The 52,613-nt window shown below is 43.7% G+C and overlaps 2 protein-coding genes across 2 annotated transcripts; both read right to left on the bottom strand.

Annotated features, from left to right (window-relative positions):
• Positions 1-3,461: 3,461 nt before the first annotated feature.
• On the bottom strand, positions 3,462-34,777 carry myh14 (myosin, heavy chain 14, non-muscle). The gene is made up of 44 exons (XM_071546102.1): positions 34,654-34,777; positions 31,317-31,500; positions 29,587-29,793; positions 28,683-28,839; positions 27,302-27,329; positions 26,551-26,665; positions 24,323-24,337; positions 24,191-24,283; positions 23,989-24,052; positions 23,458-23,556; positions 23,168-23,311; positions 22,784-22,998; positions 22,021-22,173; positions 21,314-21,487; positions 20,911-21,084; positions 20,664-20,778; positions 19,078-19,283; positions 18,756-18,877; positions 18,400-18,469; positions 18,136-18,296; positions 16,671-16,779; positions 16,126-16,257; positions 15,718-15,924; positions 15,330-15,467; positions 15,089-15,212; positions 14,670-14,841; positions 14,362-14,574; positions 13,870-14,014; positions 13,457-13,663; positions 13,178-13,282; positions 12,122-12,274; positions 11,614-11,862; positions 11,265-11,378; positions 10,924-11,022; positions 10,604-10,816; positions 10,343-10,504; positions 10,125-10,253; positions 9,921-10,009; positions 9,711-9,834; positions 9,332-9,540; positions 8,894-9,002; positions 8,153-8,325; positions 7,898-7,921; positions 3,462-7,492 (listed from the first exon to the last, which is right to left on the bottom strand). The coding sequence occupies exons 2-44, from the start codon at positions 31,485-31,487 to the stop codon at positions 7,303-7,305; spliced, it is 6,072 nt and encodes a 2,023-aa protein (XP_071402203.1). The 5' UTR covers positions 31,488-31,500; positions 34,654-34,777; the 3' UTR covers positions 3,462-7,302.
• A 4,468-nt stretch (positions 34,778-39,245) lies between these two features.
• Positions 39,246-42,327, bottom strand: kcnj14 (potassium inwardly rectifying channel subfamily J member 14). The gene is made up of 3 exons (XM_071546103.1): positions 41,272-42,327; positions 39,681-39,998; positions 39,246-39,476 (listed from the first exon to the last, which is right to left on the bottom strand). The coding sequence occupies exons 1-3, from the start codon at positions 42,325-42,327 to the stop codon at positions 39,246-39,248; spliced, it is 1,605 nt and encodes a 534-aa protein (XP_071402204.1).
• Positions 42,328-52,613: the final 10,286 nt, after the last annotated feature.

Raw genomic sequence — 52,613 nt, 5'->3', positions numbered from 1 at the left:
CCACAGGCGGTTGACTTCTCAGATAATTGCCTCTTTCTTTTCAGTGTCTCTCATCTTCTCTCACTTCCTCTCCCACTATCAATTTGTCAAGTTGGATTCCATTCATACTATTGGAAAAAGAGAATTTGTGGATTTGCATTGAGCACTTGTGTCACTTGACTTAATTTGCGCACACAGACCCACAAGACACACACACACGCACACACACACACACACACACACACACACACACACACACACACACACACACACACAGACACACATACACATACATACAATGACAATTAAAACACCACACCTCTTCCTGAACTAGTCCACCCACCTCAAGCTGAATCCTCAGTTCAGGTTGTAGAAAGATAGGAAGACACACAGCAGCCTGAGCAGTGTAAAGGTAAGCATGCTTTTCTGATTTTTCTTCTCTGTAGAGCCGAACAAAGTAGAACTACAATTGACCAGAGCTAACAGATTGCAGTTAGGCTTCCAATTTATTAATTCTCTACTATAACAGTGATTATAGTGATTGAATTATACTGCTAATCTGAAGTATCATAGGTATATTGGCACCCTTTACAGTTCTGAATGGTGTTGCTAATGCTTGTATGTTCCATAGCAAATAGTTTTTAATTGCTGCTTAATTGCTTGTTTCAATTTTTAAGTGAGCTCCTTTGTACTGATCTTCCTTTGCTTTAATTACCTGGGTTAGGCTACTCTCATCTGATTCAAATGCATGGATTATGGCATCCAGGTCAATGTTTTTATAATTCCTTAACATTTTGATTATGTGTTATACAGCTCAAAATGGAGTGAATTTGATCTAATTTACTGTAAACAGAGTATCACTCAGAGCAATGGCAGATACTGTCTACCTCAGATTCTTCACTGCCTCTCTGTGTCTAACGTTTTTCTTTACCCTTCACTCAAAAATAAAAATACCACCAGTCATCCTGTCATACCTTCTTTATTTCCCCCCTCTTTTACCTCCCATCCTCTCTCAGCTCATCCTGTTCTCATCTCCCTCCCTCTCTCTCCCCAGCCATGCGACCATCCATCTCTGTGACCCTTGAACCCGGGTTGGAGCGAGGCGTCCCCTGGGGTCGTGACCTCTACACCTTCGTGACATCAGCGGCGGGTCACATGATGAGGACCCTCCAGAAGCCCCGCAAAAACCGTCCATCCAAACGGCAGGTCAACCACCGACGCTTCCTGCACAACATGATCCAGAGGTGAGTCGCTGAAAGGCAACTACTAGTAAACTGGCAACTAGTAAACTACAATGCCAACAGTTTGTCCTTTTCAGAGCCTTAAGACATTTCAGAAAATACTGTAGTTCCAACATTTCATCTTCATATTTCATCTGTCTCTCTTAACAGAAAGTTTGCGGACATAGAAGCAGCAAACCACCACCTAGCATCTGTTCTTTTTTCTACGGAAGAGGAGAATAAAATCACCTCTTTACCATCACAGAAGCCTGTGACGCCTGACCAGTCAGGTAGCCCCTCCCAAGATGTTTTTCTACACAATCCAGATGAAGGCAAAGCTCAGACAGACATAGATGGCATCTCAAAGTCTGGATCTGACCCCTCTCTTGGCTCGCATGAGACGCATGAGGTCAGTAACAAGAAGCAGCCAGACTCGGGAGATCTTTGGAACCTCCGCCCCAAATCACAGTCCAAAACCTGCACCGCTGGAAAGAACAACCAGGGCAAAGGAACACACAGACAGACACACAAAAAAGGGAGTGGAAATCACAAACTGGTTGAATTCATATCTCTGAGCTCACCAAAACAAACAGACTGTTATCATGAGAAGGAGCTCTTTCATACAGAGAACTATGGTGATGAAAACCCACTAAAGGCAACCGGCAGCCTATCAGAAGACACGCATTGCAGTTGGGCTGCAAAAGTCAAAGAAACATACGATGCACAATTCAAACATGACTCAAACTCTAATATCCTTCAAAGTCTGGACTGCTCCGTCCCTCCCTCCTTCTCCCCAGAGCTTTCTCCGCTGTCTCTCGACTCTTGCGACTTCTCCATCCAAATGGTCGCAGGCATCTCCACCGGCACACAGGCTGAGAAGAACATAGCTGACATTGTGGACAGTCAGTGGACAGACATGATGGATCTCTTCAACGCCGATGATGAGGACTTAGGAGGATGCATGGAGGTGGAGGCCTACTTCGAAAGTATCTGTGCGTGCCAAGGTGATGGTGCTGAGGGGACAGGAGGGGGGGAGGTGTGTGCTGATGATGTCACATTTATGGACCAGTCAGAAAGTTTCATGGACAAGATGATAATCCGCAGCGATGGAGATTTTAGATCTGAGATGGAACATCCGCACAATGAGAGTGGTGAGTACAGATATGAACATGGATACAGTTGTCATGGAGATCAGGGATTGACCCTGTCCCACTCCCTGTGTGATCAGAGGAGCTCACAGGCGCTCATCCCAAACCAACTGTCCACCTCGACGAGTTACCATTACGGCGTCTCACACCTCAACACATACCAGTGTCCCCAGCAAGAGAGTCCCTCCATGCTGGTAAACTGTGAGAATAATCAAAATGGCAGACTGTTCGAAGGTGTAGCTCAGTCCTTCTGTGCCCCGACTCAGATCCCTCAACACCATCCTGTACCAACCCTGCCCCACGAGGAAGACTGGCTGTTCACTGACATCCTCCAGGACAGGACAGGGAGTCACCTGGGTGCTAGTTAGGGAGGCCAGTTTGTTACTTATTGAACCGATGTGAAGAGCTCTGTGAGCCATGTTTCAGACTCTTCAGCGATGGCTTTGGCACTATGGCTGTTCTCCTAGTGTGCATGTCGAGGGTTTAGAGCGAAAGGGGCGTACAGTGAAGTGACCTTTTCCTTAGTTTATAGCAGAGCAAACTACTTTAAATGATTGCATCTTGTTTATTCAAAACATATCACAGGAATTTCATACTCATTACTATTACAGAGATTAAGATTCAGAAAATGGATATTCTATAGAAAGCAATTAGGTGCAGTTAAGCCCTTTTGTGCCAAATTTAATCTAGGGTTTTCACCTGAGTCTTTTGGATTTTCCAATTTATTGTAAGATATTGCATGTGGTTACAAATGTGTTTGACCATTAAGAAGAGCTTTCCAGTGATATATAATACTCATTTTCAGCCAAAATGTCATTTACACCCCTTTTGTACCAAACCCTCTGTGTACGTTTGTTAAACTGTCAATTCTGTGAATTTAGTGTGTGTGTGAATCTCAGTCTGTGTGAAGTAATGATAAAGTGATCTTATTGACCGAAGTGTGTATTATCAATGTTGGAAGTGCTGTCAAATATGCATAATATAAATAAACAATGATGAATACTGTGTAATAATACTAATAACTCCTGTAAGGTGAGTGTGTACATGCGTATGAGTGTGTATGTGTGTGTGTCCAGCCTGTACCCTCAAATAAACAAACACAGCCACACAGAGATCAAAACCAACGACATATATTAAAGTTAACCCCGGTCAGATGTTTTATAATTACAGCATCATAAACAAAAAAAAAGGCTAAACAATAAAACACATTTCCAAAATGTTTCAAGTTCCACAGTAGCCATAAACAAACACAGAGAAAAAAAATAATAACACCTTTAAGAAGCACCGGCCTTGTCTCTTGCTACAGGTGAACAGACACTTGAACTGATCTGTCCTCGTTCCAGCAGTTCAACCCATTTGCCTTGGGATTTTGATCTATCAAGGCGTCTACACCACATTTAGACACTGATATGACATTTTGAGATTATAACATTTAAGTGAACAAACAGTTAAAGTGACAGATTGTATCCTGATAACACGTTAATACCAGCTCAGTTGACATAATGCCATGTCGGCCTCTTTGAGATCTGTGACCTGACAAGTGGACGCAATCTACTGATGATGTCCGGCTGTGTTTATCCCCATTAGTTGTGTGTAAAGTGCAGCATTTACACAGTATCTTACAAAACACCCCATCAAACAGAATCCTTTGCATATTGACAAAATAAAAGAATCATACATACAGAAAAAAGAACAAAAAAAACAAAAAAACCTCACAGGGTATTAAATATATGTCGTTGCTCAGTAGTCAAAGACAAACTCATTCTTCACCCAGTTATCCCTCAGTTTGATCTTTTTTCATAATCACCCGTCACTAAACTTGAGTCACGGTGAACCTGGCTTGGCAAAAAACATACATGTCTAAAAAATATAAAAGGATACACATGGGACGTTAAGCCTGGGAACTATTGTACATAGATACAGGTTCACCGTTTTTGTTTTGTCAGCGCAGATGTTACCTTTGCAATGCTGCCTCATTAGAGTAAAATCTACTCCACCTACTTGGTATTTTTCATCCCATATGCATTAGAATAAAACTAAGAGGGAGCAGTAATGATGAACCAGTTTTCAGAAAGCAACAGTAGACAACCCTGATTACCGAACACTACTGGTCCTGTGTGTAATCAATGGTAAACGCCAACAGCATCATTAATTCTTTGCCATATAGTATATATTTCCACAATGGGAAAAAAACAAAAAAAACCCCATTATGAACAATTCTAGAAACACCATTTGTGATCTCAACTACACAATCTTTATCTGCTTTATTTCCCATTGAAAATTAAAGCACAAATTACACCGTTTCTATTAGGTTGAGTAGCTGAAGCAGCATGTCCTGGTTAATTAAGACATCGCTCTGTGTGTCTTTGTCTAAAAACTAGACATCACATTATCTTCCTGTACAGACTTACAGCTGTGTCAGGCATACAGGTGCGAGGGGGAGTCAGAAACAAAATAAAAAAAAGACCTTTATCTGTCAAAAGATAAATAAAACATGAGTGAAACATGCTAGGGAAATGGAGATGTTTCACCAAAGGGAAAAAAATCTTCAAAGCCAGGTTTTAAAACACAGTGTCTTTTCCAGAAGGGTAAACTGATCAGTGTATAAGGGCAGCACTGAATCACAGACACCACACACGTTTATCTAATTTTGTGTTTCGCTTGAGTTTAAAAAAAAAATCTACTTCTTGTTCTACTTGCCATTCATTTCATAAAAGTGTTTTTGACGATTAATTCTTTACTGCCTCCATTGTCACATTAATCCACTATCTGAAAGCACTGCAAGTCTCGCTGTTCTACAATCTTCTACACAGGAATCGTGAGCAGAGACTGAATTTTCTCTACTAAGGGAATCATCCAGGTAAGTCACCGGACGTTTGGTGGAAAATCTAACCAGCCTCTACTCCTGTCTTCTACTCTATTCTACGCTACTCTACGTTTACTACAAATTTAAGTCCCTTTTCTCATCCATACGCCCACCATTTGGTTAAACACAAAAGCTTTGTTTGATTAATAATTTACACAGTTAATCAGTAAAAATCAATATTACAATGTACAAGATGCTTGTTCAAAATAAAATATGATGCATTTGTTAAAAATGAGTATGTCAGTCTAAAACAATAAAAAAAAAAGATCCATTGTCACAATTTTTTCTGCTTTGAGTAAAAAGATAAATTGGTACAGTTCTCCACAGCTTATTTCTAGACTTAAAGTTGTTTTGCTGCGGTACACATCCCATACATTTCTATTTCTTTTCTGTGAAGAAACCAAGATGACAAAATGATACAGCAAACTAAAAGTGACCTAAACGAGACAAATACAGTAATCCACCAGCAATTCAGACCAGGTCTTCCATGGATGTTCGCCTCTGACATCTGAAGGCTAAAGCTGACTGAAAAAAGGACTGTGCTGACCGTAACTACGCTGAGCTTCATGACTGTGAGAATGTAATAAAGTTCAGGCTGAGAAGAGCCTGACATCAGTGCCAGCAATACCAGAAGTAATCATAATAACATGCTTGCCCACAAGACAGAATCATACAGAAAACAACCAGCAATCAATAACTTAGGATCATATTTAGATTGATATAAATTATACAAATTCAAATACCTGTAGTCAATAAGAAGCAATATGTTAAGACTTAAGTTAAAGAAACTATCTAGTGCTATCTACTGCAATATCTAACTACATACTGTTCCTAATCTATAGAAAAAGGACATATCATTTGAAAGAACCTTGGTGCACCAAGCTTGACTGCATGTTGGTTGCTTTTTATGGTCATTTATGAAAGTGATGCACTTGTTGGTGTCATTACAATCACGACACATGATATGAAAAATGTATCAATATGTTACGGGACTTGTTGAGTGACGATTATGATCGAAGGTTAGCGTAATGCTTCCCGGTTCCTGATCAGCCATTTCCAATAAAAAGTTGATGCTGGCTTGTTCTCAGCTGCGCATTAAATATCAATATTACCAATTTTCTCGCTTCTCTATTGCTCTCTCACTGAAAATGTGTCACAACGTGTATATTCTCTTTCCTCCACTCTTTTTCCTTTCTGTTTTGATCCAATAATGATTTCCAGATCATTTCAAGTTTCATTTGAGGTTTTTTAAAAAGTTTAGTAAAATATACAGATGTTAAGTTGTTTATCACACTTGCAATCAGAGCATGGCCTTAACACACACACTTAGAGAAGGTGAGTTCTCCGTACCACGTGTGTTTATGACTTCCACTTGTTAACTATTTTCTGCAACATGTAGATTGTCTCAACCCTTTTGAGAACTAATTTCACCCTCACGTTCTATTCCAGCAGCCCTTTGCAAAATCAGGTAGATTGTACATTTCCTAGCTATCCTCGTCAAAGAGTTAAACATGGCTTAAATATTGAAATACTTCCTAAAAGACTTGATAGCCATATTGTTTTCTGCCCTGTAAGCATTGTACAGCATCATGGAATTAGATGACGACTATGCTGATATAATTAGCTTTCCCCTTGGAATTCTGGGAGGTGTAGTTTAGCTTCCCAGAAATGCATTTACATAGATGTAATGCAGAGATTTACAGTCTTATGGTTTTGTCACTCAGTGCATTTAAACTAAAAATCAATTCCAGTTGTCTCCTCTTCGAAGAATGTTGTTTTGTGTGTGTGTGTGTGTGTTTTCTGCTCTTGCTCGGAAAAAGGAGGCAAAACTGTAAAGAGCAGTGATATATCAGTCTGTGTGTGTTTACATCATAGTGTGTTTGTGTTAGCGCCTGATGTATTTGTTCTACACTGTATACATGAGTTTGTATGTTTATCTTTATGTACTATAATGTTCTGTTCTGTACTGTGTGCATGTCACTCCTTCACCCCTGAGTAGTTGAGGCTGTGAGAGGCCAATGCGTGTGTGTTTGTGTGTTTCTGTGTGTATGTGTGAGTGTATGTGTGTATCTGAGAGTCTATGTGTGTGTCACTCAGTGTTGTTGAGGCTGTAGGGCGGCGGCGGGTCCAGGCTGTGTTCAGAGGACGGAGTCGGGGTCCCCGGGGGTCCGGAGGAGGGTGTTGGCGAGGCGGGCGGCTCCTCCGAGTCAGAGTTCTCCAGCGAGAGGTCGTCAACCAACGCTCTGCGTCCACGCATCGCCAGGGGCAACGGAGCGCGCCTGGAGAGGGAGAGTGTGTGTGTTACGTCCCGCTGCGACCGTGTGGTGTGAGACCCAGGGATTCCTCAGGATAACCACTTAAATAAATCAACCGTTTAAATACTTCAATCATTAATCAATTTCAATTATTAATCAAGTAACCTTCAGGCAGAAGGGGAGAAAAACTGGAATATTGGATTTTGAGGGCAAGATTTGAAAAGCACTTTCAGGTGGTGAAACAATAAGATGAATAGAAAATCACAATGAAACTAATAAAATATGTTATGGAACTACAGATTAATTGCACAAAACTATAAAAACAACAAACTGCCAGCAAACCATGCACAACACATGAATGTATATGTGCTTGGACACACCCATCCCCATCCCACACACACCCACACTCACAACCACACAGTGACCTACTTCTCTGGTCTCCATTCAGGGATGCTGAGTGGTGGTGTGACGCAGACAGATGGACAGTGTGTCAGTGTTAGATGGACACAAACGGATGCAACGAAAGAGCAAAGCAAAACAAACCATATCATGTTAATGGGGGGTTAAAATCAAAACACAATAAAAGATGATGATTCACTTGGAACGCTCACCGTACTCACACATTAAGTCATGCAAACATGGAAACACACACCCAGACACACACACACACACACCCCTGGTTACCTGAGCTGGCTGCGAAGGGCGGTGATCTCCCGTGTCATGCTCTGACTGCTGTCTGTGAGCTCCTCCAGCTCTCTCTGCAGCTTCCTCTTCTGAGCGCTGGAGCGGGAATTCTCCTCCTCCACCTCCTCCAGCTGCCTCTTCAACTGCCTCAGCCGGCCCATAGACTTATCCAGCTGGAGGAGCGGATGAAGGGAGGAGAGAGAGAGAGAGAGAGAGAGAGAGAGAGAGAGAGAGAGAGAGAGAGGAGGGGGGAGTGATTGGAGAGAAGAGGGAAAAGGGATAGAGGGAATTTCGGAGCGCAGGGTAAAGGGCGAGACATGAGAATGGAGGAAATAGGGGAAGAGAATGAGGGAGGAGAGGGAAGGAGATGGATATAGAAAAAGAGAGATTAGTCTGAGAGCAGGAGGACTGATAGGGATCAGGAGTGAGATTAAATCTGACAGATTATCAGCGATGATGTTTTGGGAGGGGAGTCAGTGTCTCTACTGTGTGCTGAGGGATTTATTTTGGGAGTGGAATATCCCCTTCCCTCCCCATGCACACACAGATGCCAGGGCGGGATTAGGATTAGGCTGGACTGAGCCGGATAAATCACTCATTTTGGGATGATTTTTCAACACTCTCTTTGTGCCCTGAGGCACAATTAGAGCGACAATCTTAGGTCATCTGACCCCCATTAAACTATTATTTACGGATCGGCCCCTGCCTATATTGTTGTGTGCTGATTCCCGTGGCTCATACCTGCTCTCTGTACTGGTCTGCATGTCTCCTCTCGTCTTCTGCCTGCATCATCACCTCCTTCAGTTTCTTCTCCGTCTTCCGCACCAGTTTGTTGGCTATTGCTCGCTCCCTGAGAGGAAAAAAAAGGTCAGGATAAGTTACTTGCTACACCAAGCAATGTAAGAAGCTACAACTGTTGTGTCTGTGCATGTGTGTGAAGATACAAGAGCCACTCATTTATCAGAGGGTGTTTTTTGCCCCCTTGATCTGATTTATAGGGGAATTTTGGTCCTTTTCGGAGGAGGCAAAAACCGGGTATTCCTAATTATCCAGGGCAGTTTTTGCTTTTTTTACTTTCAAGGGTATTTATGCCCTGAGCCCCCGCTAATTTCTGACCCTGTGCACACTCGTGGTATGTGTGTATGTGTGTGTGTATTTATGTGTGTATGTGTCCCTCACTGTCTCTCCTGTTCCAGCTGCTCCTCCATGGAGTCTATCTTGGCCTCCAGGGCAGCGACGCTGAGCCGGTGTTTTCCCCTGACGGCTCCCTCCAGCTCCCCCAGCCGGGTCTTCAGCTCCTTGTTCTGCCTCTCCAGCTGCTCCCGCGCCGCCTCGGCCTTCTGGGTCAGAGTCCTCTCTCCCTGCAGCTGAACTGTCAGGGTCTCCACCTGGACGGGAAGCAGAATGGCAGCAATGAAAATGTGTGTGCTTGTGTGCGTGTGTGTGTATGTAACGGTATGTAAACCGTGTATGCAGAAGTGACAGAGAAAGAAAGAAAGGGAAATGAACAGAGAGTCTATTAACATATGAGTGGTGTGTGTGTGTGTACATCATCTACCTGTAGAACCGTCTTCCTTTGTCTCTCTGCCAGTAGTTCAGAGTTACTTTGCTCTTCTTCCAGCTCCTCTTCCAGCTGAGTGACCCGCGACTCTAACCTCCGCTTCTCTTCACACAGTGCTGTCCTGCACACACACATAGACAGCATCAGTAATGCACATATACACACACCAACTGACACATAGTATGTCATTAGTAAAGTGATACTAACTTTCCAGTGGTGCTGTTGACCATCTCGTCGGCCATCTCGTCTCTCTCCTGCTGGGCCTGTCTCCTCTGCCTCTCAGACACAGACAGCTCCTACAGAAAGAAGAATGAAACAGTCAGGGATTAAAACTCATTAAAAACACTAATACCCATGTTAAGCACATTACTTCTGTCGGGTTTCAGTTTTCACACACACACACACACACACCTCAGTGAGCTGCAGGAGTTCGGCCTCCAGAGTTTGCAGGCGTTTCTCACTGTCTTTCGACTGGGCGACCACCTCGTCCCGAGCCAGCTTGGTCTCATCTAGCTCGCGGAGAACTTCCTTCATCTGAGCCTGAGACGCATAAAAACACCATTTAGCATGCCGCATGTTGACAGGTGTAGAAAATCACTGGAGAGAGAGGCGGGGGGGTTCAACTTTACCTGCAGCCTCCGTAGCTGCTTCACGCCCTCCTCCCTGCCGCGGGTGGCTGCCTCCACCTGGGCCTCGGCCTCCTGCAGCTCCGCTTCCAGCTGCTTCTTCACAGACACGGCCTGAGAGCGCTGACTCCTCTCCTCCTCCAACTGGCTCTCCAACTCCCTCACCTGCGATAGGAGAGAGGACAGGAGGAAATTTAGAGTGCTTTGGGGAGAGGGGTGAAGTCTAACAGTAACCCCACTGTCCTCTTCTCTGTCCTTCCCTACCTGTTTGCTGAGGGCCCTCCTCTTCTCCTCTCCCTTCTCCTCGTTGGTGCTGATCTCCCTCTCGAACTGAGCCTTGAGGGCCTGCAGGGTGACCTCCAGCCTCAGCCGTGAGTTCTCCGCCTCTGACAGCTCCTCCTCCAACTCCTGGGTCTGAACTCGCAGGTTCTGGGCCTCTGTTTCCAGCGCCCTTCGGGAGCGCTCCAGCTCATGGACCTGACACAGGAGGAGGCGAGAGGGTAAATAATTGTGGACTCAGACAGGGAAATAAAGACGGAGGGGAAGATGAGAACAGAGGGTGAAAACGAGAAACAGATTCTTACATTCTTGCCAACATCGTCCTGCTGGTTGACTAGCTGTTCCATTTCCATACGGAGCTGCTTGTTGGCCCTCTCTAGCTCCTCCCTCTGGTCCTGGGCCTCCTACACACAGATACACAGAAGAAGATTAAGCACCACAATCACAGCATTGTTATCATACATGCCCAGAACTGACATTGTAGGAACACAAACTCAAGAACCACGATAACAGCTTTATCGTGCCAACTATCACCGATGCCAGATTAGCTAGTGGATTAAATATTGAAACTAGATACTGTGTTAACAAAAACCTTACAGTGAAACATGACTGACAGCTCTTTAGAGTAAATGCTGCCACAGTTTACCTGCAGCGCTCGGGCCAGTGCCAGAGAGCGCGTCTCCTTCTCTCTGCTGTCTGCTTCGGCTCTGTCCCTCTCCTCTGCCAGCCGAGCGCTCACGGCCTTCTCCTCCGCCAGACACTGAGGGGCAAAGTGGAGAGGGCAAAGGTTAGGGGTCAGGGGTCAAGGGAGGACATTTTAGGAACGGTGGCTCTGTCATTTTCCCCATTCTACACATAACAAGGGTCACAGCTAGTGCTCTCCCTTAAACTTTGCACAATTCTTTTGCAGCTATACACATTTAGATCTCATAGTTGCACAGTGCAACACAGTCTGGTCACAAGGTTGCCTTCCTAACCTTCAATCTGCCACTAACCTGGTCAAACTTCTTCTGCCTCTTCTCCAGCGCGGTGCAGTTCTGCCTCTCTCTCTGCAGGGCCAGAGTCATGTCCTCTATCTCCTCCCTCAGCCTTTCCCTCTGCCTCTCCACTCTCTCTTTCTCCTCCTCCTTCTGTCGCTCCCTCTGGGTGGCACTGTCCAGCTCTCTCTGGAGTTTCCTGCGCGTCTCCTCCCCGGCCTCCACCGCAGTGTTCACCTCCTCCGACTGCTTACGCAGTTCAGCCAGCTGCAGAGGCGGGGGGGAAGGTTTGTAAATGTCATGGATACACTCAGTGACCCTTCACAAAGCAATAACCATTCAACCACAGCTTTTACATTTTTGTTCTGGTTTGCATGTTGTAAATGTTTTTTTTTACTGGGGACAGATGCTTCTTGAGTGTTTTTTGTACAGGCTGTGAAAACAAATTCCCACCATGGGGACAATACAGATCTATCTATCTACATCAGATGAAGCAACCGTTGCAGGGTTGGACATAACTGTGTACCTGCTGGGTGTGAGTCTGGATCTGCCGGGTCAGCTCCTTGGCTCTCTCCTCTTCCTCCTCTACTCTTTCCATCAGTCCATTCCTCTCCTCCTCCAGTGCTCGCACCCTGGAGCCAAGAGCCAACTTCTGACGAGTTTCCTCCTGCAGCATTTCCTGACAGAGGGGGAAAAGAGCAGAATGTCAACCAAAGGTTGGTGAAAGTCTCTCAGTGTGTGGGTGCCTCTGAGTGTTTGTGTCAGGGTTTGTGCCAATTCTTTCAATTCTCTTCATTCAGGAGGAGGATTTTCTTCAAATTATTTAAAAACTGTTGCCGTTGATTCTCTCAACAACATTGAAAATTTATATTTTAGCCATTGGTGATTGACTTCCGTTTTCAATTTACATGTTGAAGTGATTGCATTGCAACTCGATCGACTGCAACAAGCGGCACAACTGAAATTTTGGAACATCAGGGGCTTTGACCAGAGGCACTGACATAACCCCGGCAGGGGGTCTGCAGGCAAGCAGCATTTTCCCACTGAATGTGGTATTTTCAAGTGGTATTTATAACCTAAAAGATGAGGTGAAATGTGTTTTCAACTAGTATTTACAACATGAAAATAGAGGTGAGGTGAATAGTATTTTCTAGTAGGAAACTCATATCTACTAATTTTCCCATATGACGTGAATGCAGCATTTTAGTTAAGCTGTCTGCAGCAACACAGAGCTTGACAGATGGCATACAGTAGGTAGGCATGTAGCAGTGCAAGTCTCTATGATTCCAGTATTTAAAATATAATTGTGTAACTAGGAACTGCAGTAATGTAAGCCTTGCTCGCTTAATTTTTGCAAAACTGTCACCAAATTTTTGCAGTATTTTGATATTCTGGCTGTTGACTCAAAGTGTCTTGTCCTCCAAAATGGCTCTGTTTAAAAGGTCTGGGACTATAACCTAAATAACTAGGACCTAACAACACCCCTGACCCAACCCAGATGTGTGTGTGTGTGTGTGTGTGTGTGTGTGTGTGTGTGTGTGTGTGTGTGTGTGTGTGTGTGTGTGTGTGTGTGTGCATGTACCTGTGCGTCATGCAGCTGGCTCTCCAGGCTGCTGACCTCCTTAGTGAGACGGAGGGATTTGGTGTCAGAGGAGGAGAGACTACTGGAGAGAGACTCAATCTCACACTGGAAGAGATGGAGGGAGGGAGAGAAAAAGATAGTCATCAACAAAGGACAAGAAGATCCCTCTCACTGCTCCACTAGAAGCTGCTTCCGTGAAGTTTAAAACATAAAAACAACAACTAATGAGCAACATGTAAATTAAAGGCTCAGTATCAATGCCCTCCCATTCTGTATCACCTGTAGCTTGTGCACTCGCTCCTCCCTCTCCTCCCTCTCTCTGTCGGCCTGAGCCAGGCGGGCAGTGAGCTCCTGCAGCTGGCCCTCGGCCCTCTTGCGGCCTCTCTCGCTCTCCATGCGGCCGCCTTGGAGGGTCTTGAGCTCTGAGGTCAGATTCAGCCTCTCCTCCTCCAGCACGGCCTTGGCCTTCTCCAGGGACTGACGCGCCTGGGAGGAGACATGGACACATGAGAATTAGTAACATGATGGGTGAGGGTGTACATGTGTGTGTTTGTGTGTGTGTGTACGTAGCTGCACATATCAGAGGTAGCCAGTCCACAAGGCTAGATTGAACATCCTCAAGCCATGTTACACCTCTGTTGAAACTTATGTGTTTGTCTCTATGTGTGTGTGTGTGTGTGTGTTCTTCTCACTCTCTTGCTGTTGTCCAGCTGCTCTTGGAGACTGTCTATGGCAGCACTATGTTTGATTCTGAGCTCTGAGAGCTGGGTCTCGTGGCGGCGAGTCTCCTCCTCCACACACCGCTGCAGGTCACTTAACTCTGCCTCTCGACGAGACCTGTGCAGAGGGGAGTGGAGGGTGGGCAAAGGGGGGGGGGGGGGATAAATAACGTGACTTACAACAGTTCCTGAGCTTTTGTTAACTCTTTCATACAGGAAAGCATGCAGGCACACAGGTATGCGTGAATACATGCACAGCCCACAACCCACACACTTTCCCTAGATCTCTTGCTCTTTCTCTTAATTACATTTCCAATGTCTACTAAGTTATTGATCTGATGGTTGAAGAGAAACAACATTGCCAAAGCAGCGTATGAAATAAAAAATTTCCAAACAAATGTGATGTAAAATTTGAAAACATATTAACAAAAATTGATACAAACGATTCATTTGTATATATCTGACCTTAGCTCCTGCTGGGCAGCAGTGGTGTCCAGAGTGTCTTCCAGCTCGGTTCTCAAAGCCTCCAGCTCCTCCCCCAGGTCTCGCCTCTGCTTCTCCGCCCTCTCCCTCATCCCTCGCTCATTCTCCACCTCCTCCTTCAGCTCAGACACCTGAGACATGGCCTCTCTCAGAGCCCTCTGAGCCTCCGCACGACGCGCTCCCTCCTCCTCCAGCCTGAGAGGAACAGGGAGTGAAAAAGAGGGATGGAATATTTAAAAATCACCTTTTTCTGTGTTACTGTGTCTATTCTATATCTTCCTGCATCTCACCGGCCCTGCAGGGTGGTGATCTCCTTCTCCTTCTGAGCCAGACTGCCCCTCAGCTCGGCGGACAGCATTCCCAGGTCTGACAGCTGCTCCTGGGCCTCCACCGACTCGCTCTCCATCCTCCTCCTCCACTTCTCCTGTTCCAGACGACCCTGCTCCTCACGCTTCAGGCGCTCTGCACACAGCGTTGAGGCAATGTCAGATCCCGGTTACAGCAGCATTAAACATTGTAGAAGCATTTGGACAAAGTTGGGACCATAGTGATACCACCAGCCACTATTAAAGCTACTAATAAATTATGTCTATAAGTTAAGGAAGTTGCTTTCTATTCTAAAAACCTATTTGGCTGGTTAAGGAGTGAAAATGTCAGATAAACTTTGGAATCCACTAGCCACTGGTTGAGATAATATTAGGACAGTCACCCTCTAGGTCGGCGATGACAGCCTCCTGTTTATTCTTGAGTTTGTTAAGACTTTTGGTCTTCTCCTCTTCCTCAGTTAGCTGGTCGGTCACCTCACTGAGACGCTCCTCCAACAGTTTCTTCTCCTGCTCAGAGAAAAAGCCGGAGGGGAAATGGAGGAGAGGGTTAAGATGTTATACTAAAGAAATGTGCACACACACACACACACACAAACAAGATGATGAAGTGGTAATAGTGTCCACCTTGCTGAGTCGGTCTCTCTGCTCCACAGCACCCAGCACATCCGTCTCCAGACTCTTCACTTTGGTCTCCAAGGTAACCTTCTCCAGCAGGAGGCGCTGTCTGGCCCCTTCCTCCTCCTCTAACTGCTCCTCCAGGTCCTGACAAAGAGGGGAGGGAGGGAGGGAAGAGAACACTTAATGAAAGATGTAGGATAGGGGACAGACTGATGCCAGTGCGAACACAGCAAGCCTAAAAATCTACATTCAAAACTCTATATTTTAAGGGTTTAATTTCCAAGATTTCCTCCTGTTTTTATGAGTAAGTAATTCTAACAAAAAAAAAAGATCAGAAGTAGTATTGGGTTTTCTGTTGACATATTTGTGTAGAGTAAACTTTGATTCCCCCAACCTGTACATGCTGCTGCATCCTCTTCTTCTCATTGGTCAGCTGCGCACCCCTCTCCTCCTCCTCCTCCAGTCGGCTCTCCAGCTCGCCCAGCACTTCCTCCAGCTCCTGCTTCCTACTGGCCAGCCTGGCTCTCATCTCCTCTGCCTCCGCAAACAGCTCCGCCTCCGCCTGCAGCTGGTCAGCCAGCACTGACTTCTCCTCCAGCAGCTAGAATGAGACACAGAGAGGAAGAGGAGGAGGGGGGGGGCATGAATAAGCAATATAAACGACTGGGGATGACTGACGATATCTGACAATTCAAAGAAAAGTACGCAATATGCTACTCCTCACCACTATCACAGCAGAGGGATTTTAAGGTAGGGGGTGGAGAGATGGACAGACAGCAGAATAAGGCAAAGGTTTGTTTACCTGTGTGTGTTTCCTGTCCAGCTCGGTGAAGTCCAGCTCCACCCGGCCCAGTTTGTCCTTGGCCTTCTGGAGCTCCGCCTCCCTGGCCTGGATCTCCTCATCCTGGCGGGTCACCTGCAGCAGGGGCTTCACCTGGTGGGCACACAGCAGAGGTCAGAGGTCAACATAGAGGATCATACCCTGCCACTCCCACTTCCACTATGAGTACCTTTCCTGAACTCAGGCTATGTTTGTCTATTTTAATTTTTATTCCCTTGTCGTTTTATGGATCTTATGGTTGTTCTACCGTTTTCCACCATGTTGTTTCTGTTGTCAATAAGATTCTGTTACGCAATTCAGTTGTCTTAGCTTGTCATCTTGATTTTGTTGTTTTGTTTGTTCATTTTGTTTTGAGGTGAGATATTGTGAAACTAAACTAAACTAAACTAAACTAAACTAAACTAAACTAAACTAAACTAAATTGTTCGTCAGTGTCAGTGTCTAGTAATAGATATGTACATGGCACAGTTCATGTCTATTTTTTAATGTAGTTGTTAGCACACTACCTTAGTGAACAGTCTCCACCACTGCCAGTTCCTGAGTTTGAGGTAGGCAGCACAGTTCCTCTGCATCACCCTCAGAGCGCTCAGCTGCTGCTGCTTCTTCAGATAGGCTCTGAGCAATGATAAGAACGTGGCAATACATCAACAAAAACATGTGCAGGTAACCTCTAAATTATTTGATATGAAGGATGGTCCCTTAAAACAAATAAAGAATCAAATAGAGATAAACAGCTAATCACAAAGATTAAAGCTGCACTAAACTCAACTTAAATCACAAATTGGGGCTGCAACAGAGAGGAGCATCCCATCCCCCCTAACTGAGACTCCATAGATTTGCCCAAATTAAATTCTGGTGTTGGGTATTTTTCTCTGCCCACAGGAAATGACAAATCAAAACTTGGTGCAATAAGTAAGATTTCTCTTGTCCCACAGCACAAAATAATCATAGTGCGTCTGGAGGGGTTTGATAGGGTTGTTAATCAATACCAACGACTCAATTTTGATGAATTTTGCCAGGTGCTGAGATTTGGCTTTCAAAACTCACTTTCCAGCCCGTACTCTGTTTTGGAATAAAAACCCCACCATCTACATGAATTTTCAACCACTCAACAATGGGGGACAGCACTATGAGCGGGTGTCTGGCATCGCAAACACTTCCTTCTGAAGCCAAAAAAGGTAATGACAAAGCGGTATTATTGGGCTGGGCCGTGGGCGCAGCACCATACAGGCATTGGAGGCGTGGCTAGAATGGCTCAGGCATCACTAAGGACAACTAGTCTTACAGTATTTTGCACTGTGATATTACATTACATTACATTACATCATTTAGCAGATGCTTTTGTCCAAAGCGACTTACAATAAGTAATTTGTCAACAGTAGTGAAACCAATTGTGCATCACAGTCTTCATCAGCTAAGCCTTTTAATAGGAATAAGTAGCATTTGTTGAATTTTTGATATACTGCATTACCTCTTCACTAGACAATTCTCATGGATCTCTACTCTAATCAGCTAGCTTACTTCATTATTTATGTCAATTACAGGCCACCTTAAACTGTGCCAAAGATCTGTCGATGTTGTTACAATTCCTTGATTGATACGGGTTGATAAAAGATTAAATATTAATGCCCCTTTAACAGTGAAATACAAAACTGTCTCCTAAACAGCAGCAAGCAAGCTGGACTCACCAACGTTAGATCTTTTGCCTCTCTCATCCCTTTGGTATCCTTTGGTATAAAGTGATCATAGACTGGCCAGGTTGATAAACATGAGCATGATGTGTGCAGTTTACTAACGTCACGTCACGTAATGTCTAGGTATTGAAATTCAAATTTTTCAAACAGTTACCTCTTGCTACCATTTGGAGCCGCCAATGTGTGACATTGCCTAGTGCAGCTTTAAAACATGATGAAACATAAATAGCTCCTCTCACTCTCAGCTAATGTTTAAACTTAAATCTAATAATCATACTTGCGTGCGAGGTAGCCTCTGGCGGCGCTCTGGAAGCGTATGATGGTGTCAGTGATCTTCAGGTCTCTCTCTTCCTCCAGGTGAGCCAGGACTCCGGCTCTGAAGAAGACTTTACTCTGACCCACCCTGAACAGGTTACGATCCAACTCCAAAGCACTGATCTGAACAGGGAGAGGGGACAGTCAGTGGTGATTGCTCAATTCTATTACCTCAATGAACACGTTTGTATATAATTGTAACTACTGAAAGATAGCTGAGACTCACCATGAGTTCTGATGCTTGTTTACCATCCATGAAGGTGCGAGGAATAGCATTAGGAGTCAGGATCTCATATCTGGAAGACAAATGGGTTTGAGTGAATATGTTTGGAGGAGAGAGACAAGACTGAGGGTGTGTAGAAAAGGTTTATAAATTTGCGGATGCCACAGAAAGTGCTTGAGTGAGTGTGTTTGTATGTGTGTGTGTGTGTGTGTGTGTGTGTGTGTGTGTGTGTGTGTGTGTGAGAGAGAGAGAGAGAGAGAGAGAGAGAGAGATGGTTATGATAGGTGGTTCATTCAGCCTCTTACTTCTGTGACAAAATAAAGACAATAACACATACACACACACACGCACACACACACCTCTGTCTGAACTCCTGGAAGGGGATGCGGTTAGGGAAGCCCTGTCTGCAGATACGGATCCCCTCCAGAACTCCATTACACCTTAGCTGGTCCAGCACCAGGTGGGGCGTCAGCTTTCCAGCCTGAGAGAGAGGCAGGGGGAGAAGGAGGGAGGGAGATAGAGGGAGGGGATCGAGCAGAAGGAAAGAGAGGGGTGGGGGACAGAATGTGAAGGGTAAAAATAATGAAAAAGACAGACAGACATTTGTTTCAGTTTTCCGTTCTGCTTAGTTCTGAAAGCATCGCCCACACTCCCCTCCCCTCTCCCTCCTTCCTGTCTCACCCTCTTCTCATGGTTGGGGATGATGCAGCGGAGGAAGTTGGGGTTGGTGTTCCTCAGTGTGGCCATCAGCTTGGTGAGGGACTCCTTGTACAGCTGGCCCACGGTCCGGAACATTCCCTTCTTAGTCTTCAGTCCTGCTGCTCCAAATGTGACCGGGCCGCTGTTCTCTCCTGACGACACCTGGTCCAGACCCACAATCCTCTCCACTGGACATACAGAGAGAGTGGAGTACAGATGTGTCTGTGTCAGCAGCACTGATCACTTAGAGATGCAGCAAAAAGAGCCATAGATATACAGAGTGTTTGCTAAACTTGATTTGGGGTGTTGAGTTTGACTGGACTGGATGCCATGTTGGTGCCGTAGCAAAATGATTTCACAAGAGAGCACCTTTCCATGGAGTCTTTGGATCCAACATGGAGGGCAGTTTGCCAAACTCATCTGCTATCTAGGCTCTGAGTGGACAGTGATGTCAGCTGGTAGAAACTGAATTTGGAGCTCATTCAGGATCACATTTTTGCCTGTGGTTGGTGTGTTTGAACCTTGTTCCAATAGCAATTGTTTTTCAAAGTTTTATGCGGCACATCATGTCAACTCTTATGCGATCCTGAATATGACTTTTGTGACTAATTGAGAGCATGCTGCTATCTTGACAATGTGTGTTATGCTCAGGTTCTACAAAGCCAAGGTGAATTACTTCTGCATGTTGAAGTAATGGCAAAGAGCTACATCACACAAGCACAGTACTGTTACTAAAATGTTACTAAAGAACTGGTGAGAGAGCAAAGAGAGAACAATAGAGCACACAATATTACAATATGACAACAGAGCTAACAATATGTGGCAGCTAATAAGACAAACAGCTACAGCACAAATACCAACTAATAAAGAAACTCAAACGCAAGCTAAAAAATGACACAAAAAGGCAACACAGCTATCAAAAACTGGGCAGACAGAAAACAAAGGAGTAATGTGAGAGGAGGTGGGAGTGAGGAATGCGAGTGTGACACACAGAGGAGGAGAAGAACCTACTGTCGGAGCCATTAGCCTGTAGTGTGGCATAGGAGTCAAAGAAGTAAACACGAGGAAGAGTTTGAATATCTGAGGCAGGAAGAGGAAGAAATGTGTAGGGAAAGAGAGAGAGGAAAGGAAAGGGGAGAGAGAGACGAGCGAAGAGGAGCCCAAGTGACCAGCGAATTAGAGGAAAGGAAAAGAGAAGAGAGCAGCAAGAAACGGGGGAGGCAGATGAGAGCAAGCAAACAGAGGAGAGAACAAGAAGGAAGAAAAACAGACAGATAAGCAGACAGTGAATTGAGGATAGAAAAATAGAAATAGTTGCGTGATAGAGAGAAAGAAGAGAGAGAGAGAGAAATAAAGAGTTAATACATTTTGAACCACAAAACTTAATTAATTTATAAAAGACAGGTTTGAAATAATACCCAGGAGAGGAAGAATATTTTCATTGTTTCAGACAAAAATGCATTAGCCTGACTTTTCACATACTATATACGGTCTAATAGTTAAAGGCCTACTCTGTATACAGTTTGTACACATGGCAGTGAATGTATGTGTGAGCAAATGAGCCTTACCCTCCCTCCAGAGCTCAGAGATGAAATGATCAGAGGACTGGTGGAGAAGAGACGCCACATTGTCGTTCAGAGGATCCATGTTCTTCACCAGCCAATCATCTGCCTTATAGTCCACCTGAGAGCGGGGAGGTGAGATGGGGAGACAAACGGTGAGACGCACCATTAACATTTTCAGTTTGATTCCTGAGTGAGAGAGAGAGAGAGAGACATATTAGCCGTGGAAGAAGTTAAAAGGAAAGAGGGATACCTTGCCAGCGTAGTGAATGATGGAGAAGTCAGCTTCATGGCGTAGCTGTCGTGGTTTGAAGAATTTAGGATGGCTGCCTTGCTCAGCAGACAGCTTGTCCACAAAGGAACGGTCTGTTGCCCGAGGGAACCAGCACTCTTCGTCCAACAGGGCCAGAACACCGGGGGGGTGGGCCTAAAGACGGCAAGGAGGGGTGATGTGGTTTTAATAATGAAACATGACAATGTATCAGAGTAGTGTGAATGTGTACGTTTGCATGTATGTGTTTCTGTATTCTTGACTTTTGGTTCGCTTTGGCTTGACTGTTTTTGGAGTCTACATTCTCATCAGTTGATGAGAAAGTTGACCAAAAAACATTGTATTCCTTCAAACACACTGCCTGTGTGTTTGTGTGTGTGTGTACCGGTCTCTCGATGAGGTCGATGCAGGGCTGCAGGTCGAGGCCGAAGTCGATGAAGTTCCACTCGATGCCCTCCCGCTGGTACTCCTCCTGCTCCAGGATGAACATGGTGTGGTTGAAGAGCTGCTGCAGCTTCTCATTGGTGTAGTTGATACACAGCTGCTCAAACGAATTCAGCTGGAGAGGAGCGAGATGGAGAGATTAGAAGAGAAAAGAAAGGTTCATCAATTAGTAATTTAATTAAGTAATTTAATTTACACAAAAACTAGCCTTATGAGGACCTTCCATTGACTACAGCCCTCATCACATGCTTAACCTTAACCCTTATCCTAACCTGAAACTAATCCTAGTTCTAAACTTGACCCTAAACTCAAGCTCTAACCCTAAACTAGCCCTCTGAGGAAGTGAGGACCGGCCAAAGTGACTTAACATTGCAAAAATGACTCAGAAAGTCTAAATCTCTAACTGGTTCTCACAAGGATAGAAGTAAAAAAAATACACACACACACACACACACGTTGGGGAAATAAAAGAAGGCGACATCCCTTTTGTTAGCACATCATGTTATCACAAATTGTTAAATGCTTCCCCAGGTATCTATACATTTTAGAGGAAATGTTAGGGGAAGGTCAAGAATTTACTATTATCCCTCCAGTTAAATTGAAATAAACTACCTACTGCATACAAACAAGCCAGTCACACAAACAAACCTGGAAGATCTCAAAGCCGGCAATGTCGAGGATCCCTATGAAGGAGGCTCCCTGCCTCTGTCTGCGGTCCAGCGCTCTGTTGATCCTGTGGACCAACCACCTGAACAGACGCTCATATGTTGCCTTAGCCAAGGCCTCCACTGCAAAGTCAGCCTAGAGAGAGAGAGAGAGAGAGAGAGAGAGAGAGAGAGAGAGAGAGAGAGAGAGAGAGAGAGAAAGAGAGATACATAGATAAGTACATAGCACAGGGATGAATCACACTTCATTTGTATGTGCACAAATGTGTGTGCACCCAAGTAATGCCACTCACGCACCTCCAGGCACGCTCCCACGTCATAGAGTTGTGATAAAATTTGCTCTTCAAATTATGTAGTTTGTTCTTCTCCTCTGATGACGCCATATTTAAACAAATAACTCACAGTTTGTATGCACTGAAAACTATTGGGTAAGTGACCCTGATTATAAAGTGTTACCAGTTATTGATAGTGAAACTTTTATGACCCACCTCTTCTTTTGTCTGCTTGGCTAAGCAATCAAAATGTGACATTGATGAGCGCTGCTGCTGTTTGGCTTTCGACCAAAAGTTTGAAATATTTTAACTTTTTTCTCTCAGTGCGACGCGCCTAAAACCTGCTTGGAATGTGCAAGGCAAGCCACACAGAATAGGAAAGCAGCAGGCGCGTCATACCATAGGAATATAGTAGATTTCAAGCAGTGCGCTCCAAGCGACACGCTTCAGTGTGATCAGGCCCTAAAACCTCACCTGTTCTTTAGTCTGGGCCTTCTGGACGTACTCTCGTCCCACTTTGATCCTGGGGGTGAGGATGGCCCGGGTGAACTCCAACACGCTGATGCCCAGCAGATGGCACAGTTTCTGGGCAGCTGTGTCGTCAGGCATGGAGGCCTGGTCCTGGTTCTTCTCCTTTGTGAAGGAGATGTTCCCAAACTGGAGCACCGATGAGATCACCTTCAACATGGCTGAGGAGAGGGAAGATAAGGAGAGGGAACATGAACAATAGCAGGGATTAAAGAGAGAAGAGAGGAAAGCGTATGGTAATCTCTGGCATCCATCTTCTCTTTTTCCCTTCTCCTCCCCCTTTCATCCACTTCTCCTCCTTCCATCTCCCTCTTTCATTCCCTCTCTTACACAGTAACTCCTCTGGGGTGAAGCCCATGATGGCCATGGAGTCCATGGTCTGGGTGAAGTTCTCTGCATCGCTCTGACCAGGAACCGGGATGGAGCCGCCACTCAGAAAGCGATACTCGTCAGCACTTCCTAGCAGCAGGTCCGCTATGGAGGGGAAGAGAAGAGGTGAGACAGACTGAGAGATAGATGTGAGATTTTACCAAAATAACATATCCCTAAGCCTATCCCTAACACATTTTCTGTAGCACAGCAGTGTTTCTTAATCACATATTGGTCATCTCTCTGCTCACCCCTTGTGGCCTCTGAAGCTCCAGACAGCAGCTGGTAGAAGATGTGGAACGTCCTCTCATCTTTGGCCTGACGAATGGCCCGCGACTTCTCCAGGAGGTCTGGATTTACATGTCATGGACAGGTACAGCAATAGATAGTCTCTACAGTTCATATTATGTATTAGTCCAGATTTCATGCTAAATTTGACAAATTAGCTTTTTAAGATTATGCTACAACATTTGAAAGAAGCAATTAATTAAGTCCCACAAACCAAAAAGATTATGCTGTAATTTTCAAGGGACCATAGGATATGACTGGTAAATAGACATTAAACAAGTGACCAGTCCCACAAATTTCTTTAGTGTTGGAAAGGACCATAGTCACCAGTAAACAGACAGCCACAGTAAAAGGACAGTCAAAGCCTTTTTGCCCGAAATGCCTGTAGGTGAGACAGCAGTCAGTCAGCACACCTGTAGCTCAGATGGTAACAATCTGTAAGCTAGCTTGGTGACCAAGTGGTGTGTACCTATCTTTCCAATATAAAAGGATACAAGTCTCAATGTTGGCACCAACAATGTACCCTGCCACGTCAAAATTGATGCGGATGAATTTACCCTGAAGAAGAAGGAGAATCGATTAATGTTTCAGTTAATTTCTATAGCGAATATCAATACTGATAATACGAGGATAGAAATTTCAGGAGCTATTCACATATCTGTTTATCTGTTTATAATAAATGTAGACTGGTCTTACAAATCTGGAGGAGTTGTCGTTCTTGACAGTCTTTGCGTTGCCGAAGGCCTCCAGGATAGGGTTGGCCTGCAGCAGCTGTCTCTCCAGCTCGCCCTGGGACACACAGGAGACACGGGATCAGCCTCACAGCACCGGAGACACAAGAGCCTCAACACAAACCACATGGAAGCCTGAAACAGACTTCCATAGGGCCTAACTGCCAAAATGCACCATTCACCCCTGCTCTTTTTGAAGTAGATGCTGATTTGTTGTGTTAAATGAAAAAAATAAATAATTCAAGAGCAGTGACAAAAAAGAGTGCATTTTAGGATGCAGGGCCCACGCAGCTTCCACAACACACACCAATCCCAGAGCCAGGACCGAATGGTTCTCAACGTCAATATCCCAAAAAGTAATGGGCCCTCATTACTAAAGCCATTAGCAATAAGTGTATCAATCATCAATTACATGTAATATATTTTACATTAAATCTGATACATCATTAAGAGGCAATCCCTCCAGAATCCAACTATTGGTCAAGCCCCAGTCAGTTGAGAACCACTGTTGTAGAGCAAGGAGGACGGAGGGAAGCTGCAGCCTCAGATGCTAACTACATACAGTAGCTAAATATTAGCTGATGCTAGCTAGCTGCATTGCATTACTGAGGTTGTCGCATTGCCAGTGCAGTAGCTGTCGTTGCAGCATCAGCAGCAGCAGCCAGTGATGGGTATCAAGGGAGCTCGCTACTGGAGGCGGTTAAAAAAATCAAAGAATGCCAGCCAAGCAATATTAGAAGCCATAGACACACACACACAAACACACGCACACACAGACGCGCACACACACAGCAGGAGGCCAGCACTTTGAATAGTGACAAAACACACATAGCAAACAATGTGCACAATGCACATGTAAACACAGCCACATACTGAGGTGTGGACACTTGCTCACTCGGTCACACATTACATGTACATAGCTGCAACAACACAGCCACTCCCACTCCAACACCCATATCTGCACTCCCTTTACTGCACACACACACACACACACACACACACACACACACACACACACACACTGTACATACATATGGAAAAACACCTCTACAGCAGAAATGATTGACAGTTCTACAGGTAAACGCCTGTGGCATTTACGAGTCTGTGGGAAGAGGGAGGGGGTCTCCTTGTTCTGAAAACAACCCTCAGCCCATTGGGTATTACAAGAAGAATAGAGTGAAATGTGCCAAACCTAGAGACCCAGAAAGCCAGGCTTTAATCAGAAGGTATACCAGACAGAACAGATAGAAAAGCACTACGCAGAGAAGACATGATCCCCTTTATGTATCACTACAAGGAATCATATCAGCTCTATATATTCTAGTTGGAAAGTTGCTAACAATGTGAGCCCACCTGAATAAGCCCCAAGTTGTAATGAAAGTCTAAATACTGTCATACTCACATATTGAACACTCTGAAGAATTGTGAAAAAATGAGGTATTAGGGGGAGGAGAATGGGTGGATGGGTGAACAGATGGATGAGATAAACAAACACAAAAAAGGCAAATAAGACAACACCAATAACAACAACAACAAACCAAGGAATACAAACAAGCAAAACAAAATATACAGTACAAGGCCTGACCGTTATGAGGAACCACATCAGTAGTGACAGTTTAAGGTTTAAGGTTACTCTGCTGGTTAGTCAGTAGCATCACAGAGGTCATTAGGCGGAATAGAAGAGGACAGGACAGGACAGGGCGGGACAGGATGAAAGGATAGAGGTAACTCACCCTGTTCACCATAGAACTGCCTCTTGGTAAAGACCTAGTCCCATCCATCTGAACATGCAGGAAAGAGAAAAGGACAACGCAGAGAGAAGAGAGTGAGGGGGAAACAAGTGCAGGAAGGTAAGGAATAAGGAATAATGTTGAGAAAATGAAGGAAAAGAGGACAGATTGACAGAGAAACAAGAGGACAGGTATCATGCATTTGTCTAGGCCACTGAAACCATGGACATCTTACAATCTTACAATCAGTCCGTATAAAGAAATAGATAGAAAGGAAATGCAGGTTTAGAGCATTAGAGGGAAAGAAATATAGTGGAATGTGGAAAGGGATACAGCAGTAGTGTGATGTTATGCTACTGTAACTACAGGAGTGCTGCTTATATGCACTCCAATAACCTCAACCCACTTCTCCTCTTATTTTGGCTCCTCATCTTCTCTCCGTTTCCCCCAACCTCCTTTCTCATTTCTTCACCCGTTACCCAACTCCTCCCCCTCACATTATTCCCCTCTCTATTCATACTGAACATTATTAAATGGCCCTCCCTCTCTTTCTGTTTGTTTTTCTTTTTCCATCTGTCTCTCTGTTGTAACGCACCTGTAAAGCGTCCTTGTTTCTTCCCAGAGTTCCACTCTTATGGGAGGAGGCAACATGAGCCAAATACTGGATGACTTTCTTGGTGTTCTCTGTTTTCCCTGCTCCAGACTCGCCTCTGGAACACACACACACACACACACAACCAAGTAAGAAACACATACAGACACACACACATACACACAATAAATACCATTCTATTTACACATATGGTCCCAATCATGAAAGGTATATATAAGCACATTAAAGAGACAGAACACACAGGAACAAATGGCCAAACACACATTCATGACACCAATGAACATAGAGCCCATGCAGTGCATTCAAAGCCACAGGTCTAAACAGAAAGCAGGTGTGGAGGATACAGGCCGTACCAGTATTGTTGCTTTTGGACCAGAATAAAGGAGAATGGAGTAAAAATACTCTGGGCTGTAAAAGATCTAAAAGCAGAAGCCTCATCCCAAATACAGTTAGAGACCGACTGACCAAGATGGACCTAAAGTGGGATCCTTTACAATGACAGGAAGAGACTGGCAGGAAGACAGGATGACAGAGAGACGGATGGCAGGACTATAGGCAAGCGAGTAGGTAGACACAGACATATAGGCATGCAGGCACTCATATACACAAATGAAGGAACACACACACACACACACACACACACATGTACAAATACGCAAATGCCATATAGATTCCCACAGAGATTTTCCTTACAATAGACTACAAAGCAAACACACAGAGACACACTACTCACGTGCAGAGGATTGACTGATCTTCTCTGTCTGTGAAACAAAAAACATGACAGTCTTACTGTATGTACAGGCTCATTGCTCATTTCACACACTCTAAAGAGAAAGAAAAATTAAACTTGTTATATAGAATTATTATATCAATAGACAGACAGACAGACAGACAGATAGACAGATAGACAGATAGACAGATAGATAGATAGATAGATAGATAGATAGATAGATAGATAGATAAGCCTTACCTGTTTTCTACAACTCTGGTACAGTGTGGGATATGTAGTTTAATACATGGTTGACATCAAAGTCAACATCAACTGTGGGTATCTGTAGGCCTATGCATAGGCTGTAAACCTACAATTTAAGGAATAACCCACTGCAAGGTATGTGTGTTGGAGGAGGTGATCCTTGTCCGCTGTATTTTGGTCCAAAGTCAGTTACATTGGTTGGCTCATGTTACACCAAGCCTCCACCCCCACCCACCAGATCTGCCATCGTTCAGACCTCTGAACTTCTGTAAGGCCTCATGCCTCATGTTTTGATGGGTAATACATATTACATGAGTGTTCAGCAAAAAAGACACACACACTGCCCCAATGCTTCAGTCTCTGACGGTGCACTGAGTCTTGACATGTCAGTAGCTCCTTCACTAATTAGTTCTGTAGAAAGAAGCAGGTCACCAACTCAACTGGTCTCGCCAGGCTGGCAGCCTACACTACACTGGTAGACAATGTGCTGACATTGTTTGTGACATTTTTTGTATTTGCTTTTAAGATTCCCACGCATGCACAAGAATTCACACTGGTCTTACAGGTTCAATTATTGCGCAGTAACACACCTACAAGCTAACCTGAGAGAGAGCGGGGGGGCATACATGCAGACACAGAGAGAGACAGAGACTCATCTGTCCTTTCCTGTAATCTAGTGATGACACCCTGGGGCAGAAACATTGCTCAATCGACCCTTAACTGCTTTAAAATAGTTGTTGGGATTTTTTTCTGTGTCATTTCATGAACTTAACATGACAGCTAAGGAATGATAAACATCTCTGTTATGCGTTGTTCTTACAGGTATGATATGTGGTTACTATCATCACTACAAACACAACAAATATACAGTGTTACTATGATAGCCACACCAAAAAATCTCCATTGCAAAAAATAACCCATTGCCTCTTTCTTTTCACTTTTAAACCTTTTGATAACAGCCATGTGTCAATAAAAAACGGTAACACACCTTCGAATGTCACTCATGGTATGGCCTAGAGATCAAAGATCACAAACATGGCTCAATACCTCGTTCCAGGCCCCGTTAAGGAGCTGATAGTAGATGGGCGGATGGGTTGCGAGAGTTAGTTAGGGGTGAGAGGTCACAGATAGTGTTGAGTACCTTGCAGCATGCTGCGGTAGGCAGCCTCTGATATGGCGTAGATGTGTGGGGGCATCTCGTGGCGCTTTTTGCCACGGTACATCTCCACGATGGACTCTGTGTAGATGGGCAGGTTCTTGTAAGGGTTCACTACTACGCAGAACAACCCTGAGTATGTCTGTAACACACACACACACACACACACACACACCACAGATTAGAGATGTACTTCTAGTTTAGAAACATTTTATCACACGCTGTATGCTACATAGTGGCCATCCCCACCCATAGAGCCAATATACAGCATTTTCCTAACGTACTCCAACTGCAATGAAAGTCATGAATGGCACACATACCATTTAGTCATATCGTAATACGCCCCTGTAAGGTATTCCAACCATCCAGCCCTGTTCTCCTCTGTCCATCTCATGATCTTTCCTAACAGCTACATCCTCCATCTTTCATCTCATTAATAGAAAGTATAACTAGAATACATTTAATTGCCCATCCTATATTCAGCCTGAGTATGTCAATTATCATCTGCTTACATCAATATGACTTCAATTCCCATCTATCTATCCTACTCTTATCTCTTCCTTGCATTCTCACCCCTCTTTCTGCAGAAGAAACTGGAGACGCACGTCTCCCCCCCCCCCCTCACATGAACAACTTTGTAAAATGACTCCTCACCTCTCTCATCGCTCCCTATCAGTTACACAGGAGATGCCAGAGAGCTCACCACAAACACATGCATGCACACCATATCACAGAGTGTATGCGCACACAAAATGCTTCCTCTGTTGATGTATATACTGTATGTGTATATTGGTGTGAGAAATGTGTCCATAGGTTCTTTATTAGTTGTATTTTCTATATGCGGACATTTTTTTGTGCACCCATGTCACAGTTTTTTTTGTGTACTCACATAGATCAAGCCGGAGAAGTATCTCTCTCTCAGGTTGTGCAGCACTGAGGCCTCGTTGAGGCAGGTGAGGTCGGCCATGTCCTCCACCTTACTGAAGCGCGGAGGGTTCATCCGCTGTAGCTCCTCCCTGGACAGGGTCAGCCGCCGCTGGCTGTCTGTCAGCTCCACATCCACCTCATCCCCACGCTCTTCCCGAATACTGGCCGACTGGGGGGAGGGAGAGTGGGAGACAAACGGAGAAGATGTTAAATGGGATCAGTGACAGAACAGCTCATTTGAACTCTTCTGTCACCCTTGTACCCAGCATTGAAAATTAAGCTTTGGCAAAACAAGAGAAATAATTGTGTCCAATTTGTTATAAAAAGAGAGAATCTCACTGAGCTTTAGATTCTTTATGAAATTCAGAACCAGACAAGAATACATAGCATAACAGAAAATGGGAGAGAGAGCAGCTCTTGTCATGGTGCCTCTGTTATGCCTGGAGGACAGGAAGTGGTGATCTCTGGCTGTGGCCAGGTCACAGGACTCTGCTCTGCTACACTTTATTCACTCTGCTGCTTGACACGCACAGCACATAAAATGTGTATGTGTCTGTGTTTGTATGTGTGTGGGTGTGTGTTAGTCAGAGCCTTAACTACATGCTCAGAATATGAAATTGAATGAAATTGTGTGTGTCGATGTAATATCTGTGTGTTTCTGGGTGTGTTTCTGTGTGTGTGTGTGTGTGTGTGTGTGTGTGTGTACGTGTGTGTGTGTACACTGCATGAGTTTGTGTATTTGGTGTATGTGCGTGCGTGTCCAACAGTGCCATTCTCAGATGAGAATGAGTGTCATGAGTGTAAAATGAAGTCAGTGTCTCTGCAGTGGCCTCTTTAACATTAGGAGGCTGAAGGAGAGTATTGTTCTATTCATAGAGCTCTCTAATAAACCAGTCCAGCAGAAAGAGGGACACTCAGAGAGTGGAGAGATAGGACATCGAATTCATATGTCACATTCTGTAATACACACCAACCGATGAAAACTTGTTATGTTTGCACAACACAAGTACTGAGACCAAGTGGAACAAAAGAACGGCATGACAAGGGCCTTGTGACAATCGTTAGGCCTAAATGTGTTGGAAAGCATCACAAGGCACATAAAAAAATGTAATGGTTAGAACAAAGCCAAGACAGAACAGAAAATAGGATGTTATCATGTGGATGAAAGCTCATAAAATCTGATAATACACACGAACACACAGATGCACACACACACCCTAAGCTGCCTCGCCCCACCTGTTTGACACACCTGCAGTGAAAGGCACACACGTGGAACTAATAATTTACCTGAGGATTAATAGGAATGTGATGACAAGTTGTAAACATCTATCGTCCTTAATTACATCTAGCACCCACTATCATCTAGTCCAACCACTTCACATCCGGCTATGGGACCAGATGGTTTCAATTAGGTGTTAGTGCTTGTGCTAGTGTTATTTATTTCTTGCCCTGATGAAGACCTTATGGTCTAAGGCATGACAATAAAGGCCTTTTGAATTTCAAGCTTTTAGTCTGTTCCCTCCGTACTGGATTTAGAGTGCCTTGGACATTGTGTATACAGCTCAAGAGTTTACTTTTTCAATCTTAGAGCTAGTATCTCAGTCTTTTATAGGTGTTAGCGCTTGCTGGAAACAAAAGCCGGTGAGCCATTCATTCCTCTCGACCGGGTACGGGTGGACCGCACCAGCTCACCTCAAAGCCATGCTTCTCCGACGGGACCCACACCAGTCTCTTGGCGGCCCAGTCGGCCTGGCTGGCGGCGGTGAACATAGAGGTGGAGTTGGCGGTAGGAGAGCCTGGCCCCGCCCCCGATGTCAGGAAGCGGGTGACATCATTGGCACCACCCCCTGTTGGCCTCGACATGGTAGTACTGGCACTGGATTGGGGGGAAAACCGAGAGAGAAAAAGAGGAACAATGAAAAGTGAGCCTGTGTTGAGAAATTTCTTGTCACAGACCCATTGTCATGTGGGAGGCTGGAAGTTGGAGCGCTGAGGATGATGTAAAGGTCTGTCAGACAATGACACTGATGTGATTCTGCTTCAAGACACCACACACACGCACACACACACACTTCATATGCGCCCACACACACACACACACACACACACAAAAGGAGAGCAGTAGTAGCACGCAAGCAGCACGCCGGCCATATCCAGCCGAGATTGGGCCAGGGAGGGATGGCCTAATTGAAAGACACAGCAAATCAAGGAGATGACTGGGATGGAAGAGAGACAGAGAGATAGAGGGGGGTGGAGGAACCGAGAGATGCATCAACTGACTCGATAAACTGACATGACAGTTAGAGTGAGAGGGGGAGGGATGGTGAAAGAAGGGGAAAGAGTGGGATAGTAGTGAGGAGAGAGGATAGGAATGGACTGGATCTGTTGGAAAACTGAAGAAAAGGAAAAACTGAAATAAAGACTGCATCCTTCTACAAGTCAGTGGGTTCAACAGAGATGTAACCACAACTAGGCCTTCTACTGAGAACTAGTGGACTAAAACATTGATTCACCTTAGGGACCAGTATCCTCTGGGGGACGAGGTGACAGAGGCTACAACAGGAGGAAGTGACTGTGGTTACTACTCTGAATCATGAAACCACTCTCTCCAGTCAGAGATTGTACTACAACAGGATATTCCTATAGTAAGAGTGTACAGCAGTGATTCCCAGAGAAATGTTTGAGAGGCCACTGGAGCAGCACTGAGAACTTGTAAAGCTCTCCATTGAAACCAATAGGAATTAACTGTTTCAGATGGGCTGGCTGCTGCTCTTTCCTGGATGGCCCATCCTGATTATTCAATGGTAACTGATGCACAGTACGTACAGCATTAGGCCTGGCTCAGCATATCAGATAATGACCCACAGAACGGTTAGCAGAGTACATTATCATTCACACAGCAGTGGAACTGGCTATTTACATGGCATTATGGAAGTATCATTACATAATAATTACATACAAATGAGATGATTGATTCCTAAATTAGATATCTTCCACTTGAAAACACCCAATCTTACAATACTGTTAATGGTATGAAAGCAAATTAGTTATTAGCTATCTTAAGATCTTTTGTTATAAGATTAATAAGAAGCTAAGGAAGCTTAAGAAGGATAGGATCATCAGAATATGTGAAATTTTAAGTCCTGAATTTCAAGTGGGAAACTATTTTGGAATTAAATCCTCCTCATTGTAACCTTGATTAGATGATATTGCATGCCGATTCTTGAGAGATGTTGATTGATTAAATCACAGATTGCCTGAATGATGAGCTAGCTGATAAAGTATCGATATTAAAATCAATATGTCATTGATCATTAGGGTGATCACAGCTGGGCTTTACAGAGGCACAACAAGACAAAAAGCCTCCTTATGGAAACACTGCAGGATTATACGGGTGAATGACATGGTTTGAGTCCCAGCGAGAGTCGACCCCAAACAGACAGGTATTGTGCCGCCCTGCCTGCTGTGAGTAAACTATTAGGCGTCTCCATGCCTCGGCAGGTATGTCATCTGGCCTGATTCCTACTGTGCCTCAGTCTGTCTGTCCATGACAGGCCCGGTCCCCGACAATGCTGTCACCATACCTGTTACTATAGTTTCACTAAGGGTGTCTAAGAGTCACCCTAACAAAAGAGTAGCCGCCACCCAGCTAGTCAATGGCATAAAGCACCTATCATCTCTTCTCCAATATGAATTACAAATCCAACACGAATCTAATAGGAGAAACCACATGATTACACAACAGTGAATCAAAAATACCCAGAGGTGAGAATTACAACATGCAGGGAGATGTTTTAAGGTATCTATCTATCACAGTTTAATAGTTACAGTCATGGGCCATTTGTTATAACCAACACTCCTATGAGCATGTGACATGAAGGCCTATTCATTTCCTCACAATACAATCCTATTCCTAAATCAGCATTAACAAAGGTTACACAAGTCTTTGTTTGTGGGGGCTTGGCATACTGACAGACTGAGTTTTGCACTGAGAAAGCCTTAGATGCTGTATGATGTTGAACCACATCAATGTGAATGGTTCCTCTCAACAAAGTCTTAACACACACACATCCACAGATCTTGCAGGTTGCTGCATTACAGCCTGGCTGACCAGCAGACCCGTCCAGCAGCAGCTAGAGGTGCCAAAACCTGCTATTAGACTGCTCTCTTCCATAGCAACACCCTGGACACCAGCAGCACAGACAATACCTCCAGAGTTTGAACGGAGGTCATTCACTGCGGGGGGTCGTGTCGTGTGTGTGGGTGTGTGTGTAAATGTGTGGGTTCCCTGCGCGTGACCGTGCGCGTGTTAAGGGGTGGGGGAGCTGGAGACGCCTTTTCTTTAGTCTTTGATGCAAACTGCAACGAGCCAGTGGTGAGATTGTAGCGACTGCGCACGAATCAGGCAGTGGAGAGAGGTGACATTATGCCCACGACCATAATTACAGTGCGTCTGCAATAGCTGCGGCATGACTCCTATAAATCACCTGCATTAGGCTGTAGCTCTGGCACAAACCCTGACAAACGCAACCACACCTTGAACATGAGGGATAAATGATCACATTAACAGCAGCCCAGGGCCCCAAACATTAATTGAGTCAATACCGCATGCAGACGGCAGCCCCAAAACCTAGCCCCTTTAACTGGGGATAATAGCCAGATTATTATTATTATTAGACCGATTATTATTATTATTACTAGCATCATCAATTGCACAAAGGTCACAGTATACATAGGAATTATATGGGGCGAGCCCTTTATAATATGGCCATCAGCCAGACAGTGTTTTTCCCTGCCAGACTTCTACAGCCAGGTCATCTCGATGTAAGCCTCTGATCGAGGGCGGACATGGAGATCAAACCAGTACGCCTCTTGTCCCCCACAGTTTCATTTTTAGGCGTTATGCCACCCGCATTTAGACTAACCTAGCGAGGTTAGCCTACCCCACTGAAATATGATACGTCGCCGTTCAGGATATTACACTGGCTATTTACGAGTGGATTAGAGAATAGGTAATTAAATCTCTCACCTTCAGAATCCTCTCTGAAACGGGAATAAGGCTAGGGTGCGAGGAAAAACGGAATGGGGCTGTATCTTGGTTTTTCCTGCCTGATAGGTGTGTACCGCATATGCGGCTTTTATCATTGCACCGCTCTCCCAGTGAAGCCGCACACACTTCTTCAGTGAGAATAAAATAGACAGAGGAGTGAGGGCAAGGCGAAGGCTTCGGCCCAGACGAAGCGCTTCCGGCTAATGGGCCAATCAGGTGAGAGGAGACGGTTTTTAGTCACGCCTCAGAGAAAAAGAAGTCCAATTAAAATCTACAACCGGGCCGTAGACCCGCCTTATGAATACGACGAAAACACTCCGCCTTCTAGCTGGCATGAAAAGGGAACGGCGACCAATGAGCTTTGCGCTAGCACAGAAATCCCCGGCCGTAACCAATGGCAGCAGACGTAAGGCGGGACTGGATATAACTGACGTGTCAAGAGGCCAATTGTAGCAGTGCAGCAGGTGCCCATGCAACAAGCTCGCGCTACGGTAGAGAGATTTGCGCGCTCTTTGTTGACGTCTGTCGCGGCAAGCATCCGCTAGACACAGATCTGAGATCGGTTTTGTATGACTCCCCCCGGTGAAAACAACCGGCGGTGTGGCTGGGATGATCTGACTCCAGGCGCGTGCGTACCGTACAGGCCGTACGACTGCACAGAAAACCCCGAGCGACCAGCAAGAGACAGCCGCCCCAGATTCTCTAATAAATCTGTCTCCAGGCCGCCTAAAGGATCCTGGGGCTGATGTCGGGCTAAAAGTGAAACAGTAGGTGAGAAAGGTGAGTTAGGTTTTGCTCATTGACCTGTCCGTCCCTAATGAAAAATCACTATGAAATTTCTAGAATATCCCCACTTAAAGTGTGTCTGCGGTACCCAATAGTGGGTTTATAATGACCTCATCACTTTGTGGTAAAGTTTATTAGTATCTCCTATGTCCCTGCTTATCATTTTGCTAAGACAGCCCATTTTGTAGTCTATAGCATTCCTATAAATTTTATTACAGGATTAGGCCTACTATAGTTCTTTTTTCGTAAGGTGTGTTACTCTTCTGGTGATAAGCAACCAGGCTCAATGATGTGTGACTGATGTGTGAAAGGATGTCTGAGGTCCTCTAAGGCAGTGGTTCTCAATGTGGGGTCCGGGGACCACCAGGGGTCCTTGAGGGGGTTCCAGGGGGTCCCCAGCAAATTGATCTATTGTTAAACTTCAGCATTATTTAATTTACAAGAAGTTAACACAATTCGAGAATGTAGAAGAATGACTTTTCTGATCATAGTTTCTCTGTTATCTCTCTACCTACAATACAGATAGTCATGGGATTCTGGACAAAATCAAATCTGACAATAAAAATATTCTCAGATTTGGGTCAGAGAGACAACATCTCATCAAATGGGGGTCCGTGGTCCGAGGGCATTATAAATACAGTTAACTTTCCATGCAATCTTTTGTTAACATCCTAATCAGTGGCAGTTTTACAATCATGTGATTTTGTATCATATGACACTGAAGACACTATTTCTCACAAAGTAGTTTGAACTATATTTTCTAAGTAACATTAAGTTAACAAAAGCATATTTCTCTTGCAGGGTTTGTCCAGCTTCCAAGATGAAGTAGTGGCTTGTAAAACTACAGTATACTTTCAAGGTAAATTCCCTCAACACTAGAGATGCAGACAAAGTTGGTGCACAACAGTGATAAATTACACTTAGTGAGATCATCTAAATTACATTTTTGAAATGGTCAGTAGTCTTGTGACATCCATGCCACAAGGAGAATAAATAAAAGAACCACCAATAATGTCAATCCCTGTTTTATTTGCTCTTCAGCTCCATTCAGTTTCACTTGGAAGCATTCTGTGCCACAAGCAGCTCTGAAATTACATTTCAGTGTTACAACAGAGAAGGGGTTTTACATTATCTGTAGAAAAAATGACAGACAAAAGGAAGCTACAGTTTTTACTGGTTTCATCTTACTACAGTTTACTGATTTGTGCAGTATACATTTAAAAACACCTATGACCTGAAAAAATTGAGGACATAGAGTGTGCGTAGTGAAACCTAAGCAACCAGGGGAATAGAAATAACCCATCTGCCTATGTCTTTGTGGGGTGTTTAAAAAGCACTATCACAGCGGTTAAAGTGATGGTGCTCTAAGTTCAAGTTACATTCCATGGAAGTGGAGGCAGGGAGGGAGAAATGACCAACCGTGTGGCCTATAAATAGAACATGGTGGTCATACAGGAGAGGTGTAAGGGACCAGACACAAACATAGAATCAACACAAATTATAACAGATAAAACCTTATCAATACCACAAAACCCCCTGAGGTTACCATGGAATATCTTCTCATAAACTCAAGTGAAACAGTAGCAACATTGCTGCGCTGTTGCAGAGCGTAATCAGTGATATTTGTCTCCAAGAGTCATATATTGCTTCAGTGCAAAGAACAGGAACGCGTTCCCAGGTTGTGCGGCAGGCGGGCTGATTATTGGTCAACATTTTTTACCAAGTTGCACTCCTGACATTGAGTTAACAGTCACTGTCATTCCCAACTCTTTAGTAACCAAAACACTTTACTAAAATATTCAGGTAGCAGAATTCACTGTAAATGAGTACAGAACCTAAAACAAAATGAAAGTAAAACAAACAGAAATGTACCAGATGCAATGTAATATAACCAAAAATCACAACTATTGCATAGCCTACAGTATAATACCTAAACCATCTTTATGGTATCAGTGCATCTTAATATAGAGGCAACCCAATCATTGAGCAGATTCACAGTAACTACTTTGCATGGACACTTTTGTCTAATTAGTGCAACGCATTATAAATGTTAAGGTGTAGAATTACATCATTCAAAATAAAGCCACACAATACAAAATAAGTTTTAAGTATACCTTAAACATAAATCAGACTTCACTGCTGCAGATGAAGGGCTAGTTACAAAAACTCCAGTTTGTTTTGAAGGCACCACCCGTTATACTGTTCTCACATTTTGTGAGAGAAACCAACTGAAGCACAACATTAAAACTGAGAGAGTAGGTCAACACATAGTTTTATGACCAGAGATAAATAATTCTGTAGAGAGCTGAATGTTGCAGAGTTTCCAGTTCATTCCTCTGCCACTTGTGCAGACTTCAGACAGCTCTTTATTCTCAGAGCTGTAGAAATAGTGAGCAGACTATCATCAACACGTCTCTCACTCTTACAGTTCAGCTGATGTTTGAGGTGACTGCAGGCCTTCGGTGCATTTACATTGCTCATGAAAGCAACCTCTTTCCCTTTGGATTCAGTAGCAACCTCAAATGGTCAGCCAAGTGCCAAGACACTTTCAAGATTATCAAAACAAAGCTAAATAGCTAACTACTAAAATCCAAAAGTGACTTAGCAACACAATACATTTTAGTTGATTTCACAATACAGAACATGCATAAAAATATATTAGTGTAATAAAGAATATCTGATCTGGACATAAGTAACCATAGCCTACATCCTCAGCACAGTTCTCATATCACTGCTGTGATTTGAAAATGACTAACTATAAATGCTTCCCGTGCCCACATGGCACTCAACTGAACACAAAGTATTAGATTAAATAAAGCAAATGCTATGGTCAGTAAGTATCTTTTGCATTACACATAGAAAAACAGCAACATACAGTACATTATGTGTAAAAGAAACAGCTTAAAACCGCTGCTCGTTTTCAGCTGTTTCTCCACATTGATTTTGTTATGCATTGGCTCTAACAAGCAGCCTATTACTCAGTGGAAGACTCAACAGCCCCCAGGCTCAAACTATCACAAAATGTGCGCTATCGTTACTTACCATAAGAGATAAAATCATTCAAATGACAAATCAACATTAAAGAGGACAGAGTGGAACACATTCCTCGGCTGTACCTAAGTAGGTACTTTACCATCAATTACATACATTAGTCACCTCCAATGGAGTTCAACAACAAGTGCAGTTTCAGGTTAGAGCCATGGCGGGGCGCTGTTGGATATCCTGCTAGGCAGGCGTGAGCGCCAGATGAGCCTGCTGTGGTAGTGATGGGCCGGTTCTGAGACTCGGCAGACAAGTTTTTAATGATTCTGAAAGATTGCCAGGTCCAATAAGCCAACTAGGTCAGTGTAGTAACCGTCTCCCCATTAGACTGACCCCAAACATCCCAATGTTGCTGTCTCTCTGTTTCTCTCTCTGTCTGTCTCCTGTCTAGTCCTATGTGTCTAGTTTCTATTCTGTGCTCCAGTACCAATCTAGACCTTTCACTGACTAAATCACCTAAAATTTCTCTGTCTTTGCCAAGTTTTTAAAAGAAAATTCTAATGGACATCCTGACCTACTCCTATTCTGGGCTTTCTTCTCTGTCTATTACCATTGCGAACAATGTCGCTCTCTATCTCTATTCCTGACAGCTTTGTTCATGGCCTTTTCTACCTTCTATGCCTGTTTCTCCAAGTCCCCTGCCCATGTCTACCTGTCTAACCCTCTCTTTGTACCCTTACTTTCTGTGGACTCCTGGGTCCATTTCCCGTCTCCTCTCCCCTGAGGCCCCCTCTCCCACAAAGTCAGTTGTTGTGGGGATGTTCTGAGTGGGACAGCCGTTGGGTCGGAGGGGAGAGGCTGTTGGGGTCACGGCCTGGGTCGTCATCAGGGGAGACGAGCTGCAGAGCCACTTCGTTCTCATAGCAGAATGACGAGCGTGAGCCTTGAATGTACTTATGCTCGACCAACTCTTTAGCGCTGCATGACGGTGTGCTGGGGATCTCGTATGTCCGATGGAAGAACGAGTAGTCCACCTGGGAAACGGGAAGAAGGAAAGAATAAAAGGAAGATCGCTTACTTCACAAGACACATCCTATTTGTGCAGTAAAATCACTTAGCAAATATGCCCCTCCATATTATAGTGAAATAACAGTAGATACCACGTCACTGCAGACACAGCGATAAGGTGCTAAGGATCCATATCTCCCCTGTAAATCTCTCTATCCTCCTTCTCTGACCTGGTAGCAGTCTTTCTTCTCAAAGAGCACTGGTTCGAAGCGGTGTCCCCAGAGGATCTCGGAGGCCAGGTAGGAGCTACGGCACTGTGTGGTCATGGCTGTGGCCTCTACCATGCCTTCTAGGATGACCACCACCTCCAGCTCAGAGTCACCCTCCAGCATCTTGCGGTCCATCTCAAAGAAGGGCGACTCATCATCGATCTCGTGGACAATTGTCACCGGCGAGACCAAGAAGATGCGGTCGATGCCAGTGTCAAAACCCACATTGATGTCCATGTTGTCCAGCGGGAGGAACTCTCCCTCCGGTGTCACCCTTGGCTGAGAGCAGGTTGAGAATAGAAAGAATGAAAGACAGGTTGCTATTAAGTACATAAAATATTCCACATTAGATATTGTGACGTTAAACAATCGATTTTCACATGTAGGAAAATATTAAATGGCAAATGCAAACGATTTCCAATATAAAACAGAAACAATAGCCAAAGGCAGGTAGGAGATGATCAGAAATTCTACAATGGACCATGAAAATTAATAAATACTGAAAACTGAAATTGAGATTATAAAAAAAATTGTGCCAGGATATATGAAAAAGGAGGGTGTTCTTCTAGTGGTTTATCAAAATTCAAATTCACTTGTCCTCACTCAAATGTCCCCAAAGATTCTTAAGGCCACAGGGGAAAAACATAAAAAAAAAGTTAATTTCTTACCCCAGCCTAAAAGCTTAATACTTAGTTATTACATTTAGCTGAGTTTGGCTCCACCAGTCTTCAGTAGTACTCCCCATGCTTAGGCTTATCATTCACCCAACCCTTTTTATGGAGCAATCTCCAGCCTCAGCACTGAGAAATGCATTTCTCTGATCCCCACAAACTTAATCCCATCTGCCCTGTCTGAACTTTGATATGGCCATGCTATTAAGAGAGATCTAAATGTCTGTTTTAACCTCAGTGTTCCACAGATATTGACCCTGTGGACAACTGTGGCAGCACACACGCACGCACGCACACACACACACACAAAACATGCACACATGAACACAAACAAGGAAACGTGAAATTACCCACATAAGGCGAGACAAATGGGGTAAAGAGGACTATACAGGGAACACAATCAGCCAAACCCACATAGATACGCACAAGAGAAAATGAGATGACGAAGGACAATGGTTCTCAGTTAAAGAATTGTGGGCAAGTTAATCCATGGTAAATCTTCCTAACCCCTGAGGGAGAATAAAACAAGCTCTCATTAACTACGGTCCACAGAATACAGGCCAGATGGCCTCAGCGCTCTCTCTCTACTGCAACCCTTTTTTCACTACCGCTCTCTCTCGCACTAGCAGCCTATCTCTTTTTTCTCTCATCGCTACCTCTGTTTACATTCCCCTGTCTCCATTTCAGCCTCCCCAAACCACTTCCTGACTTTATCTCTCACTATTCATATGGTCAAACAGTGTGCACCTTGCATGTGCATGAGTTGTTGGTCACTATGCTCCTTTTCTCTAAAACAAAATTCTTGTCTCTTTCATCACCACTACACTGTCTGACTTCTTTCCTTCTTTCACCTAGTCCAACTCCAATCCCCAGCTTCTTACCTTCAGTAGTTGTGCTCGGACATGTGCTTCTACCAGGTGGCTCTTGCGTAGGTTTCCAACCCTCCACATCATACAGAGTTTCCCATCCCTCAGCGCCACCACAGCTGTGTCAGAGAACACCAGTGTCTCGTTGCGCTTCTTGGGCTTAGCAATCTTTGCCATGACCGCCCCGATGATGAAGGCGTCGATGATGCAGCCCACAATGCACTGCAAAACGACCGCCAGCACCGCCAGGGGGCACTCTTCGGTTACGCTGCGGAATCCGTAACCGATGGATGTCTGCGTCTCCAAGGAGAACAGAAAGGCCGCCATGAAACTGTTCACCTGAAGGAAACACGGCTCCTCAACCACTGCCTCTCTATCAGACTCTCCCCCAGCCCCGGACTCTCCTGTCCCTGGAGAGGCACTTGAACTGGGGGCAAGTCGAATGGAGAGGTCCCCATGCGCGGAGGCGATGAGCCAGAAGGCAAATCCAAAGAGCAGCCAGGAGAGAAGGAAGGAGAGGGTGAAGATGACCAGCATCCAGCGCCAGCGGATGTCCACACAGGTGGTGAAGAGGTCACTGAGGTACCGCTGGCCCCTCTCGCTCATGTTGACGAAGGTGACGTTGCAGCGTCCGTCCTTGCCCACAAAGCGCTGACGGGGCCGGCGGCTTGAGCGCCGGGTGGCTCGGCGGCTGGTAGTGGAGGGGGAAGATAGTGAATCCTGGTCCGACAAGCGGCCTGCCACTCTTCCTCCTACACTACCGCCAATCCCACTCCTTAGCCCTGAGCACATTCCTGCTCCTCTCACCCCGCCTTCTGCTCCTCCACCTCCCCCGACTGACTCTCCCACGGCACTCTGCCTCCGTGCATTGTTGGTGTTGCCCTGTAGAGGTAGAGCTTTGCCATTGCGGGCGTGGGCCGGGGAGGGGCTGGTGGGGGTTCCTGACCCCGCTGGGCTTCCCCCTGCCCTAGCTGTATCTGCAGCACTCTGTGCCAACCTCATAACCTCCTCCTCCTCCACCGGCCCATCCACCACAGCACTGAAGCGGCGCTTTACACGTGCCGCTCCCATTACACACTATGTATTCTCCTCAGTCTTAAAAAAATGCACAATTATTCAGTATTCCTTGAGGTGCCTTGATTTGATATTACTGTAGAAATTTAACTTTTTCCGCCCTGGAATGAAATTTCAAGTTACACCCTTGATACAGAGAGGGAATCAAGTTATGTGTGGTATTGATAAAAACAATCAGTCTTTCACTGTTTATGGTAAAAAAACATCCTTCTTATGGGGAGATGCCGGCAAATCCATGATAGCCAATGGTAACTAGAGGAAAATTTTGTGTCCTTTCACCCACTTGTGGTGAAGTTGTTTCCGAGTACAGTCTTTCTTTTCAGTGATAGATCCCTCAGCAAACAATAAAGGGGGATTTCTTGAAGTAGGTCCACAGATATATTAATTAATAACCAATGTCCTTAAAACATACTCACTGAAGTCAGCAAACTGTGATGAGGAAGGATGTCACGCAACAATGGTCCAGGGAGTCAAAATTTGTGACCCCAAGTTTGCAAGCACTGTAGGATTGACAAGGGAGAGTGGGGAAGCTGTGACCTCAACAGACACTAAAAGAGCATGCAGGATAGGTTCTCTTCGGTTTAAAACAATGGCAGGGAAACCCTAAGCAGGCTACATCATTTGAAAAGAAGCTAAGAGTTGACAATACAATGGAGTAGGAGTAAGGAGACAGTTTAAGGACATATAACCTATTACAGAATACCTTGTTATAGCCTATATTTTAACAAGATGCAAATTAGGAATATAGTCAGACAGAAAACGGTTCAAGAACACATCCAAGGTAGGCTTCAGTCCAACAGTGGAAGATATAATTCAACTGTTTCTACCATGCAGTCTAGAGCAAGCAAAAGAACATGCTGTTTCTTACGGTCAAAGCTCTTCATAGCTTCACAACCCCTTGGTATGGTCATGAGGAAACATAGACAGTACATTGGTTTCAATACATCACAGATATGTTGATGTTAGTTAATGGTATACTTTTTTTTTCTTGGACCAAACCATTGAATATAGGTCCCAATGTTTTAATGGGCAAAAATGTAGATAATGTAATGTACAGACTCACTCAATGTCCCTGTCTCAGTTGACTTAAACCAGTCTTGTACCTGTTGCAGTGAAGTCTTCGTCAGAGAAATGTCACTTTTGCCTGACACAAGGGCCCCAACTCAAACTCCCATGTTTTGTTTACTGTTGCCTGTTCCCTCAGGTCACTGCTTTTACAATTGGACATTCTGTTCCTAAGGGTCTGTAGATCTGTTTGATGGCCATTGTCAATTTGGTGAAAACGCGTTTCTTATACTGACTGTTGTGTGGATTATATAAACTTCAACTATGCTGCTGTTAGCAATCAACTGCAACAGTCAATCTCTGATGAAACTTAACTATGGATTACCTTTGTGAAACATACACATCCCTTCATACACAGCAGACTTATCCTTCATTACAGCTGCAGTTGAGAAATCTCCTATGCCTAACAGATCACAAGAGGAGGGCAGGAAAACAAGACCAACAGGGAGTGAAACAGACAGAGAGAAAGAAATTACTTGGCTCTACCTGTGGCATTGCTTAGAGATCAATTTTGTGAATTTCACATACATATTTTCACTACAAAACCAAGACAAGTATAGTAAAAGATTTATGATTATGGAGGGAGTAGGAAAGTGCACCAGTCACCTGAGGACGTCCTCTATGTTTCTCTGTAGGTCAGAGGTCAAAGTTGAGAGATCATATCTAGTCCAGGAAGGAGAAGAGCTGAGAACTTAGTTGGTTGAAACAGTAACTGGCTTTGTGGGATCTAGTCTCTTACTCAGCATCCCTGTTTAAACCAGATCGCCCACTTCAAACAATGACAACAAAGCTACCTGAGAATCAGAAATCAGAGAAATTTCTAAACAAGAGAGCAGATAATCATATGTTGGTGCAATATGCAAATAATGACATGCAATAGAAACTGAAAAGGAAACCTTTAAGAAAAGGTAGTAATTTTCTAAAAAACATGCATGTGCATGCAAAATTCTTTGATATAAAGAAATATTTCTAACAAACTGAGAGGATAGGCAGTCAAAAAAAGCACAAGGTGAGGTCTAAGTGCAAATATATATGAGCATGAAAATAGAAGGTATGTTTGCAGTCTTAGTATTTACCTTCCAAAATAATTTCCAGAGAACTCTACTATTGAATCCTCACATGTAGCCTATTAAGAGCCTGTGCCCCTTAGGAAGAGTGGACAGAATCAAACCATGACCCCTACCCCAGCACTAAGGCAAATACAAAGAGGACAACAAAACAACAGACAATAGCTACTGTTAAAGGTTAAAACAAGGGAACCCATGTCACTCGAGCAGTAACAGCAGGGTAGACAAAAAGAAAGTCTACAACAAGTGAAAATGAGGAAAGAGATCCCTCCTGAAGTGAGAAGTGACATAAGGGTTCATCTTCACTTGTGTGTTGCCCTCCCGCTTTGATGCATGTTCACAGGAAGCTTTGAGCTTTGTTGGGGAAGTGTCGCAGAGGACAACATGGAATCTGTTGTTTTTTCCTGTTCTGTTTACTCAGCCAGTCAGTCATCTGTTTCCTATTCCTTCGGTTTAGGCCCACCCTTTCTGGTAAATTGCCAAAAAAACAAATGAGAAGAAACAAACAAAAATAGAGAATGAAAAATAAAAGGTAAGTATAAGCAAAGATGCTGCTGAGATTTCAAAACTCTGTGCCAAAACAGATGCTCTGGTGATGTAATTATCTTGTTGACCAGCCAAAACAGTGGAACATGAAGGATCAGACAGTCATGAGAGACGATGATTTTCTTTATCTCTCCACATTATTGTATCTATCCACATTTCACATCAGCTCAGATCTTAACTATACAACAAATATTTAAATGAATGCTGACCAGAAACCTACAGTTTGTGTTGTATCTCTTCGGTTTCTCTCGTGCAGTCCTTGGATTATTTAAATCAGTCTTTGCAAAAATGGTGGAGGCTTTTCTATAGACTGTTGACTCGAAGAACCAAATTCTGCCATGAAAAAGGGCAAAGATTCAGCCAGATGTGCCAGTGCAATCATGGAACCTGTAAAGAGAAACAGAAGGAAAGAATACAGTCACTTTCCATCTCAGTGTTTTGAAAATCATTTCTATACCCAACTGTGATTGAGCTGCAAATCAGCATCTGAATGTATATACAACACTGTAATTCAGCTATGTGCATTCTGGTGGGCATACTCTATTCATATGTTCACAGCTGCATATTTATACAGTATGTTCACCTCTACAAGGGCAAATGTGACATCCATGATCGGGACTTTACTGAGAAGACAAGTGAGGTCCCAAAATACGTAATGTAACATAATTATATAGGAGCCAAGGAAGAATAAACAATAATAAAGTTCTCAATGAAAGTGAAGCACCCTCATCTTGGGCCATGAAAACAAAGCGGTACAGATTGAGCAGTAGGCTATGATAGATAGGCAATAGTGGATTATGGGTGATGGACTGGAAGATATGCCGTGGATTTTCTTGGGTAAAGGTTGAGACTGGGATTGGAACTGAGATGGAGGACTGGGATAGACTGGGTTCTGGGTCTGAGGTGACGAGGGGGTATGCCTTGCTGCAGTGATGGCGGTATGCTGTGGATTACAGCTGCGCGCGTGACTCCAGTAATCTCACCGATCGTTCTGCTAATCCTCTGAGGACTTTATATAAGAACCACTACCATTATGGAAAGTGTCAGGAATGTCTATAAACACACACAGGTAGTATATGATATGGTGTATACAGGATTTGGGATGATACAGTATAAAAGCAATAGAGGTCTTTGGATCTAACAAAGAAACCATAATGATAATGTGCCTTAGTTCAGAAGAATGAGCTAGATGGGTTGATGGACAGGCCAAATGTAAACACACATCTCCTACTCTGCTATATGGTATATATACTGTACATAGGTATTACAAGCTCCAAAACAAACAAACAAACAAAGGTAATTAACAAGGCAAAGTAAACATGTCATCCCCCACAAACAATACAGTCCCTATCAGTAACAAAAATGTCACCTTGTTTTAACGTGCAACTGTAGCATCCCCCTTGGGCCAATCAGTGTAATTTTGAAAGTGCTGGAGTGCAGTGGTGAGATGCATCATTACCCAAAGTTACGCCAAAATCTGATTAGTGGTATCTGAGATATCATGCAACACGTAGAAGAACAAATGAATGATGTAGCATCCCCCTTGGGTAAATCAGTGTAACTTCTCACAAAAGGGATGATGCATTTTACAACAAAGTGGTGAGATGCATCATTCCTCCATGTTTCATCAAAATCCAATCACTGTGTCTGAGATATCACGTGTGTCACATGGTCAAACAAATGAATGGCAAAGCGCACCCCTTGGGCCAATCATTGTTATTCTGAAAATGCTGAAATGCAATAGTGAAATGCATCATTCCCTCAAGTTTCATCAAAATCAGCAGCGACTCAACAAAGGCCTATTTCACTGTGGGGGACAATCATGCAAAAAACACTACACTAGCTATCAAGTTATGCCCTTTCTTTGTGAGGTAGGTAGTTAATTACAAAATACGACAACAATCTGCATGTCCATGGATGTACTGCATGATTTGCAGCACACAGATGAGGGAGGATTGTCAGGGGAAGAGTTTCCATTAGAAGGAATAAGACCCAATGCCAATATGATGCTGCACACAAGCTTGTTCGGTTGTCAGATGTTTTATAATCATATAGGTATGCGTGCATGTATGTGTCATTAGTTATAGCCAATAATGACTGAAGGGCCAGGCAGCCAACGCAGAGCATTAGAAAAGCACATGCCCATTAATGCAGTTCATCATGCACAGACATTAAAGTATATTCTAAAGTATTTTATGTCTGTCTCAACATTAGGTTTGCATCCCCAGACTAAAAGAGACATTTCCTAATCATGTTTAAACATACAACCTACTTTGTGAACCAAAAATACCAGCAGTAACTCCTCAAAGAAAACCCTTTTTAGTACCAACAAAACCTATTTTTTCCCCTTTTCATATTAGTGCACAGTCACCAGTGGCTGCTATAACTGGAAATGAAATAGAAGAGTCTGTCTTGCTTGCTAAATTTTGATGTGACTTAGGATGATTTTCAGGGGATATGGTTACATCTCATCACCTCAGAACGGTGCAAGTGCTATAAACTAAAGGTCACAATGGTGTAAAAGTCAATATAGGATTTTATGGCGTTTACTGTGACTACCAAACTGCTTAAACAATATCTGCTGGTTAAGGAGTGCTTTTATTACACTGGTAAATGTAGTGAAATTGCATAATTTGTGACAATTATGGTCCCTGTCCTTTTTAGAGGGATGTGATAGCAAAAGTTCAGGAACAGGATAAAAAAAAGCCTTTGCAATAATTGTAGAAAATGGTTTGACTAGTTGATTTGACTCTATATTCGCACATTTCTGAAGGGGGCTCATAAGCTAGACAGCCAGTAAGTAATCGGAGCAACTTCAGGCAGTACATCTTGATGACAGCTCTTGAAATTAAGTCTTGATTTTCTGGCCTCTGATGTTAGGAGAAAGTTGAACATGTTCACAAATATTGTCTGAACTTTCTAATTCCACTGCAATATTGCAAATTTTCGAGCTGATTTGTATTGGCCTTAAAGGATAAGGCTGGTGTTTTTTAATGCATTTCTTACCGTCAACAAATCCTATGAAAATAACAAAATCAACAATGATTTTGTTTTTCTAACAAGTCTCGGCCATGTAGCCGATGCCCAATAAGCCATGTCCCAGCAGCCATAGTAATAAAACTAATAGTTTAACAGTTTAATAAAACTATTAAAAACACGTCAAAGAGCCATGCCGTTGCTCTGGGCCGCATATTTCATCATCGCGACAACTTAATAAGCCGACCATAAACAAGTTCGCGATCTCAAGAAAGTAGTTCTGTAGCACCGAAAATAGTCCCCGAAATGAAGAATTTGTTCCCATTTGAATTTGATTTGGTAATAACTACAATAGCCTGACTTTTCGTTGTAACAGTTAGCGATTTTTAAAAATGAAACTATGTCTTTGTGAGCTGTATTTAAAGGTTTTCAGTTTACAATTGGAGCCAATGACTTCCGGGTTGAAGGCTAGAAAGGGAACGTGGGAAGTCTGAAAGTAACGGGAGTAGAGCAAACGCATTGTTGATTTTGTTATTTTCATAGGAGTTGTTGACGGTAAGAAATGCATTAAAAAACACCAGTGTTATCCTTTAAAGGTCATCATGCCCCACAAAATGTGGCGAAAGATTCTGCAAGGCTTGGGTTCAGGAAACCAGTGTTCCTGCCAGTGGAACCAAAAAACAGGCTCTCAGGTCTGCTATCTCTGTGATTGGGCTGGAGTGCTGCTGGACAGCTGATGACAGTAGCAGGGTGAGGTGCTGAGGGAATATGTGTGTGTGTGTGTGTGTGTGTGTGTGTGTGTGTGTGTGTGTGTATGCAATTTGAGTATGCATGTGTCTCTGTGTAGCCTGTAAACCTTATCGCTGTGAGGTGGCAAATGTTCCAAATGACCCCTCACATGACAACACCCATGCAAGGGTGTCTGGGAAAACTGCCTGTGTGAAGTTGTCGCGTCACACTCTCACGACACCCTGGGCCGTGTTAGATCCACAGCACTGCCTTATATGATAAAGGTTGGGAAGGGGATGGCGGCACTAAAGTTTGTGGGTGCTTTAATGCAAGGCCTACATATATATATAACAGATTTAATCAAATTTCAGATAGACATTTCAGAGATTTTTTTTGTAATTATTGTAACCAAAAATGCAATGAAAATTGAAATGAAAATTACAAGTACTTTGGTTATTTGGCTATTTCATTTGGAAATATTGGACTGGTGGAAATGGTTTGATTCGTATTGGTTGAACAGCAAATGTAAAAGCTTCCATGAACTGGGGACAGGTTGCATCACTATTGTATGGTGTCAATTGGTGACAGAGAGTAGCAGAGAAACAGATATTTTATGTGAAATAGGTGTGGATTATTACTTTAAGTAGACCTATTGCTATAAATTAGTAAAATCGTAAATTCCTGGAGGGACTGATATTGTGATAAACAGCGAGCAACATTACCCAAGAACCACTGGTAACATAAAGCACCGCTTCTGTCTTTATCATCCAGGACTTGTAGATTATTTTACTATAGCCACCAATGCAGAAGCAATGCTGACTAGAGACAATTTGTCCGAGTTCATTATGTTGCCAGAAGAAGACATAGACAAAACTGCCGAAACCATCTTGATTGCATTAGATCACTCACTGGTTTGAATCAGTAAGAAATTACAATGCTGCACTCACCCAAAAACCTCCTACACCTTAACATCTGCTTTGGTGAGCCGTTTCATAATTCTCCTGCAGGACCCCACTAATCCATTTTTCACTACTTATCTTTCTCTCCTTCCTTTCATCCTGGGTCTCTTGCCTTGCATCCCCCCTCTCTCTGCCGCCTCTCTCCTGTCCTCTCTCGATCCAGATTATCTGACCATATTAAGGTGTTATGCAGCCAGATTAGGTTTGCAGGGAATATGATTTCAGTGTCACTGAATAAGCCACAGGATAAACTACTCTCACTCCTCATTTTGCTCTCTCACACTCTCACTCTTTCTTTCTCCCTCTAACGTAATGTGTGTGATCTCTCCTCCTCGCTGTGCCTGCGTTCTGAAAACAAAAGCTTCACATGGAAAACGGAAAGAAGATGAGATTCCTTCAACCACTTCTGTAGCGAGCTGTAGTTTCATGTGTCTACCCCAAAACAACACTTGTGATCATTAAAAACGTGGCCTTGGCTTAATCTATAGTGGTAGCCATCTGACACATCTCTACACTTATTGCTGTAAGACATAACTAAAAAACACATGGTAATATGTAACAAAACAATGAGGAGTTAGGCCTTAGTTTTGGAAAGTTTTCATAGCTCTGCATAAAAGGTCTAGGTTATTTCATGGATTTAATCTCAATAAACACAGTTCTTAAAGCTGTTTCAAACATTTCCTAAAGTCTGCTATAGTGTTGGGGAATATAATGTGCTTTAAGTAATGTAGGGTTCTTGCAATAGCCATTTAAAGCCTTATGTTGAATGGCCTAGGTCTTCAGTAAGGTCATGGACCCATGCCATTCTTGCTCTATGAACTATTTTAGGCGCCTGTTATGATAAATTCGACTGGATGGTTCCATGATGGTGTGTTAAATCCATACTGTCTCTGTACAATACTGAAAACTGAAGCTAGCCTCTTGATTGTGATGTGACAACCCAGATATGGAGACATCAATACTTGACATTGATCAGTGGAGGTTAGAAACCAGGGCACAGATTGGGTTTCTCTCTCAGTTGTCATGTGGCTATCTGTATCAGGCCTATTTCTCCCCCTGTCTCCAACTCTTTTGTCATCTAGGCAACTTTGCTCTCTTGAGCTTTATTTTTTAAGACAGCTTTAACAATGTACAATACACACAAACTCAAAGTAGTACTACAGATAGGCTACATCTGCAATGGCTGTAACAGCTTATCTGAGATGGCAGCCAACATCGAATGGATGCACTGAAACATCACAACACTGCAGCAACTTCCTGCTTTTGGCCCATCTGATCAATACAATACCAATGAAGTGATGAACTGGTGGCATCATTCATAAGTTGCTCTGGCTGTTGCGGCTGCAGTGCCGGAACAACAAAGCACCCAGAGCAGCAAACAGTAATATAACTGGCATCATCAAGAGTAAGATCCAACTGAATATCAGGCTATATAGTGTATGTGGGACTGGCACATGCCTGTATGAACCAAAGGACTAGTTATGCATCACAATTTTATAAGAAGGTTTTCATTCCAAAATGTAAGCACTTTCCTGATGCTTATCATACAATATTTCAACTAGAAAATGTGCTCAGTAGAGCACAAACCTCCGCCATGTCTGAAAACACCCCGCAAGCAAGTTATGCAACTTTTGGTAATATGCTACGCCCACCACCCTGCCCCGTTTTGGCCAATCGACATGAAAGGTTAATCAGCTCTTCCTTGGCCCATAACCAACCTTCATACCAACTTTTGTGCAAATCTGTGGCCAACTTTTTGAGATATCCTTCTAACAGACGGACAGACAACCACACATATGCGGGTGAACATTACCTCCTTGGTGCAGGTAAAAACACTAATCACTTCATCAATGTTCCATAATGTGTTCCACATTCAGCAACAATCTTATAAGAATCGGTATCAAATTTTCCAATTGCTGTTTATCTCATTCATTGGAATGAAACTTTTCACCTTTAGTTTATTACAAAAATTAACAAATCCTGACCTCCTTCCATATCAGGCCTCTGAAAGTATAAAATCAAAATGGCACCAAACCTTGTGTCTCATTTTAAGGATTTTGTTTCTTCCCCAGTAAAGAAGCAATTTTTTTTTATAAGAACTTATATAGTGCAGCTAGACTAGAAATTTACGTGAAGTAACAAAGAAGTACCTTTTGATTTGTGCTTTTTCAACCCCCAATAAACAAAAATAACAGGTTTTGGTTCATGCCAATATGCTGTAACATATTTAATGTCGGAACAATTGTCTGATGTTTGCAATGTAGTATGTGATGACTCAAACATTGTAAGAAAATGTAAACTACCAACAATAACCATTGTTTAGCATTAGCAAACAATTAGCATGTTTTGCCTTAAGCTTAAGATATTCTTTTGATCCAAAGTGTAGGCAATCCAAATGTAACAGGGCTGATATTTGTAAATTATCCCAAGAGTAGGGCTGATCTAGAATACAATTTGTAATTACTCTGTTTTCTTTTTTTCTTCCAGGTAGGTCAGCCCTTCTAAGAAAAACGATCTGTTATACAAAGGAGACCTAGCAAGACAGCAGCAACACCTTCAGTTACAGACAGACAAGTGTAGAGTATTTCATGATAACCTTTCATAGTAAGCAAATTTGGCATAGTCTTAACCAATGTAATAATATACAATTAACTTAACTTTCCTTAAATTCATCATCTATAGTCCCAGATAGAGTAACCAAGTCCCTCAGTTTCTAATCTTTATGCAGCGTATTCCATGCCATGAGGCAGAGATCATGAAAGCTTCTTACCCATCACTGTTTGAGCTGCAGGGACACTCAACAGAAATTAACAGAAAGGGACCAAACTTAAGTCCCTAGAGTCATTGTTTCTCTGTGTAATGTGAACACATACAGTAAATCGAAGGGGAGCTCAAATTATAAAGTATCACAACAAAATAAATGCTGAAAGAACCGAGTGGT

This window comes from Centroberyx affinis, unplaced genomic scaffold, assembly GCF_046629955.1.
Source record: "Centroberyx affinis isolate AG114_WGS23_722 - 3 ecotype Tasmania unplaced genomic scaffold, CSIRO-AGI_Caff_v1 ptg005130l_1, whole genome shotgun sequence".
In the NCBI taxonomy this organism is placed as follows: Eukaryota; Metazoa; Chordata; class Actinopteri; order Beryciformes; family Berycidae; genus Centroberyx; species Centroberyx affinis.
The sequence above is the reverse complement of the archived record's forward strand: the minus strand, read 5'-3'. Positions and strand labels throughout refer to the sequence as shown.

Coding starts and splice junctions, on each gene's coding strand:
- kcnj14 (XM_071546103.1), bottom strand. CDS start 42,327: ATGGGAGCGGCACGTGTAAAGCGCCGCTTCAGTGCTGTGGTGGATGGG. Junction 39,999..41,271: donor TCCGAGCACAACTACTGAAG/GTAAGAAGCTGG, acceptor ACCTGCTCTCAG/CCAAGGGTGACACCGGAGGG. Junction 39,477..39,680: donor AGAAGAAAGACTGCTACCAG/GTCAGAGAAGGA, acceptor CCCGTTTCCCAG/GTGGACTACTCGTTCTTCCA.
- myh14 (XM_071546102.1), bottom strand. CDS start 31,487: ATGTCGAGGCCAACAGGGGGTGGTGCCAATGATGTCACCCGCTTCCTG. Junction 16,780..18,135: donor AGAGGCTACCTCGCACGCAA/GTATGATTATTA, acceptor ATCATTGCTCAG/AGCCTATCTGAAGAAGCAGC. Junction 14,842..15,088: donor TGTCATCGCCGACCTAGAGG/GTGACTGTCCTA, acceptor CGCTGTGTGCAG/AGCGCCTGAAGCGTGAGGAG.